The sequence below is a fragment of the Anastrepha ludens genome, chromosome 2 (assembly GCF_028408465.1).
Source record: "Anastrepha ludens isolate Willacy chromosome 2, idAnaLude1.1, whole genome shotgun sequence".
Lineage (NCBI taxonomy): Eukaryota > Metazoa > Arthropoda > Insecta > Diptera > Tephritidae > Anastrepha > Anastrepha ludens.
Genome location: NC_071498.1, coordinates 166,269,800 through 166,341,888, shown reverse-complemented (window position 1 = coordinate 166,341,888; position 72,089 = coordinate 166,269,800). Strand labels below are relative to the sequence as shown.

At 38.6% G+C, this 72,089-nt stretch overlaps 4 protein-coding genes across 4 annotated transcripts in view; 2 read left to right on the top strand and 2 right to left on the bottom strand.

Annotated features, from left to right (window-relative positions):
• The window catches only part of LOC128855635 (uncharacterized), a 13,761-nt gene extending 8,350 nt beyond the window's left edge, over nucleotides 1–5,411 (top strand). The window contains exon 2 of the mRNA XM_054090696.1: nucleotides 4,353–5,411. Coding sequence (XP_053946671.1) covers nucleotides 4,353–5,363 — 1,011 coding nt within the window. The 3' untranslated portion in view covers nucleotides 5,364–5,411. The remainder of the gene's footprint in view (nucleotides 1–4,352) is intronic.
• Nucleotides 5,412–23,007: 17,596 nt separating this feature from the next.
• LOC128860367 (putative nuclease HARBI1) lies at nucleotides 23,008–25,475 on the top strand. Its single transcript, XM_054097857.1, has 4 exons — nucleotides 23,008–23,822; nucleotides 23,883–24,288; nucleotides 24,349–24,555; nucleotides 25,102–25,475. The coding sequence occupies exons 1-4, from the start codon at nucleotides 23,792–23,794 to the stop codon at nucleotides 25,145–25,147; spliced, it is 690 nt and encodes a 229-aa protein (XP_053953832.1). The 5' UTR covers nucleotides 23,008–23,791; the 3' UTR covers nucleotides 25,148–25,475.
• A 12,817-nt stretch (nucleotides 25,476–38,292) lies between these two features.
• LOC128855787 (uncharacterized) lies at nucleotides 38,293–39,617 on the bottom strand. Its single transcript, XM_054090964.1, has 3 exons — nucleotides 39,407–39,617; nucleotides 38,984–39,310; nucleotides 38,293–38,921 (listed from the first exon to the last, which is right to left on the bottom strand). The coding sequence occupies exons 1-3, from the start codon at nucleotides 39,491–39,493 to the stop codon at nucleotides 38,763–38,765; spliced, it is 573 nt and encodes a 190-aa protein (XP_053946939.1). The 5' UTR covers nucleotides 39,494–39,617; the 3' UTR covers nucleotides 38,293–38,762.
• Nucleotides 39,618–52,487: 12,870 nt separating this feature from the next.
• Nucleotides 52,488–53,330, bottom strand: LOC128855627 (60S ribosomal protein L22-like). Its single transcript, XM_054090685.1, has 2 exons — nucleotides 53,316–53,330; nucleotides 52,488–53,177 (listed from the first exon to the last, which is right to left on the bottom strand). Exons 1-2 carry the CDS (start codon nucleotides 53,328–53,330, stop codon nucleotides 52,488–52,490), a joined length of 705 nt encoding a protein of 234 aa, XP_053946660.1.
• Between the last annotated feature and the right edge of the window lie 18,759 nt (nucleotides 53,331–72,089).

The window sequence follows — 72,089 nt, the reverse complement described above, 5'->3', positions numbered from 1 at the left end:
AAAAATGTTATATAGAGTATCAAGCAAAGAGAGTCCTCTATAATTTTCCGCGAGACCGGGATCGCACTTTTTAAATAGACAAACTATCACTGCCTTTGGGAATGAAATGGGAATTTATTTTCTTAAATAGAGATAATTGAACGTGTTTAGTATCTCAGATAAGAAACCTACTGGTGCAGATTTAAAAACTCATAGCTAATCCGATCCACGACAGGAGCTTTATAATTTTTTGCTTTCCTAAGTTCAAGTAACATTTCCTTCCCATTCAAAACGAGCATCTAGGAAAGGGTCTGAAAAGACTGACATGCATCAGTGAATAGAAAGTCCATTATTCTGGCAGTATAAAAGTGATTGAAAATGCTTGCAAAAATTAGACATGGTAAGAGAATTATGTGCCCTGCACGAAACTTTTTTCATGAAATTTGCAAGTCACCACCACGCACTGCTATTTTTGATTGTATTCAGACGTTCGATCTGGCTGCAGTGCCACTCTAACTTATTTTGACTACTTAGCTTGAAGTAAGAGGATTCCAGATTGAATGTTCTTAAGAGGTTAAGGTGATCCAACATTTAATTTCGAGCGTTAAAACATTGACAATCAAAACACTCATTCTTAGGATTGAAAACTTGTTTACCCAAAATTTTATCTGCCGCAGATTTTATCTTCTCTGTTATTTCGCAAACAATTTCGTAAACCATAACGCGCGGGCTAGCACAACTGAGGGTTGGAATTTGTTTCTTCAAGAGGTGTAACAAGTTCGAAAGTTAAAGTCATGCAGTCCGAAAAGGCTTTTGTCTCGACTTGGAAATTTCAAAAAGAAAATAATAAGTCGAAAGAACATATGCCCTAGTCGATAACACAGTTATCTACGGCAACCTAAATTTGCTATCTTTAGTTGACAGACAATATACTGTCTTTTAGCTCCATAAAGACCTGCTTTTCAATTAGTTTGTCGCTGCTTAAACCATTATCTACGAATATATCAGAACGAGCAAGCTTTCGAATATTTTTGAAACCTCCTCTACTGCTGTTTCGGAAGAAAATTCCAGTTTTATCCCCATCTTAGAATACTTTTGTCAAATCTTTCCCAGCTAAGTTTTGTGATACAATTTAAAGACGCTGAATTTGTCGTCAAGCCCGAAATATGAAGTTCTTTCTTCTGCTTGCATAATAAATCTCTGAAACTCGTTTTTGCCGCTAGTTGTTTGCTATAGGCCGCAATAGGTAATAGATGCAGCGTAACATTCATCGTTTATGCAGAGACTAGCGCTCCTTTCAATACTTTCCAAAAGTTTTACCATAGTCTTTTTCCCGAAGAGTTGACGACCAAACCAAGACACCGAATGTCATGTTTTGTCTTGCTGCTGATGTATAAAGCCTTTGTACTATTTTCGCAGTCATCTATCGTTTGTTCCCACCAAAGCTTCCTATCTAATATTAGTCCTAGATAACTTGCTTTTTCCCCGACTAACAATCTGATTCCACCAAAGGTGGGGACTTAGAACAGGCATCTTGTGTTTCCTAGTGAACCAGATTAGTTCTGTACTGAACCCGAGACTATTTTATTTCGCCCACCGGCTTACATCGCTTAAATCATTTTGCATTACATTGCAGAGAGTATCTGTGAATTATTCTCTTATTGATATTGCAATATCCTTTGCGTAGCCCTCCACATGTGTCCTCTGCCTCCTCTCCTCTAGATCTTTTAACAATTGGTTCATTTCCAGGATCCACAGCAGAGGAGAAAATATACCTCCCTAAGGAGTACCCCTCCTGATGGATCTGCGTACTGTCGAGAGACCCAACGTCGAAATTACGAATCTGTCTAGCAGCAATCGTTCAATAAATTGTAAAATATAAAATGACAGGAATATTTTAACTAGAAAAGCACTGCAAATATTAAAAAAAATCAACATGCAGTGTATTTTTTTCTTATATGAAAAGGATTTGACATTTGCATTTCGACCTCGAAGTCGCTTGTGTCCAAACTTTCATGGTATTAACATTGAAAATAAACGAGTGACTGAATGTAATTTGTAATTTGGTACTTCCAAACTGCTCTCAGCTCTATGGAATAGGAAAAAACATATGGCGCGTAGTGTAAAACATTCCCTTTGTCCGCAAGAAAGCTCTGGATCAAGTCGGTCTGCAACGCGCGACCCAACAGGAGATGGAGCACGAAGGCCATTTGTGAGATAACTGGACAGGTTTCGTCCAGAGGAAATGAGCACAGACCAACCCTCCATCACCAGTATCGGCCTTGCATTAGTACAATGGTTGGCATCATCACCGGGTACTCCCTAATGGCAAGGAAAAGGTATGGGCTTTTCCTCAAATTACTTCTGTCGCAGCTGCAGTAACGAGGAGGAGGTGTAGAGCGTTGAACACTTGCTTTACCACTGCCCCGTTCTTGTTAGAACGCTGTATCGCAGTATAAACTCTTAGTTCTTTGGATGTCTAGCGGACATCTAAAGTCATATTCTGGCTGAAATTGAAATTTGAATAGGTCGAGCCAAGGAGCATCAAGAGATTTGGCGGGTCCTAAAACACTCAGGCTAAAAAACCCATTGTATTTAGAGCTCTGGAAAGTGAAAGGGTAGATAGTCAAGGAGGAAAGAAGAAAAGTATCAGAGAAAGAGATAGGAAAGAATAGAGATAGAGATAGTTAGTCCTGTGAGAATTTTCCAGATTCTTTGGCAAATCCGTAAATATCCTCCAGTTTTAGAGAACAAATATTACTCATTCCCACGACATCGGAACCCAAAACTCGAAGCCTTGATCTAGTAAAAGCAGGGCACTCACAGAGAAAGTGCTCAGTACTCTCCGCCTTCTCCAAGCAAAAAAGGCACGTCGGGACCTCAATGATTCCAAAGGTGGTCATATGCTAACCCCATGGGTTGTGTCCTGTAATAATACTAACCATCAACCGAATTTCGTATCTTCCAAGTTTTCGTAGAGAGTTTGACAGTTTTCTGTTCGGACTTGTCACAAAATACTTTGCAGTCCTGCAGCGTTCTAGACCGCACCGTCGCTCTTTATGTAAATTGAATACATAATCGCTGATCGAATTCATGATTCCTGCGGAAGTGGTTCCGATTATTGGCTCTGGTACCTGTGGGGTAACCGCTGATCCACTGTTGCCCAATTCATTGACTATTTCATGCCCTTGAACACAGCAGTGCCCTGGAATCCATATAATTTTGTCTTACAATATAGTTAAGCTTCTTCTAACATTCTTGAACAATCTTTAAGGCTTGCCTCGCGTTCTCCAGGGTCCGCAGTGCAACCTGACTGTCACTGAAGACTCCAATCTGTTTCCCACCAGGAGGACGACGTGGCAAGTTTGTGTGTTCAATTTCTTGTGTTTGGTTGTTTCTATTGCTTTCGCCCAAGGATGGTAGTTTCAAAAGCTTTGCTCTTAAATTAAGGTGAAAAAGAAAATAGTGAGGGGAACTTCGGCAGCTACATCACTTGAGAGATTCGGCAACCGAATTCAGCATGACCATTTCACATGTATTCACACACTCCTCCAATCAATCGTTGTTCAGATGGCAACGAAGTGTCATTGGTTAGTTTTTTTATATATCGCCAACACATTCTCAGTTTGTTTGTAAACACATCCCAAGTGACATCAGCCCATCAGCTGATACTGTGAAATTCGCTCAGAGCCTAATAGCGGTCTGTTAAAGAGCACACCTCTAAAAATCTTTTCACCATGGCTTTCGCCTACTCTTCCTCTTCCCAAACAAGTAATTCCCATTCCTTTTGTATGAAAATTCACGGAACCTGAAGTCACAGCGAATTCGGAAGGCTCATTTTCTGATTCTAACATTCTTGATTCATATTACAATGGGCCTCTAGGTTTAAGTGTGTCCCACTCTACACCCTTATGAGGAGTGCTAGAGACCGTAATCTAACCTGTTGCTCCCAAATCACTTATCAAAGTATGATTCACGATGTAGAGAATACAAAGGTGGCGCCATCTCAGCGCCGCTATTTTGTTCTCGACGAATTTGGCCTAAGTGATGTCAGCACAGAAAACAAACAAACCTTTACCTTCCACTTACTTTCACTTATTCTTCCTCTTATTTTCATTTGCTTTGTTGCTACGCTGATGACACGGCCTGATATGGCGCAATCTGGTATTCCATCATTATTGAGTTTGATTGATCTGATAGTCGAAAATAGGGTTTTAGCGTGCATCGACCCGCTATTTATGTAGAAGCTTCCATAAACTGATTGAAAATTAAAGACATACGCCTGCAAACGAACAATTCTCATGCGAGCAAAGTTATTTAACTCTCAATTTTTTGAATTCTCATATTAAAGTATAAACTCTGTTTAATTCCAGTTGTCACTCTTTGTTGGTGTGGCTTTGGCAGCTCCTCAAGGCTACAATTACCAAGTAAACCCTGGTGCAAACAATAATGCGGGCTTCCCATTCGAACAACTGCAACGATTCGCTAATCAGCAAGGGCATTCAGAACTGAGTATTGGTCAGGCCAATGGCAATAATGGCTCTCCCTTACAATTGGTCCAACAATTGAGCAGCTATGAGCAACATCAGCAAGTACAGCAACTACAACAACAAGCACTAATAGCTGAACAACTACAGCCACCAGCGCTACCACATCCCCAGCTGCCACTTCAACCACAACCTCAACCGCAACCACAGCCACTACTTCAACTTACATCTCAACCGCAACCACAGCCACTACCTCAACTTGCACCTCAACCGCAACCACAGCCACTACCTCAACTTGCACCTCAACCGCAACCACAGCCACTACTTCAACTTGCTCCTCAACTGCCGCCACAGCCGCAGCCGCACTTCCAACCCGCACACGTCAACGTACCCGCACCCGCAAAATACAAGAAGGAATTTTATTTCCTTTCATCGCCACGTGAAAACTTTGAATTGCCACATGATTTCCAAGATCAACTGAAGAGTTTCAAGAAAAACCTACGCGTCATCTTTGTCAAGGCACCCGAACATACTGGTATCGAGAATGCTGCGCTGCAGTTGGTCAAGCAATCACAACAGTCAAACACCGTCGTTTATGTGCTTACGAAGCAACATAACGCCGCCGATTTGGCTAAGAAGCTTGACCAACTGAGAGTTACTGCACCTCAAAAACCCGAAGTGGTGTTCGTCAAGTATCGTACACCCGAAGAGGCAGAGCTTGCGCAGCGTACCATTCAATCGCAATATGAATCGCTCGATGGACCCAATTATTTCAATTACGAGGGTAGCGTGCCGACGCACAATTTCATTGGCTCGACTGAGGCTAAAGGTCCGCAGAAAGTGGCTACAAAGGAGGCTGTGGCGTCACCGTTGGACTATCTTCCGCCTGCAGAGTGAAAATAGCATATTTTAATTGGTTATTAATTTATATGTACATATGTAAATATAGGGTAAGCGCGTCGTAGCTTAAAATAAAAATAAAATCCACTAAGTGAGACCCTATATACTTTTTATGCCTACGTGCATACGCAAAAGTGTACTAGAGTATTATAATACAACGGTTGTTTGCCACAGATTATTGAATTTGAGTCAGACATTGGCAAGCCGATACTAATAAGAATATACAGTCACTCACACCTTATTTGATACAGATACGATTTTTTTGTAAAGTCTTCTATACTTCATAGGTAGGTAGGTGATATGGTTGAAGTGCCAGTCTTTCACTCTACTAAAGCACCGTTTTTAAATCATTATGAGACCTCCACATGCAGATATCTACAGCCAGTCAGAGCTGTTGATATTGGAGAAGATTCATGGGATTTAGATTGACGAAAAAAGGAGCGCCCAGTGATATTAATCGTCTGGCTGCCAAGCCCGGACATTTACAAAGAAAGTTTTCAACAGTCTCCTTCTCTGAAAGGTCCCCACAGCTTCTGCAATGGGGTTAAATGGTAACCCTAGCTTTTCCGCGTATATGTCGATCGTTCAGTGACCGGTAAATACAGCTAAGAGTTTAGAAATTGAATGGCAAGGAATCCAAATGACCTTCTGAGTCCTTCGTCTATTGAATTTAGGACACAGGGTTTTTGAAATAGCACATGAAGGTATGGAGCTCCATCTTTTCTGCGCTTTCCTGAGAAATAATTTGTGCAATTCCCCTTTAACATCGTACGCTCAACATGCTTACTGTAAAGGCAGATCGGTAGAGTATGCTTTGCATACAATTGTTACGGATATCGAGGTGTCCCTCCACCAAAAGTTCACTGTGGGTGCCTTCCTCGACATTGAGGGGGCTTTTAATAATGTCCTCCCGGAGGCAATCACCAGGTCGCTAGGTAAACTAGGAGTCCGAACCGAACTCATAAGGCTTATCCACACGATGCTTACCGATAGAACGGTCGTGGCAGAATGGGGTGACACCTCTCTCCGCCGGCAAGTGAACAGAGGCACTCCGCAAGGCGGTGTTCTCTCGCCACTACTCTGGATTGCCGTACTTAACGGTCTGCTGGAGGAGCTGAAGGGGAGGGGCTGTAAGGTGATTGCCTACGTGGATGACGTGGCACTTATTGTCAGAGGCAAGTTTCTAGATACTCTAATGGAACTGATGCAGGGTTCTCTGAATCTAGTTATAAATTGGACCGCAAATTGCGGCCTATCGATAAATCCTCTGAAGACGGAGCTCGTCTTATTTACGAGGAAATACAAAATACCAAGAGTGTTTCTCCCCTCAATATCGGGCGCTCCGCTGGTGCTCTCTGACAAGGTGAAGTACCTGGGACTCATCCTTGACAGAGGTCTTACATGGAAGCCAAACATTGAGGAGAGAATCAAAAAGACAAGAAACAGTCGCCTTGTATGGTTGCAGGGGCGCTATCGGCAAAAGATGGGGCCTCTCGCCTAAAGTCACTTTTTGGCTTTATAACACGATTATAAAACCAATCTTGCTATACGGAGTCCTTGTCTGGTGGAACTCGCTAGAAAGGATGGTATCAGTTAAGAAGCTGGAGAGGGTACAAAGGTCTGCCCTCATTGGAATCAGTGGGGCTCTCCGTACAACTCCTACTCTAGCGCTTAACGCTATGCTGAATGTGGCGCCCGTGGACATTGTAGGAAAAACTACCGCTGTACGCGCCGCAATTAGATTAAGGTGTTCGGGCCATAGGCTAGACTTAAGTTACGGACACTCTAGCATTCTTAAAAACTTTGAGTTCATCCCTACGGTGCTGGTCCACTGTACATCCACGCTAGGTCCGAGCGGACCTTTTTCTACTCACATTCCCTCAAGGGATGAGTGGGCGGGGTGCAACATTCGGCGGCAAGGTATGGCAAACATGTTCACGGATGGCTCGAAGTTGGACGGAAGGGTTAATGGGGGAGTATTCTTTAAGGAGCCTACCATCAAGCTTAAATTTAGGCTCCCGGACCACTCTAGTGTTTTCCAAGCGGAGGTATCCGCGTTTTTCTGGCTCCTATAAATATAAATGTGGCCTCTGTAGAGAAAATTGTATTAACGTGCTGAACTTTACATAATTACCTAATTGAAAATGGCGAAACATACACTGATGGTAGCGGAAATGTAGAAACTGTAAACAATAACTGCCCAACTGGATCGAATATATTATATATATATATATTATATATAATCCGAGAAAAGGTGAAGCGGAGAATGTTCGTCAAAGATTTTTAAAATATTTCAATGAAGAAGGCAAACTGGATTGGTTAAATAATAAATAATTTCTTTTATTTTTATTAACGTAAACGTATATAGGTATATAAGATTTTGTACTTCATTAAAAAAAATGAAATAAAATAGAATTCATGTATAACTAATTTACTTAAAACATTAATTAAATCCTTTCGTCTTAACTTAAATATATTACACAGTCTTATATTTAATAGGCACTTTGGTTTCCAGATTTGGTGGCTTTTAATGCAGTATCACTTTTTTGGCGCTCAAGTATCTGGAAACGGAAAAAAATGGAAGTTAACATAAACATATCTCATAGGTTTTATGAATTATACCTACTTTGCTAGCAAAAATCATCCTTGTCAAAAACTCCATCCATAGACAGCTGCAATAAGTCCTTGCGTGATGATGATGCAGTTGCTAATGATGAAGGAGTGCGCTGATTGGATTCATCAATAAATCTTTTTAAAACCGTCTGTATTTCCCAAGCAGCGCTCTGTTGTTTGTCGTTGTCTATTTCCTCCATTTGATTTATAACCAAAGTGCCCAACCAGGCGTATTTTCGGGAGCTTTTCTTTTTATGCATCATTTCTTTAAATAGAGAGAACTCCTGATGCATTTCATTATACTGCTTACTTTTCTATAAAAAAAAAAAAAAAAAAAACACAATTATATGATATATTTTTTTTATTAATCGTAATGTTATGTACCTTTTTTCGTATTTTCGATGGCTTGTCGTTAACGCTCGGGCTACTATTTTCTGCACCCGTATACGTTGAGGTACTCGAAGAAGAAGGCATCTGAAAAAAAAAAATTGTGACGTACATATGTTAATTATTCTTTCATATCAGTTATATAGTATACGTCTGACGATTCCACAATTTATATTTTCTTAAAATTTGTAACACATTGCATTTTAATATTACCTCAATATTGTCTTGGCTCTGTCTGGTTGCTACATGGCCTTCTAGAAATGAGAGCTGATCAAAACACCAAAGCTTTGTTAGGTATACCTCATTTACACCGCTTCCACTTTTCTTCGAGTTTTTTATTAATCGTAGCTCCCTCATGTATTGGCTACGGAGGTTTTTCCATTTTTTTTGTATGTCGTCTTGTGTAACCCCAACCATTTCTGTTGCCATTTTTTTATGAATTTCCGCAAATGCCATAGCTTTTTTGGCTCGGTTCATATATTCACTACATCTAATGCTGTACAAACAAGCATTTTCTTGTATATACACTATTAGCTTTTCTATGTTTATACGATTCCACTTGCACTCCATTTTCAAAATAGGTTGATATTACAGTACTTTCTACCACAAAACAAGAAAACGAATGAAGCAACTGTCAAAAATTGTTTTGCAGCCAACTTCACAATTGGAAATACGAATAAGAAGCACAAAGCGTGTCGCCAATACAGGAGACAAATTCCCTTCTCTCTTCCGCGGCCGTCCTTCACCCCCGAACAAAATGTTTCCCTTCCAGTTGTCTCCTCGTGTAAATGAGCACTAACAGACAGCTTATATCCGTGCATCAGCTGCGCGAGCGGTCTAAACCAATTTTTGATGACGTTCAAATCCGGTGATTGCGCAGAGGTTTCAACAATGTGGAGACAATATGTCCTAACTAGGTAACGTGTCCTGTATATGTATATAAGAGGACTTGTACATCCTTTGTTCGATGTTTATCCGAGTTCCTCATCCAATTTTGTAGTTCGCATTTTGCTGGTGTTTCACAAAATGGAAGGGATTTTACGATGAACTTTTCGATGGTAAAAATATTCGCGGAGGCCTGCCATTACCTGCCGAGAGGCGACTGTTATTAGAAAAAATCTTATCTCGGACACTTTCGAACACAATCAACTACGGCGGCCGCGTAGTTCAACTTCGCCATATTGAGCTGTCTCGTTCATGGTATTGACATTTCTGCATGAATTTAACAACTGTATATCCACCGGCTATGTACCGGCTACATTTTGTGCAGGTGGATTTACGGGAATTAATGGGATACCCTGTGGAGACATATTTCCATTTGGCTTTGAATCCATGCCTAAACATCAGGATTGAGTAAATGTTTGATAAGTTCAAGGACCGCTGAGCACATTTATATAGCGGGCCGCTTAATTCAAGTCAGACGGTCGCTCCAGCCGCACTTAACTAGATAAAAAAGACGCTGAAGTTTTGAATGATTTTTTTAACGAAGTATTCCTTCTGCAGGCTTTTTTAGTACGCGGGAGTTATTCCATTTCTCTCCTACCACCCATATATAAGAAGCATTCGCCATCCGCCACCAGCGACGCGCCTTCTAGAGGTTACAGACTCAAGGGATAGAAAACATGTTCCGATATCGTTGAAGCTTAGCAGCTGCTTTATTTTAACTTAGGAAAAAACAAATATCTAACATTGGCATGGCTATCCCTCTTTCAGGGGGGAATGCTAAGTATTGTCCGATGAAATATGTTTCCAATATTCCGCCCGCTCTTTTTTTCGATGACAAAGCTGCTAATACCCCAGCCGCTGCCGCTAATCTCTTCGCTGAGTTCCTTAAGTCCAATTTTGCATCGGCCTCCGCGACCACTGAAGATGTCTTTGGAGGCATTACTCGACTTAAATCTTCTTCAAACACTGATGTTATGATCTCCCTGCGGTGTTATTCAAGCAGTGTGATTCTCTACTATACCCTCGGTTGTTAATCTTTAACAAATCACTCACTTCGGGTACTGATGCCTAGAAGTTGACTTTCATTTCCCCCATTTAGTTTCTTTCGGGGCCGCTCAACAGCTGTATTTTCAGATGATTGTATCTTTGTCTTCCAATCAGGGCACCAGGTCGACACCGTTTATACCGACTTCTCTAAGGCCTTTGATTGGGTTTCCCATATAATACTAATAAAAAAATTAGCCTGCATTAACTTTCACTCCGCTTTCTTAAGTTGGATCTCATCTTACTCGCAGAATCGCCATTGTTTGGTCGTCGTCGGCAATGTTACGTCTCTTCCTTTCATTGCTTGCTCTGGGGTTCCACATGGTAGTATTCTTGGCCAGCTTCTTTTTGTTCTGTTTATCAATGATATTCATTCTTGCTTCTCGTCAGCAAGATTCCTGCTTTATGCAGGCGTCGTAAAAATTTATTCGACGATTACTAGGTCCTCAGCAACTGGTATATCAATAAATCGTCTATCGCTTTTCCAAGCGTGCCATTCCATGCTACTAGATGATATAATATTTATGAGTCCACACTCCCGCCAGGCCAGAAGAGGTGATCCGCAATCTACCTGAGCGGTTGTCACTCGTCAGTGATTTTTCGAGAGCAAATATCAAAGCAGATGAAGATTAAGCAAGGTGGAGTCCTTTCACCCTTGCTGTTCAACTTCTACATTTCGAAGGTCCTCCAGCCACCAGCGGGAGTCTCCTTGGTGCCTCCAAAGTGAACGACCATTTCACCGGCCTTTCTCGCTTTTTCACTGCGAGCAGTCTCCAACTTTCCCCCGCTAAATCCACGGCGACCCTCTCTACCAACTGGAAAAAGGAGGTCAAACTGTCCCTCCAGGTAAAAGTCGTTGACCCACCAATTCCGACGGTAAACAATCCCCAAATTTTGGGTGTAACCTTCGACAGTTTGCTCTCCTGCTGCGCCCGTTTGGTCGCCTGGAACTAGTGACTCGCAGTGGATGAAGCTACAGGCATGCCAAAATACTGCCATTTGGACACCGACCGGTTGCCTCCTGATGTACCCTATTCAACACCTTCACAATGTGGCACAAATGCTCCCTGTGATTGAGCGCAATAAACTGCTCAGGAACAGTTCCTGCTAGGGTGCTACCGTAGTTTTCACCCTTGCAGACACCTGCTTGAGCCAGAGCCGCCTCCCAGGCACGTCAGGAGACACCTTTTAAACTATGCCGACGAGGACAAAACTGAAAGAAGTCTACTGGACCAGACAGTATTTAGATAGTCAATAAACGACATTCACCGGGGGACCGTCATCACCTTCTTAAGCTCCCGTCCTGTGAATGTCGTAATCGGAGTCCAACCACCACCTATTGCGGATGGAGAGCTCCAGCTTCCCCGTGAGAGACGTGTAACACTGGCACAATTACGTTCTGAATACTGTAGCAGGTTAAACTCCTACTTATACAGAATTGACCCCGACATACCAAACATATGTATGTCCGCCATTTGAAGGTATCCCGCACGACACTAACCACTTTTTCACATGCCCCCTAAAACCTACTACACTAACACCTCTCTCCCTCTGGACCCAACCCGCCGAAACAGCATGTTTCCTTGGCCTACCTTTAGATGTGCCAGACGAAGACGACCGGTGATACACCCTGCACTGACGGGGCTTCTATTACTGTTAAAACAACAACAACAACAACTTGGTTTATTAGCTATGGCGTTTGCCAATGGGTTTGGGTAGTTTTATTAAGTATTTTTCTTTACTATTTTCTACCTCGATCATAACCATAAGCAGTTCAAAATTTCTGTGAATATTTTTAGAATACGAATATGCCGGGAACATCAGTTAATGTATCTTGAACTTTTTGTCTAAAGGTTGGACTGAATGTCTGAGAATCTGTATGAGCACATTCAAAGACATGGTGAAGAGTAATCAGAAGTTAATGATTCAGCAAATGAACGAATAATTCAGACGGCTTGAAAGAAACAATTTAGATGGCTACCGAATCCGCTAGATGACGCCGAATCCGACAAAGCATACCAATGGGCATGAGTTTAAAGGTTTTCCAATCTAATCTGCATAATTCGCGTACCGCAACGGGCAACTTAACCGTTCTTCTGGCGGAGGAAGGCGTCGATATTGCCTTAATTCAAGTACCTTGGGTGCAAAACAGCGAGGTGAAGGGGTGCACTGAAAAAAAACTACAATCTGTACTATGAACGGATTCAAGGTAATCCCAGATCATGCATTATAGCTAAAAACAATTAAATTTATTTTTAATCCCATTGTATAGTTCACAAGATGTGGCAGCTGTTGAGGTGAAAGCTACTGACGATGTCAGCGTCATACTTGCCTCAATATACATGGCACATGATGGACCAAGACCGCCTGAAGAGGCCCGCAGGCTTGCATGAAAGTAAAAACAAAACCCTGCTACTCGGATACGACGCCATTGCGAGGCACGCTTTATGGGGAAGCTCCGAAACAAAGGACCGAGGTGAGTCTCTTTATTATTTCATAATTGATACTACATAATTTGTCGGTATGTAACAGGGCTAACACTCCCACTTTCAGCTTTCCTTCATGGGAATGGGAGGAAGTCATCGATGTTACTTTACTGTCTGAAACCAGCTGAGTAAGGCTAGGCAATTGGAGAGGAAATAAAGGTCTTTTTCGGATCACAGCTGAATCTTCTACTATCTGGATCTTAAGGTTGATTCACTCTTACCGTATCGAAATTCATTAAGAACCCATTGGAAGAGGTTCAATAATATAGTAAATAACAGGAATAACCGAAAACCTTGAGACTAGGGTAAAGCATTGAAAAAACATTTCGTAGGGCCTACAAAACGTCTTACATCTTAAAAATACAGCAAAAAACACACATTCCTTTGCGGAGCAGTGAGCTCTTAAAACTAAGAGAAAAATCTAGGTCAACCTTTAACCTCAACTACACGACAGGAAATTGGGAACTGTGCAGAGAAAGTCGAAGTCGGTACAACAAGGCAGTTAGGGCCGCCAAGAAAAATTGTTGGAGGCAGTTTTGTTCATCTATCGAATCTATCAGAGATTCATATGGATGAACAAAACAGATCATTCAAAGGCTTCTTGGGTCTAGAAGTCATATGGCACTTAGACTACTAAAAAAGAAGAATCGCTAGAACTTCTGTTAAACACTCATTTCCCGGAATGCAGCACCCATCCCAAAGTGGAAGTGGAAGAATTAGACGGAGCCAATATGATCCACAGCATCTTGCAGATGCAATAATTAAGAAGGAGAAGGTTGCATGGGCACGGGAATTGATGGGATCATTCCAAAGGCATTGGGAAATATTCCAAATAGTTTGAAACGAATCAAGTACCAAATTTGTAACAATATTTCACTTCCTATTACTATTACTGCTCCACTCATTGCTATGATACTTTCACGTTACTTCATATAAAATTCAACTAAAGTCATTCGGAATTATTTGTAGCAAAACCACTTTTCATTCGATGACATTTTTCACATTACATCCCATTTCCTTTTTGAAATACGACTCTTTCTACAACAACGAGTGGGAATACCTACTGTTTAAGCGTTTGGCGTTAAATTCTCTTCACGCCTATAATTATGCTTTTTGCTTATTATTTCATTTTCAGAGCAAATCAGTAATGATGTTAGAAAAGGCAAAATGAAAGCGTACATTGCGCGCATAGTGAATTTATAGCCGACCACCTAAAAGTTATTCCGGTAATAAGTTGTGAGATTCGATTGAGTGCAAGCAGCCAAGTTAACGCTGGTATTAAGTAATTTATATCAATATCAAGTCACTAATTTGGAATTTAATATCAGATACTATACTGAAAGACAACGGTCTGCAGAGCAGACAATAGAAAGGGTCTCCAAAAGACAGAAGGTAGGTGGCCATAAATATTCAACCTTTAGTGAGGTGGTAAAAGGCGGTGGTGAGATACTGGCCGTCATCGACAAGGGAGAGGAGGAAGGAGTCATTCCTAAGGAAAATTGGAGGTGGAATGACTCCAAGTCCTAGAGGAACACCCCGGACCTCCTCCCCTTTATCATGACGCAGGCTGGTATCAAGGTAGAGCTAAACTCATCGCCTGCGAAGACACTAGGTCAGCCACGCTCTACAGGTTGGCCGTAAGTAAGGTAGGAGAGGTTTGGCCCGGAGCCAAACTCAAAGCGGTCAGTAAGGATGAAACTCCAAGCAGGCCTCGAGCTCGAGTTTGAATTCCGACAATATCTTCAACTCCATATAAAATTAAGGAAATTTTCAAATCATGCAATAGAGACCTGCCAACACATAATTGGAAGGTAGGTAGAATAGAGGAGCCAGTAGAAGGTAGGCGACAGGTGATGCTCATTCTCAATGGAGAATCGCTCGGCCCATTGGCGCAGAAAAACAATGTCGTGAGGTTTGGGTTAGTTGATGCAACCATTTGAATCTATCGCAACGACGAGTCAGCTTTGGACTCAGATGAGGAGAGGGACAAGGCCAGCTTGCGGAGCGCCGACATGGTGGTGGCAAGCATCGAGCTCGGGAAGACCGGTTTTTGGCTAGCCTCCGCCTATATGGCCTATGACAGAGATGCCCCGCCGGACGCAGTCAGTACTCTGGTGCAAGAGGCAGCCCGGAAGAACAAAGATTTGGTTGTCTCCTGCAACGCAAATGCTCACAACATCTTGTGGGGGAGTAGCGACACTAACGCTAGAGGTAAGGCACTACTGGAATTTATTCTAGAAAATAAAATTAGTGTTTTGAATTTAGGCTCAGAGCCGACTTTTGTTACTACAAACAGAGAGGAAGTTTTGGACATCTCCCTGGCTTCCGACATGTTTTCTGATCACATTAAAAGATGACGAGTTTCAAACGAAAATTCGTTCTAAGACCATCGATGTATCGAATTCGAAATCGACACTAGGTCTCCCCAAGGCCAGGCAAATAAAAATTTCAAATATATTTAGTAAATGAATATATTTATTTATATACAATAAATATATCGACAATAAAGCAATTTATGATACATAAATCGTAATAAACTGAAGTGTTTAAGCAAAAAAAAAAAAACACAAAAATATACAATAATAAGAAAAGGCTATCAATTTTACTCACACAAAATGTGGTGTATAGTTTTAGGCACATGCAAATGTATATTTTTCTTTTATATATTCATATGTGTCCGTCCATGTTTTCTGCCTTATGGAGTCACAAATAAACCCACAAAGAATTAATCAATACTAAAAAACTTCGTCTATATGCAAAAGCTTCTGGAATCTCAACGACCGTCTCGATTCACTGTTAACTGTAGGGCGTGCTCTGAGAAACAGCAAACATTTATTGACCATCGTCCGTTGCCTTTCAGGTCGTAAATGGGTAAGACTCCGTCAGAAAATATGAGATTTGCAAGTGGTCTTTCGATTTCTTTGAAACTTTGGGAAATATTAGTTCTAGGTAAGATACATTCGAGCCTAAAAGGATTTTGAAAAATTTTCAAAATTGAATTTTTGGCAATAAAGTCGTGTTTAAGCAATACTTTAAGTTGCGTTGTAAGTTTTTCCATATATTCCTCCGTTGTGTCGCAAAAAGATTCCAGTGATGTACGATCAGTTGAAGTCCAGCTATTATAAGTAATATTTTCAATAAAATTATTATCAAAAATCTTCTGCAGTTTTTCTATAACAGGTTCGACACCTGGACATGTTTCACATGTTCCTAAATAGCAAGAATCCGTTTTAGACTCACAAACCGTTGCAGACAAAATGGTCTTATACGACAATAAAAACTCCATATTTCTGTCATTAATTAACTCTTTAATGTTTGCTGCATCAATTAAAAGTTTCGTATTCTCATGTATTTTGCATACACAAATAGAATGTGTGCCACTAGCACCAGCAAATATACATTCTTGTGGTCTCAATTTGACAAATGTAGAAAATCCAATTTTTACATTAGGAAATTGTAACTTGAAAGTTGCGTAAATTTCTTTCAGATTTCCTAAAATTAATCTTTTTTGCAGTTTTTTTTTGAGAGTTATCAATTTGAATCACAGATTTGGAGTCCTTTATTCCTGGCAACTGGCGACTAATGTCACTATCGTAATAAAAATCTCGAACAATTTTAACTATTTCTTCTGGTAGTTTTTTACCTAGTCGAGGATTTGGTGATGATCCTATACCATTTTCAGCATGCAATTGTGCAGCTTTTTGAGCTAGGCTGTATGGTACTTCAAACTCGGTTGTCATTTGGGGAATGCTCCACGTTTTTGGAACCATAGTTAAAATTTCTATTTTGCGAGATTTGCTAGGATTTTTTTTCAACTCCTCTTTAATCTCATCGATAAGACCATTGAAATCATTTTTCTCATCTTCAGCTTCTACATATTTAAACACCTTTTTCAATTTATTTTCAAAAACTTCGCGAATTTCTCTTACCTTTTTCTTTTGTGCCGATTGCGTTCGAAGGTGAAATTGGGGAAATATTTAACATCAGTAATATTTCATTTAATTTTTCAATATCTTTTTCTCTCTCGAAATCGCAAATTATATTATTTTCTGAAACATCTTTATCCAAATCATCAGGCTCACAGAATTCTTCTTGAATACTTTCTTCGAATACGTTTTCAATCGAATTAGAAGAGTCTTGTATCTCTTTCGGGATTGGAGATTTAAGCTCTTGATTTACTTTTAAGCGGCATGTAGTGCAAATAAAATTATTTGCATCAATTGAAAATGTTTCAATTATTTCTTTTGTAACAGGACGGGCATTTTTTTTATCAACGAAAATATGTCGATGCTTTTTAAACGGATTGAAGCATTTATACCGTGGCATTGTGAAAATATCGCTCTAGATGACGTTTTAACTTAAAAACTATTTAAACTTACTTATTATCATTAAACAAAAAAAAAAGAATTAACCATAAACTGAACAATTATATGAAAATTTATTTACATTATACATGCAAGTAGAAAACTGCGTTATATAGAGAAACTAAAAACGATAAATACAAATAAAGTCTTGGTCTTATAAAACAAAAAATGCAGCAATCACTTGCAAATGACAATAACTTGTCCTTTTGTACAAGTTTTCAAAGACCCACAAGGATATGTCTTTAATAATACTGTAAAAGCAATAAAATATTAAAATCAGATTTACCAATCTTTCATATTAATATTATCGATATACTATAAGATTTAGGTAACAGGTGTGCAATGCCCGCTGCGTTATGTGTTCCTGTATGAAGTGACTGGAGCAGACTGCTGCAGGTCTGTGCGCGTTTTTCTACTCCCGCGCTGCGTAACCGCGAACTTCACGGTGCGCGCTTCCACTAAAATCGCAATATCTCGAGAACTAATATATTATAGACACCATAAAATTTTTCAAAATAAAGGTTAAATCAAAAGGAATCGTTACGTGTATAACAGAAAATCTAAAAAACTGGCCAAATCAACTAAAAATTGATTCAAAAAATTTTTTTGACTTTTTTTTGGTCAAAATTTCGAAATTTTTTTTTAACATAATACTAATTTAAACTATTTATTTGTTTCTACATTGTCTGTAAACTGCATTGAAATCCATCAAACGGTTCAAGAAATATTGATTTTTGAAAAAAACACGGTCCCGATTTTCAACATGGCGTAGATGACTCAATTTTGAAAATTTTTCAAAATCCTTTTAGGCTCGAATGTATCTTACCTACAACTAATATTTCCTAAAGTTTCAAAGAAATCGAAAGACCACTTGCAAATCTCATATTTTCTGACGGAGTCTTACCCAAATGTGAGTGGTGAAAAATTAAAAGAAAACTATGTAAGCAACAAAGTAATCAGTGCAAGGCAGAAATAACGGTAAATCAAAATTAATCGCGCAACACAAAATTTAAAAAGCAAAACGTAAACGCAGTTTATTAACAGTTTCAAAATGATCTTTAAGTTTTTATTGCTTTTGCGGTTATTTCTCCAAAGAATTTCAAGTTTTCTTATTAATTCTCCTTACATGCTGTGAATAAATATGAACCAGTACAAAAAAGAAGTCAAAGTCATTCAAGTTGAAAAATTGTATATATTTTCTATGCCAGAATTCATTCTTGACATGCTTTACATACCAAAATGCTTAGAAAGGTGAGAAGAGTCGATGCTAGTCCATCCGTCCATGCAGATATATTAAAGCGACAGGTTGGTTCAATGAGAACAATCTAGAGTGAGGAGAGGGGGCAACCCTGATGGTATCACAATGGGCCTACAGCCGGCCCAGGTGTGTCAACCGACAACCACTCTTCCTACCTACCCCGTCCATGCGCAAAAATTAATATATTTCAATGAAACTTCGTGCACACCAGAGAACTGCACCGGTTGAGTGTAAAACATTCATACGCTACGCTTGAACAAAAAAACAGGCCTTTGCGTTCAAACGATCGAACTTGTTCAAATAAGTTATTGTCATTGTTTATTTCAGCTCAATCAAATCATGTGCTGCGTTTTAGCTCTCCGATGTTATCACCAATCGTCTTCATAGCAGCCGTTTCGGGTATTTGCTCGTTCGGCTGTACATTCATTTTTTTGAGCAAGAATAAAAGGGCTATAGAGCCAAATGAGCCGGTTTGAACACGTATGATCCCGCATGAGTTTTTGCATGTAACGATAGCAAAGTAAAAGCAAAATTTTAAAGCAAAAACACTATATTTTCATATTTGTTTTTTTTTCTTAAAACTTATAATAAAACACGAAAGAAAATAATGTAAATAAGGAAAACATTGCAATTCAGTTTTTCTTATAATAATTAAAATTTTTACGATAAGAGTGTAGAAAGAGCAAACTATCTACAGATTTTGGACCAAGACGGTTTCTCTTTTCGGTTATAATATTGCCAGCAAGTGAAAAACTTCGTTCAGCGGCTGCACTACTAGCAGGAATGGAATGAACTTGTAGTGCAAGTTTAGATAATTGTGGATAGCTTTTTTCATTCATTTTCCACCATTTAAGTACGTCAAAGTTATGGGTTATTCTACTTTTTCCTTGCAATATCTATCTACCTCTTCTGTAGGTGTTTTTGCAGTAGTAAATGTTGAATTTTTAATTAATTCAGGGGAACAAAAATTAACATCTTGGAATGCTGATTGATTTGCAGGTATTTCATCGACGTCTATTGAAACACTGCCATCAGGAAATGAGAATTGCGAAACGGAATCAGATGAAGATGTCGAAGAAATTAAATGTAATTTGTCAATTTGGGAAATGCAAAAATTCTTAACATCACTTAGATCGGCTTGTTGTATATTCAAAGCTGGTGGATATAAGAAAGACGCAGTTTTTTGCCATAAGGTCAGAGATGCTATCCAAATTTTGTCGATATTATTGATGATATTTTCTTTTAATGTTATTATGGAAGAAGAAAGTTGCATTTTCTTAATAATTTCAAAGTCACTACACAGGTCAACCAGCTGTTTAAGCGTAGAAATACTTATTAGTAATAATATTTGGCTTTCTTCCTTCTCTTTGAGTATCTCGTTTATGTGGAACCAATTGTCTACGATTGACTTAAACATTATGAAATTGGAATTCCAGCGTGTGGGGCATTCGTTTTTTAATGAAGTTTGTAAATGGTGATGCAAATTTACTTTTTTGAAATATTTCACTATTTTTTTTTTGCACACCACTACAAGTTCTGTCAGCTCTGTGGTTTCCTTAAACGATAGTTCCAAGACTTTTGCAAACAATTGGCTGCTGCAGTTTATGCGAATATTATTTTCCAAGGCTTTTACAACGTTTGACCCTCTGTCTGTTACAAACTTAATTTTCTCTATATTGGTTATGCCAAATTCACAAAACAAAGTAATCAATTTATTTAAAATGTTAGCACCAGTTGAACGCTGAAAATCCATAGATTTCATTCCCAAAACGATGTCGTATAGCTTCAACTCTTTTTCGTAGTGCAATGTAACTCCCAAAAAATGTCTGCGCACATAATTATCCGTCCATAAATCAATAGTAGCAGCAGCTCCTCCGCTGTGCACAACCCTGACAATCTCATCCTTTTCTTATTTTTTCTTCTCGTCTGCTAACTTCTGCGTTGTTCGTGAAAGCGTTTTTGCATCCGGAAGGAAGTCTTTCATGTCAATGTTTTCCCCATACTTTGCTCCACTATTTACGAAACATTTTGCGAGCTTCTACACTCTACACTATACACATTTTTAAGAATTTTGCCTAAGACAATAGCTTGATCGTTTGACATTACTTTACAACGGCTGAAACCAACTAATCCTTTCAAATACGTAACGCAATTTACAACGTACATTGTACGCCAACGCTCGTTTGCTCGAACATGTGCTATTTACAATAATGACAATTATTTCTTTGAACAAGTTTGATCGTTTGAACGCAAAGGCCGATGCCGAAGACATTAGATCATACGTGTTGACTGAACTGAACTACGCGTTCGCCTGCATGAGCTGACTGCACTTGACCAAATATTTTGGTTCAATTGACTGAATGTGAGCAAGAAATTTAGCATATGAACAACTCAAGAAAACAGTAAGCCATGCAGGTCTCTGGTGCACATATCATTCGTAGTCCAGAGGGGAACATCCCAGGACCACCTCTCAAATAACGGTAATTTTCAAAAAAAAATCATAAAACGTAATATCTCTATAAGACTGTTTAAGGTTAGGCAGAGTGGAGAAAGCCACGATTGGATAAGTGTTACTTGAGCTTCTGGGTGAGCTCCTTTGCAGGTTTATTTTCTTGAGCTTCATAGTTTTTAAGCTTTGTTAGCGTACATCAGTGTGGCACCGCTAATCACCTTTGTATAAAATTATGAGCCTGGTGGCTTGAGTTGGCTTCTTCGTTTTTGCTAGAAGAACTTGATTTTGCAGTGCGGTACAATGCATGCCGACAAATGAAATGTTTAACAAAATCCAAACTTGCTGCATACTTACAGGCAGATATGAATTTCAGCGGAGGTTGCTAAAAAAATGGCGCAGACAAAATGTTGTTGCCAAGCCAAGCCAAAAATGCCAAGCCCAGTTTCGCGTAAGACAACAGTCCGACTGTTGTTTTGCAATATCGCCAACCGAATTTCGAGGCACAAAGTACAAATAGCCTTACCACCTTGAGTAAAAACCATAAAGTTACCTTAATCTGGGTACCGGGACATCGGAATATTAAGGGTAACGAAAAAGCTGAGGAACTGACAAAAGGGGGATCTATCAGGAATAACATTCTTGCAGAATGGGTATTCACACCACTGGACGCAATCAAGAATAGAATTTCCTCAAAATAGATTGCGGATTGTAGATGGACAGACCAGACGACATGCAAAATTATCCAAATGTTATGGTCCACCCACACCCTCAAACAAACGTCAATAGCGATGAGGGACGCCTGGAGGCTCACGGCAGTCGACAGTAGCTTTTTGTCTGTCGGAGAACAAGCAGCCAAAATAGACAACCCTCACAACGAGCACTGTCACTGTTGTGAACAAAAGGAAAAGAGAAGACGATTTTCCATTTCTTCTGAGAAATCCCTGTGCTATGGAATTTGAGAATGGTAACTCTAAGCAAAACACTTTTCGAGAGTCTGGAAGAACTATGTATATAGCCTAGACTTCAACAACCTAATAAGGTTCTTAAACCGCACAGTCTTGCTGTAAACAGCTGTTAAACCAGTTGGTAGCTATGATGTGGCAAGAAAATGGTGCGGAAGCCCTAGTTAGATTCTGGATGCATTATCACTTTAACCAACCAACCTCTGATGGATTTGATTCTGAGTGATTTTACAAGCTGCATATAACTCTAATTGTCTCTGAGTTTGTTTGATTGCAAAAATTACGAGTCAGGCCAAATGAAATTTTCCCAAAATGTGAGCAGGTATCCACAGTTCGATTATTATCAAGTTTGGCCTTTCTTCCTTGATTTATTAAAGAAATTGGAGTTGAACCAATTATCGTATATGAAATAACTTGCGGGAATTTGCATTCACTTTTACACAAAGCGCGAAAAAAAAATAAAATAATAAACTGTAATTTTCGCATCACGCGCAATGAAATTGACTGGCTGCAAATCTTAAGCCCAGAATATTTGGCGGCCACCACTGAAAGTACATTGCTATCGGATAATCGAGTTTGTCTCTGAGTTAGTTATATGCAATTCGTGTAAGCAGAGAATAACGCTTGCCGAAAGCGGTCATCGAGGTCTAGGAGATAGATACTTTGCAATATAGTATGCTATCGCTTCGTTCGATCCGCACGGTTGAATATCCATATTACCTGTCCACAGTCTCAATAACTCTGGGTGTTAATTATTTACCCAAGCATCTTCTTTACGACGCTTAAGTAAGCAAAATTCTGCCCCCATTGCGGAGAAAATCATCTGAAGAATGTGATATTATTCGTGTGATGATGAATTTGTCGTATGTCGATGAATTTGACATTTTTTCACAAGCTCGAAGAGCTCTGGATCTTCTTCTTCTGTTGGAATTTTACACCAGCAGTTACGATCAATTAGAAGTATTCCTTCTTCTGTATCAAATGCTAGATGATTCTCAATGCAAACTACCATATGAAGGTGAGGACTACCACGATTCTGAAACTCAGTACGCCACCAGAAGTGTTTTACTTTTCCTCCAAATACTTCGTCATAATTTTGAATGAATTTCATTAGAGCATTGACTCTGATCATAAAATGTCGACTCAAAATCACTGGGTACTTTTCGATAATATTACGTTTCCACCAAAAGCAAACACCGTGTTTGCAGGAGTTGTGTTTGGGAAAACTGTCAACTGTTTCCACCGGAAGTTTGGGAGAAATTGTGTTTGAACTGTCTTTTGTTGACATTGTGAAATAAAAATTATAAAAATTGATAAAATTATAAAATGGTGCATAGAATTCAATTTGTTATGTTGATTTTATCATTTTATTTTAAAATAATTGATAGTGAGTTGGTCACATATTATTTAAAAAAAAGGTTAAGGGAAAATAAAATAATTTTAAGCGTTGCTGCCAATTTAATGCGTTCGCAAAGTGTATGGTCTTTGGTATGGTAAACAGATTTATGATACATTATTTGTGTATAATGTACATGTATATTTTAGGAACATTCCAGTACCTTTTGGGAAGTAGACTGCCAGAGTAATGGGGACAAGTTTTTCAAAGATAATTTCCGAATGGAAAGATCCTGCTTTGAAAAATTGTGAAGCAAACTTGAAAAAATAGCCAAAAGAAAAACGAACTATCGAAACCCGATTTCACTAAAAAAGCGCGTGGCAATTGCTCTGTATGCACCAGGATCTTCTAGTGAATACAGATCAATTGGACATTTGTTTGGAGTAGGCAAAGCAATTGTTTGCAAAATACTCATCGAGTTTTGCAATGAAGTTGGGACATCTTTGGCTCCAATATATTTGAAAAATTTTCCACTGACAAGGGCGCAAATTGAGAATGGAGTCGCAGATTTTAATGCAATGGGCTATCCACAATGTATTGGAGCAATAGGTAGGTTTATAAGTAATGCGATAAAAATAACGTTTAATCAAGAGCATCTTTATTATACAGATGGATGTCATATTGAAATTCATCCAAGAAAGGAAGAAGCCATTGATTACTACAACTACAAAGGGTGGTATTCCGTAATACTATTGGCTTTGGTAGACGCAAAATATAGATTTGTTTATATACATTGCGGCAGTCCTGGAAGATGCAACGACTCCTCAATTTTTGAAAAATCATCGCTAAAGCGCGAGTTGCAAAGTTGTGCACTTCTTGATGAATTGAGCTTGCAGTATGGATCCACAAAAATACCAGTCCATATTATAGGGGACTCTGCTTTTCGTCTCTCTCAGCATTTAATGAAGCCATATCCGCATAGTGTGACCAATACACCCGAACAAAAACAATTCAACTATAGATTGTCTAAGTGCCGGCGTGTTGTGGAAAATGCTTTTGGCCATTTAAAAGCCCGGTAAATACAACTTAGAGATTCTAATATTTTTAAAAATTGGTAATACCAGTTCTATTTTAGATTTAGGAGAATTGGAGAAGGCGTGGATAACCACATCAAAAATGTAAACACAGTTATTTCATGTGCATGTGTTTTACATAATTTTTTGATTGCTGAGAAGGATTTAATTTTGGAAAATTGGCTAGTGGAAATGCATCGCGATTCCAGGCGCAATATTCAATGCGGCACCAATGCAGTTGACCGATCGAGCGTTAAAGGAATATTTCAGTGAGTAATATAACTTTTTTCATCTAGATTCTCCCGTATGTTTTATTAAATTAACCATAATTTATTGGTTAAAAAGGTTATTTGGTTTAAACAATTTTATCTTCAAACCAAATATTTATTTAAATATTTCGACCTACAAAAGCCACAAAGAGTCCAATTGGATTGAATTTGAAAAACAACTTTTCACCAGAACAATAAAATTTCTAATACATAATTTTATAAAATAACATTTTATTCATTTTTGAAAAAAGATAGTAGTAGGCACATAGTGCAACTTTAAAAGGCACAATTCATTAAAACTTAAATATCATTTCACTTATTAATTTTTAAGCACTTTCACAAACAATATTTCAAAGGATTTATAAGTTTTAGTTAATTAATTTCTCTCCAAGAAACTAACCACACTTTTTGTCAATAACTCAATAGCAGCAACCTTTTTTTTCTCGATATCAATTAACTCAGCAGTTAATTTATTGTTTTCCGTCATAGCAGATTTAATAGTTTCGTTTAATTCACTTAATTTCGCATTTTTTGTTTTTGCTGCAGGTGCGGAAGCTTCGTTCAGTGCTGGAGACGATGGTGGCGAAAATGAAAATGAAGCAGACGGAGCAGCTGAAAATGAGGAGCATGAAGGTGATATTGGCGAAAGTGATGGAGCTGGCGAAGCAACCGAATCAGGCATGCCTACATATATAAATAGAAATTAACATTATAAAATTATTGTAGATGTAAATACAAATAAAATTACATATATAAATAAAAGAAATACCTGTTATACTATCAACAACGACCGCATCAACATTATTTACTCTATCCCTTCCTATTATTTGATGAACCCTCCGATAGTGCTTCCAAGAAACAGAAGAACATCCTGTCCCTTGCTCTGCTTTGCATTTTCTGCAAAGGAAATTTTGAGGCTTTAACAAAATTACTTTAATGAAATAATATATTATATGCCTTACCTATATTTCATTGTGAAATTGTGAATTTTATATTTAATGTCAACTGGCCTCATGTCCAAGAACTCCCAGCGACTGAGCCATCTCCGCATATATGTGTGAGTTCTTGCGTGGACCTCGCAATTCAGCTGCCTTCTCACCCCATATATCTAGAAATGCTTCGTCCGCGGAAGGAAGCCAAATAGTTTTAGATTTTTTAATATCTTCCATTAAAATCAAGAACTTTTTTTTTTTTTTTTGGTGTTTAAGTTGCTTCAGTATTTCTGAGGAAAGATTGAAGACTTATTTGGCCAGCTTAAGAGCTAAAACGCGAACTCCAAATCAAGAACTTTAATTTTATATTTTGCGCGCACCACTTACGCTTACCACACGAAAAATATTAAATGTCAATCAAATGTCATATTGACAAATTGCAATCATTGTTGCCATGTTTCGATAAGAATGCAATAATAAATAAGGAAAATGAGCAACATTGCCACCACTTAATAATTAAATTAGATGCAAACCCAACAAAACACACTTTGAAAAATGGGTTTAGGTATGGAGTTGTGTTTTAATTTTGTATGGGATTTGACAGGTGTTTTGTTTGGTGTTTGCGCTAAGAACACGATAGCGGCAGAGAACCCAAACTCCGGCTGCGGTGGAAACGTAATATAAGACGTTGGGTCTCATAAATGTCAATTGTACTTGGATCAACATCAAGTCTACAGTCGGCTATTAATAAAGCCTTTCGTTGGTCTAACCAGTGGTCATTTGAGCTAAATGTCACAAAATAGGTTGGGGCTCCAATACATCTAATTTCTGATCTCCAATGGGCTGCAGAACCTCTCAAATTCTTGAGATAAAGGTGGACATCTTCAATAGCACCTTCTGGATTTACAATTTTCTTGCCACATGCTGATATCGTGCTTTTGATTCGATAATATTCAAAGAACGATAAAGCGTAAAAAAGATAATCGTTACGTTGGAATCTTGTGTCACTTCCCAAAATTCTAGACTGATAGTAGTCTAATGCTGTAATTTTAAAAGGCCTGTGTTCTGCGAAACCATTCTTCCCATAGGGAAACAAAACGTACCAGGCAGATTCCTCTGCTTTAAGTTCATGGCCCACATTGACGATGTTGTCTTTCGTCTTGCGGGTAATTTCATTAAGGTTTCGTGAGACCTGTATCTCATCTTCGACATTAGGACGCATTACATCAATCGGTGCCATCATTGATGTCTGCAGTGGAATAGTTTGATCAGTTAAATTCTGTTGAAAAGTGATTATTTGGGATACTGCTACTACCATCTCACTACTTTCACGAGTTTCTACCTCTTTAGAATCATAATGTATATCCAAGACTTCAACATTGATGTAATCAAGACTAAACTGTACATTTTCGCTGCCTGTTGTGCGTTTACATATCCTCACGAACTCGTCCAAATTATCATATTCAATAACGCAAGCTTTTCCATTATTGCCCTTTCTTTAGCTCCCTTTTGGCCACAAGAATGTGAGTTGCTGAAGTAATATTTGTTATTATAATGCATTACTCCAAATGAATAACCCTCTGTTATTAGTATCCCTGCGTTATATACCATGAACATATCCTCCAAACCTTGGCGAAGAATACTTCCAAGATTTCTTTCATTTAATTTGTCATTCAAACTTCCAAATACACCTGGTTCTTCGTCAGAAGTGATCTGAAATCTTTTGCCGAATGCGACCAAGCCATCTTAGATGACTGTGAAGTTTCTTACTAATAGGTAGCCATCATTTTCTATAGGATGAGTTGCAAATTTTCTCTCCGTTTGAAATCTTATATTGCTATAGATTTGGTCACCTGTTATCATATTTAAATTAAGAATGTTACCAATGTTGTTTTGAAAGAATGCCAGCCCGGAGAATGTTAGCTAATGCCATCGCACAACATTGAACTCCTGCGAATCCTGATGTGAATATGACATCGTTGCTTTGATGCCATGATGCACGTACAATTCTCGAAGAGTCACTAATTTCCAGGTAAGCACTAGCATCCTCAGTAGGTTCATCATTGGTCTCTACAGCAATCTCGGCAGGTGCTTCTTCCACTCTTATAATATCATTTTCTTCAATTACGACGTTCTGATCGACTGCAACATCTTTGTAAAGTGGATTGTTGAAAATTAGCCAATTGAGTGCATCGTATACTTTTTGTTTAGATATCGAAAACTGTCGTGTTATGTTAGTATTCTCTAAACGCTCAGTAATGACGACTATTCCAGCATTATTTGCGGCTCTGGGTAACATGTTTGCAAGGTTTTCGGTAACCTCAAAAACATCCTGTGCAAACAATACCGCTTGGCCACGAAAACTATATTGCCCGAATACGCCACTTAGCTTGATAATTTTTACAAATGGAATAATGCGTGAAATCAGTCGATGTTCGGCGTGTGATAATTCCGCTATTACATTTGGAACGGATCCTGGGTCCAAATTGTTCCAATAAGATCTGGACGGTTCAAAATTTTTCTTTGAACTCAAATGAGTCTTACACCGTTTACAAACCATCAAGCAATTTGTTTGTTTTATTTCGCTAGGAAAATATGGTGCTGATTTGGTGTCTACAATCCACTTAGAGATCTGATTTTGATAGCACCGTTTAGTGCAAATCTCACAGATCTTGTCACCAAACGTGTTGACTGCATGAAACCGGTTATGCTGGCTCTATTTAATCTCCTCGCCTCTGTCTTTCGTTGACGCACTTGCAGCAAACGAATTAATCTGTTTCTTTCTGACTGTGAGGCTCGATATTCTGCGCTATGTTGCCGCATGTGCTGTAGTCGAGCCGCTCTGTCCTCTTCAGACTGTGAGGCTCGATATTCAGCGCTATGTTTCCTCATTTGCTGTAATCGGGCAACTCTGTCCTCTTCTGACTGTGAGGCTCTATATTGTTTCATATATAGTCGCCTTTGGTTTTCCTCTCGACGATTTCGTCATTCGTCCATCCTGAACATTTTTCTTTCAATTTTTGTCTCTTTTTCGCTAATCTCCTCTTTCTTTGTGTTGCAGTTTCAAGTGTTCTTTTTTCCGCCAATCTCCTCTTATTTTGTGTTGTAGTTTCAAGCGTAATTTTTATTCCCACGAATAGTTGTTGAGTCGTTAAGCGCAAAAGCTCGAATATCACGTGAAATCTGTATTGCATAGATAATAAGATGTAAAACTCTTACATTTTGAGAGAGAGCGCACCCATGAGGACGTTTCAAAACTTGGCACCACTCACACATGGAATTTTGAACAGCTGATAGGCGAAATGGCAGGCCGCCAGAAGAAACGCGCCAAAAATAACTGACGAAAACAGTTCGTTTTTGCTTAATGGAGAAATGACGTGTTGAAATGTTTATAATTATTTGTCTTAAAATTAATTCAATTGAAATGTAATAATTTGAATTGAAGTGAGTTTGTAGAATCCAAAGCTCGTTATATCCTTTTCGACTTCTACTTTTAATTAGTCTTATGTACATAATGTAATTTTATTAAAAACTGTTGGTTTATGTAAATTTGTATATACGTAAATATTCTATGGTTGAAAAGCGTAGGTAAGGGAACTGAATTTGTGTTTGAGATATTTTACAAAAATTAAAGGTAAGCTGCTTTAACTTATTCTGTTCGTTGTTTGAGAATTTTTTTTTTTTTTTGTTACCCACTTTCTGTGTTATATTAAAAAATCGCAATATGTCATGTATTTAGTTATAACTTATGTTTTTCGGGTTCATAACTTTATTATTATTAAATTACTTATACATATAAGTTATGTTGCCATACACCACTACACTTCCCAACGTCGCACCCTGTGATCACATTGCACTACACGTGAGTTCATTGCTCCAATTAAAGTTCACACAAGAACTTTCGCTGACGCGACACACGCGCAAGCGATCAATTGCAATATCCAATGCTTGGGAATTGCAAGGCCAGCATATTGGCCAACACGCGCAACCCAACGATTGCGAAATACCAGCAAGTGGTGGGAACTGCAACGTTGGCGAATTAGCTTAGGTTAAGAAGCTAGTTGGTAAGAATTATAATTTGTAAAGTTTAGTTAGAATCGGAACCGCAACTAATGCGGAATAAAATTATATGTTGAAAATTGAAATCGTGTTTTTTATGTTATCGGTGAACAGTTGGTTCACCGCATCTTTAATTTTTTGGAAGCCCCTATCGGTCAGGGCTTAAGTGGCGCCCGAGCAGTCGGTGTGAAGTGACTTAAAAAAAAAAAAAAGAAAAAAAACAATAAACGATAATAACAAAATTTTTCAACATGTGCCAAAGCAACACAGTCAAAGTGTAAAGTCCAAGCAAAATTTTCCATCGCAAAGTCGAAAACGGAGTCAAAATCGAAGTTAACAACAAATCGGCATCGGCAGTTGTTGTAACATAAAGCGCTAATTGAACTAAATTTTACGTGGTTTGCCACAAACGAATTGAAACAAGAAATTTGAATAGAATTTTCGTTTTTTTTTTTGGATAAAAATTAAGCTTTGTTGGAATGCCAGTTGGTGCTTGTAAAATCAGTCAAACATCCTTTGTGAAGTGCAATACTTAGCTGTGTGTGTGCGTGCTTTTGTGCATATTTGCCAATTCAACAGCAAATTTCGTGTAAAGGAAGTCAAGTTCGGAAAAAAAGGAAAAGTTAATTGCATTGATTTATTTTGCATACCAAAAATCAAAAAATAAAAAAAAATTTTGACTGAACTCGGAATTTGGAAACATTTGGTATCGCCGTTTTTTCAAGAAGCCAATGAAATATTGGTTTGTGTAAGTTTACAAATCTATTCTATCTATATATATTTCTATTTTCAAGAAAATGAACTCCGACGAGATTTCGAGGTCCCTCACAGAGATGAATGGCGCTCTGAATGCCATTCTTGGTAAAGTAAAGAAGTTGAGGAGCGTCTCAATAGGCTGGAAGCAACGAACAGAGATGACTCCTTGCAAGGCCTAACACAGAACCTGGAACGAGAAGAGAGGAAATGATCGCCGGTAGTTGTACGCACAAAAACAAGGAATCAATTTTTAAAAAAATTGTACAGCTAGTTGGCATTTTCTCTTAATTAACTTTCGAGAAATGTTGAGCAACAACAACTTTTTGCAGACCATCAATTTACCTTTATTTTTGTTGAGCATAAATAATTGTGTTAAGTAGATTTTTCGTTTGCCATTTTCGAAATTTCGGAACTATTTGTCTTTACAACAGCAGCAAATAGTTTTTGAATTGACTGACAATTTTTTTCCAACCTCAAATTGTTGGAAAATTACAAAAAAGTACTATAAAATTAAATTCAAAATCATTTTTGTAGTAATTACGCTGATTTTAAATCCACATCATTTTTGAAGTATTTGAAGCTTTCTGCTGAAGAGCTACTACAAGCACGTAAAAACTATGCGTAGCGTACTTTTTTTTTCTAACTTCAAATTGTTGAAAAATTACAAAAAAGTACTATAAAATTTAATTCAAAATCAAATTTGAAGTATTTGCGTTGCTGTCTTTGGAAATAGCTATTTTTCTTACTTAATGCTAGAGAATTTATAAATCTTTTTTCAAATCATTATAACTTTTTTTTTTTTTGCAAAATTTTCTGTGCAAAATTTTTAAATTGTGTTTTGAGTTTTGCAAAATTGTGCAACTCTTGCGCTTAATTTCAATATTAAGCCATTTGAATTTTTTTTTACGATAAAATTTAGTTTTTCGTACTCTGAAAATTATGCAATTTAAAAATTTGAGACATTTCTGCTCGGCTCAGAAAAATCTTTGGCGAGCCTTGAAAAATATTCAATAAGTCTGTCAAAAATATTTGACATAAAATATTTAAGAAGCCTTTCAAAAACATTTGAGAAGCCTTTGAAAAAATATTCGAGGAACCCCATCCCGGTTACTCGCGACACTACCTAGGGTCAGAGGGAATTAGCGAAGCAGAGCTTATCGACGTCCTCAAGAAAAAACTAAGACCAAACGTAATCAATGGTATTAAGATTCCAGAAGCTCAATTAGGACTACTCCAGAAGGTATATTTAGAAAATTTTATGCAATATAAGATCCGAGTAGCTCAGACTATGGTAGAAGATTTGAGGGATCCGGATAGGATTTGCGATATAATATGGGCAGAACATAAAAGGGCTCACCGCAATGCCACAGAGAATAAGAAACAACTCCTGGAGAAATACTACTTTCCCAGAATGAACAGTATACTCAAAGGATATGTCTCGTCCTGCGAAACTTGTAAGGTCAGTAAATACGATAGGCATCCGAATGCACCAGAGCTGCAAAAAACACCAATCCCATCACGTCCTTGTGAGATAATCCATTTGGACATTTTCGAAATTCAAGGGGAGAAATTCCTCAGTGTTATCGACAAATTCTCAAAATTTGCGAAACTTTTCCATTTACGTAACAAGTCCACTTTGCACCTTAAGGACAAAATAATAAAACTCCTACACTATTTTACAACACCTAATATTCTCGTGACCGACAACGAGCGCGGTTTAATTAGTCCAATTATCCAGACTCTTTAGGAATAAAATTGTATCGCACACCATCCCAAAGAAGCGAAGTGAGTGGTCAGGTAGAAAGACTCCACTCTACCTTAATTGAAATAATTAGATGCCTGAAGATAGACAACCCAAAGTTAAGGACAAAAGAATTAGTTAACATAGCAGTGGATCGATACAATAATTCAATCCACTCGGTTATAAACCAAAAACCAAGTGAAATATTTTTTAATCGAGCAAGATCCTCTAACTATCAGGAGCTGTTAGAAAAAAGTAGAAAAACCAATAAATATTTGAAAGCCTTGCTGACAAAAAAGCAGCTAGACCAGATCAAACGTCACAATAAGAAAAGATCTCTTCCGGAGCGTTATGACGAAAACGATGTCATATACGTGAAGGACAAGCAGATTAAGGGAAAGCAAAAACCCGTGTATAAAAAAGAAATTGTTGCAAAGGACAATAAAGTATCAGTCACCACGCTAAGTGGCAGAAAATACATAAAACTCACATAAAAAATGTGAAACGCAGGAATACATATCCTAGCACTTAAACAAAAAAAAATAAAACAAACAAAAAAAAAAAAACATTAAAATAAAAAATAATAAAGAATTATACTGAAATAAACTAAAATAAGAAATAAAACTTGGTACTAAGGGGTAGTTAATCTAACAAGAGCGGGCTTGTAAGGGGGACAAATCGTGCCTTAACCGGATAACGCGATTCTCCATAGCTGTTTCGAGAAATGATAACACCTCTAGTCCAGAACAAAAGGAAATGGTCATTACTACAAGAGCGGGCTTGTTAGTGGGATGAATCGTGCCCTAGTAGGCTCGTAGTGCCATCGAATTTGACAAATGGCTACACTACTTCCAAACGGGATTCTGGCGATCTCTCCGTAGCTGGTTCGAGAACAGTATGGCCCTCTGTCCTAAACAAAGTCTAAAATGCCTCCCTCGCCTAATCCGTTGGAGAAGAAAGAAAAAAAAACAAAATTTAAAATGCCTCCCTCGCCTAATCCGTTGGAGAAGAAAGAAAAAAACAAAATTTAAAATGCCTCCCTCGCCTAATCCGTTGGAGAAGAAAGAAAAAAAAAAACAAAATTTAAAATGCCTCCTTCGCCTAATCCGTTGGAGAAGAAAGAAAAAAAAAAGAAAGAAAATTTTTGTAAAACGAAAAAATCGTTAACAACAAAAATAAAAGAGGAAAAACCCCAACATATTTACCATTTTATTTTTTTCCTAATTTTTTGTTCCTTTTTATTTTTATTTATGAAAATTTTTGTAATAACAATATAAAGTAAATTTAAACAAATTTTTCTTTTTAATCTTCCCTACTAATCATAATAAAAAATCGTTTTATCCAAAAGAAAAAAATATACAAAAAGAACATAACTTGTAAACCACTAACACACTAACAAAATAATGTCGCAGGAAAAGCTAAAATCCTAAACCAGGATAGTAACACTAGTCTAATGATATTAAATCTAATCCTGAGAATTCCGCTTACTAATAATACCTTCCTACTATCAACAACATTTTTCGCTTTTTACGAAATACCTTCTTAGAACCTAACAACTACTAACTTACTAACTACATTAAATTAGAATTAACATCTTGCGTTGCAGATTCCCACTGCTGGCAAATGCCATCAGCGGTCTGAATATTTTCAATTACAAGGCTCCGATCGTAACAATCCAAAATGGAAACGGGTGGATCATTGGCGGGTCATTCAAACTGGTACACGTCATCAATCTGCAACAATATGCTACAACCTTGAGGCAAATGGAAAACTTAACAAACCGAATTGAGGACCAGATATTAACACAGCACTACATCAATCAAACGCTAGAACGACTTCATGAACTAATGGGCAACACAGGTAGAGCAAGAAATACTCGATCTATTGACTGGCTAGTCTCAGCGTGGAAATGGATAGCAGGATCACCTGACGCAACGGATTGGAGCAATATCCTGCACAGTCAAAATCAGATAATTCAGAATAACAACCATCAGTACAGGGTTAATAAGAAACTATTCACGGCTACACAGGAGGTATTGGAAAAAATCGACGAGGTCGTGGATCGCACGAATAACGTGGCAAAGGAAACAGAAATCATGGAACTCAGACAAAACGCACTTCACAACATTTTTCTTCTTCGCGAGGATGTAAACGAAATGGTGCGGGGATGTCAGTTGGCAAAGAATGGAATTGTTAACACCAACCTACTGGATATGGACGAAGTTAACCAAATTCTATCAGAAATAGAAACGCTCCCATATCAGAATATAGTAGAAGCAGTCGAATATGGCCAACCGTCGGTACTGACTAACGGGACACTTCTCTTCTACGTCCTTTCAATGCCAAAAGTAACAACGAAAAAATATAATCTCCTGGTTACTCGCGTTGGAATCTATGGAGGTAAGCAACTAAATCTCCCTTTTGACAGGATGCTTGTCAACCAGGAAGAGACGTACGGCCTAACAAAGAATTGCCTGGTAATCAGCTCGTCCACGGTATGTAAATCAGAATCCTTGATTAAACTGGAAGAAAGCAGTTGCCTACCGCGACTCCTAAAAGGTGGAGAAGCCAACTGCGAATTCATCAGACAGAATGGGTCACAAATAGAGCTGATAAACGAGAACACCGTGTTTATATCAAACTTCCAAGGAGTAATCAAAAATAGCAATGCCTCTATTACGGTAAATGGCACCTACGTAATCCAATTAAATAACGAAACAGTCACCATTGGTGACCAAGTATTTTCTAGTTATGAAACTATTACCGCACAGGCCCTCCCAGCAGTACTATCAAAGGTGAAGAGCCATACAATGAAGGTCAACCTAGAATACGTCCACGACCTGACCATGGAAAACATAAGGTATCTTGGGTACGTTAATGAAAAGGTAAATTTTTCTCTCGCTTCAGAAATCCTCTCGATATGCGCAATTGTTCTTATTGCCGCCATGCTGTGGAGATGTTACAATAGAAAGCTAGACCTTCCGCCAGTTGAAATCCCGACTCATTGGTCATATAACACTAACAACAGCAAAATCATTAGAGGAAGATCTGCTCCTGAAATCCATCGCCTGGACAATAGCCTGCCAGCCACACCAGTCAGTATCAACATGTCGCCAGGAAACTGTAATTACTCTCTACAACATTTTACCCCCTCGCAATTTTCGTCTTTTGATCTGCGAGACGCAGATCTTTAAAGGGGGAGGAGTTATGTTGCCATACACCACTACACTTCCCAACGTCGCACCCTGTGATCACATTGCACTACACGTGAGTTCATTGCTCCAATTAAAGTTCACACAAGAACTTTCGCTGACGCGACACACGCGCAAGAGATCAACTGCAATATCCAATGCTTGGGAATTGCAAGGCCAGCATATTGGCCAACACGCGTAACCCAACGATTGCGAAATACCAGCAAGTGGTGGGAACTGCAACGTTGGCGAATTAGCTTAGGTTAAGAAGCTAGTTGGTAAGAATTATAATTTGTAAAGTTTAGTTGGAATCGGAACCGCAACTAATGCGGAATAAAATTATATGTTGAAAATTGAAATCGTGTTTTTTATGTTATCGGTGAACAGTTGGTTCACCGCATCTTTAATTTTTTGGAAGCCCCTATCGGTCAGGGCTTAAGTTATATATCAGTTTTAAATAATTTCATTTCATATAAATTTTGAAATTTTTTGCCTATTTATGTACATATTTCATACGGATTGTGCTTATTTTTAGTATATGTTGGTGTTTACGAGTAATATACGATTACACAACCGCACACTAAATACTAATCTCAATGGTGGTGTGGAAACTAAAAATTCCCAATTTTCGTTTAAAAAAATACCCAATTCATGTTTCTACCGGTGTGGCAATATTGGCAAATGTTATAAAAATTGCTCATTTTTCAGCGCTCTCACGAGAAAAAGAGTTTCCCAAATTCACCTTACTTTTTGCCCACAGTAGTAAAAAAAGAAAATATTAATCCTGGCAATCCTAATAAGGATAATGGAAAACTTTTATCAAATTATTGCATTGTCATCGATCCTTGATAGGTGTGCAAAATTCCAAGTCGATCAGATTTTTAGAAGCCAGTGAAAATTAAGCTCAAAGACTCCGTTACATACATACATACAACACGCACTAATAAAAGTGTTTAAAAAAAAAACGCAAAAATATACAATAATAAGAAAAGACTATTAATTTTACTCACAAAAAATGTGGTGTATAGTTTTAGGCAAATGCAAATGCGTATTTTTTTCATATATTTATTTATATGTGTCCGTTCATCTTTTCTGCCCTATGGAGCCACAAATAAACCCGCAAAGAATTAATCAATACTCAATAACTTCGTCTATGTATATGCAAATGCTTCTGAAATCTCAACGGCCGTCTCGATTCACTGTTATTTCTGGGGCGTGCTCTGAGAGACAGCAAACATTTATTGACCATCGTCCGTTGCCTTTCCTTTCAGGTCGTAAATGTTAGTGATGAAAAATTAAATATTAAAATATTTATATACTCGTGCAGTTGTTTGTAACGGCATAAATGAAAACTATGTAAGCATCAAAGTGATCAGTGCAAGGCAGAAATAACGGTAAATCGAAATTAATCGCGCAACACAAAATTTAAAAAGCAAAATGTAAACGCAGTTTATTAACAGTTTCAAAATGATCTTTAAGTTTTTATTGCTTTTGCGGTTATTTGTCCAAAGAATTTCAAGTTTTCTTATTAATTCTCTTTAAATATATATATACATATACATATAATTGGCTCGTACACCCTTTTTGGGTGTTTGGCCGAGCTCCTCCTCCTATTTGTGGTGTACGTCTTGATGTTGTTCCACAAATGGATGGACCTACAGTTTCAAGCCGACTACGAACGGCAGATATTTTTTATGAGGAGCTTTTTCATGGCAGAAATACACTCGGAGGTTTGCCACTGCCTGCCGAGGGGCGACCGCTATTAGACAAATGTTCTTTAAATGCTGTGAATAAATATTAACCAGTAAAAAAAAGAAGTCAAGGATAAGTAAAGAGTGCTATTTTGCTCTATTCAAGTCGAAAAATTGAATTTATTTTCTATGTCAGAATTCATTCTTGACATGCTTTACATACCAAAATGCTCAGAAAGGTGAAAGGAGTCGATGCTAGGCCATTCGTCCATGCAGATATATTATATTAAAGCGACAGGTTGGTTCAATGAGGACAATGTAGAATGAGGCGAGGGGACAATCCTGGTGGTATCACAATGGGCCTGCAGCAGGTCCAGGTGTGTCAACCGACAACCACTCTTCCTACCTACCCCCGTCCATGCGCAAAAATTAATACATATACTTCACTGAGACTTGGTGCACATATAATTCATAGTCCAATAGTGAACATCCCAGGACCACCTTTCAACTAACGGTAATTTAAAAAAAAAACATAAAACGTAATATCTCTATAAGACTGTTTAATGTTAGGCAGAGTAGAGGAACCCACGATTGGATAAGTGTTACTTGAGCTTCTGGGTGAGCTCCTTTGATTTTGCAGTGCGGTACAATGCATGCCGACAAATGAAATGTTAAACAAAATCCAAACTTGCTGCATACTTACAGGCAGATATGAATTTCAGACAAAATGTTGTTGAGCATTGCCAAGCCCAGTTTCGCGTAAGACAACAGTCCGACTGTTGTTTTGCAATATCGCCAACCGAATTTCGAGGCACAAAGTACAAATAGCCTTATCACCTTGAGCGTGTCACGGTACGCTCGCCATTTACTGTAACCGCGGCTCCTCGCTCATTTTCGAAAAAAAATGGCCCGATGTTGCCGCCAGACCAAAAACCGCACCAAATAGTGACTCGTTGTGTAACGTGTGGATTTTCTGATCTGCTTATTGACGTAGCCACCGAAGTGAAAATGAGCTTCATCAGAAAAGAAGAAGAAGACTCACCAATTTTGTTCAAGCGTATAGAGTCCCATTTCGTAAATATCAAACCTTTAAGTAAATTATGAACACATTTGACATGTCATTTGTGTTACCATTCTCAAAAAAAATGGGTGGTTCAAAAAGCAAACGCTATATGGCCCACCCTGTATTTCCTGTGCGTTTTATTTGTACCTATGTAAGTATGTAAAACTACACAATATTTACAAATATTTCAGGCGGCAGTGTTGAATCCCCTCATAATGTGAAAATGTTTTCCAAAATCGATTTCCAAAATTTGCTGCTTTGTGAATACCTCTTCTCCCTCTTAGCTTCACAGTCTGTGGTGGTCTATAGCTTCATCAACAATCCTCCTCCAATTCAGTCTCTTGCCTCATTTCTCCAATTACGAACGTTCATCGCTTTTAAGTCTGCTTCTACATCACTAAGCCATCTCTTTCTTGGTCGGCCTCTCTTTCTTCCTCCAATTGGACGCAAATTAGACACCCTTTTTTGGATTCCTTCGTTGGGCATTCTTACGATGTGGCCAATCCATCTAATCCGCTGCGCTTTAATAAAGCGCATAACATTTTCACCACCAATAATACCTCAATCGGTATTAAAAATATTTCATGCGGGTTGCATCTGCAGCAGTCCGTAGAATTTTCTAGCATTCAAATCAAAGTGATCGGAATTTGAAAACAAATACTTCTACATATTGAAACACTTCATATGTATGTATGTATATTTTTCAACCATTTTATTTTGGCCAATTCAATTCTAAGTCAAATTTCTACTATTATATACGGAATTCATTTACAGCTACCCTTTTATGCGTGTCAACGAACCAAAAACATCAAACGTCATTCCTAACCTTTTGCCAGTGCTAAAATTATTGTAACAGGACCATTTCATATTGGGTAAAAATTGTGGAAAGTCTTTGGAGTTGAGCGTAAAGCTACGCAGATAGTACTGAAAGTCCTGCAATTAAATTACAAATTATAACAGCCGCGAACTATTAAGTTTCAATACCCTATACTCACTTTTTCCAGTGGACATTGTAGCGGTAAATTCGTCACTCTATGTACCTCATCGAGGATTAGGCGAAAGAGATAAAAATCGAAACGTTGACTCAACGCCTGACAGATGTCCACTTCAAGCTCGTGAAATTTGTGGGTGACGCCATTACGTTCGAACACAATTGTATTTTTGCACTTGACATTGTTGATTTGCTGGGCCAGTGTGAGGTCGGCGTCCAACACCATTTCTTTGGTTATGTTGTCTCTTCTCAAGGAGCAATTCAGTGATTTTATTGAACTCTCGTCGTAAATTCGACACTCGACACGCTGGAGCTGCAATGAAAGTTTGTGCTGGAGAAAATAATGTAATATTTTATTTATTTCTATCTTTCTTTAATTCTTGTTCAACATTTTTCCACAATTTGGTTTTGAATTTGTGAGACTTACTCCTCTGGCGTTTTGAGTCACATGCACTTTCGAAAGCAGTATAAAAATAGTTTGTATCAAAAGGCCTTCGCACAACCGGAACCGCATATTAATAATAAAAATTTTTACTTGGGAGGCTCTAATTCATACAACACCACTGGTCTAACAATCAACCACTAACTAACTGATTAACCACTGGCGTTTTGAGAATTTAACCAGGGATATGCGCAAAGTAATTACATTTTAATTACTACATTTTGATATTATTGATAATCTCAAATTATGTAAATTATGATTTATCGTTTTTGAAAAACTACAAAAATGAGAATTTAAAAAACTTATTAACCCTTAACTACAGACGTCCGATTATGGCAACATTGTGAAAAACTATCGGTACTTTTTACAGATTAGGTTAGGTTAGGTAGTAATGGTTGCCCAGAGAGTGGGCCCACTTCGACGAAAGAAGTTTGGTTCATCCTTTGTGATACCATTGCAAGAGGGGTGAAAGAGGTGAAGGAAAAAAAAACGACAAGACGAAAAGGAGAGGGGTGGGAAGGGTTGAGTATATGTGGACTATGAACAGTGACTCATTTGAGGTTGTGTTAGCCGCTTTATGCTGCTGAAGAAGTTCATTAGAACTTGGATATCAAGGCCTGCTATGTCAGCACGCGTAGGAAAGAAGTGAGAGCCAAGATGAGAGCGGGTCTGCTAAGCAGCAGGTGCTGAGGTGATTCCACCTCATCCTCCATAGCGTTGCCACAAAAAGAACTCAAAGAAATTCCGAGTCTCGTACGCGGCCGCCGTAGCTGAATGGGTTGATGCGTGAGTACTATTCGGAATTCAGTGAGAATGTAGGTTCGAATCTCGGTGTATTTCTCCCATGGAAAAGTTCCTCATAAAAAAGAGGTTGTCTGTAAAGTCGGTTTACTGACGATAGTTTAACGTGACAAAGTCATAAGAAAATACTGATGGAATGGTTGCATTTTTCAAAAGAAAATTTTAGTTTTATTTGTTTGATAGATATTTTGTGTGGATATAGAGAAGGAGGTAAATGGAATCGCAATGGAATTGATCAAGTTACATTTACACAAACGTGAAAAATGACGAAACAGTTATCAATTTCATGAAAGATATGTTCAATTTCGATTGTGCATCAGACGTTAATAGGTCAACAACATTAAGAGGCAACTTCATCGATTTGACTTTTTCACGACACATTACACTCGAAACACCCCCTTTCATTTCCTACTTTTCCTATCATCGTACTATTCTCAACAGAGAAATGGTTCATTACCATGCACACAGGAAGAAGGCATATGCAAATGCAAATATGTGAATTTATACGAGTATACAAATGCGCATATACATACATATGTATGCTTCTCAAGTAGGAGAGAGCCAGATGTCGAACGTTGCCGAACGCGGGAGCCGATTGTGCCTATTTGTCGTTCGTTTCGCGCTCTCGCTTGCAGTTCAAGCAAGATAACGACGTATTTTTTGCGTGCAGCCGGCTACATCGAATTATAAGAAGTTGTTACGACAAAAAATTTTTACATATGTCGTCGAACTTTAATATAACCGAATTTATGGCTTTAATGAAAGGAGCATTACACCTTCATATCCATAGCAGATTTATATTAATTTTATTTTACACACTTGGCATCTAGTATGTAAACATATACATATAGGTATCTACCTAAAGGGTTGGATTGGTGTGGAAACTTAAAAACTTAAACTTTGTTTCTTAAATACTAATTTTTTTTATTATTAATACCTTTATTTGTAATCTGTTCATAGAACAATAAGCAAACATTTTGTCTAAATAACTTGTATTATTGATCTCCAGTGAGATCATTAATAATCTATATATATAAAAATTCAGCCGTTTTTCGTGTTGTGATGAACTTTACGGAGAATGGCTCAACCGATTTTAACTAAACTTTGCCACATTGAAGAGACACATGTGGAGAAGGTTTTTGTTTTGAAATTTTAAGAATTGGATACCAGGGTCTCGAGAAATAAGCCAAAACGTGGACCCGGGTAACCCTAGGATGTGTTTGTACAATAAGGGTAGCAAATGGAAGCTGTTGATGATTTGTATAGTATAGAGTATTTTTCCGTGACTGGGGTCTCGAGATATAGGCCAAAACGTGGACTATCACAGCTCTATTCATCACTAACAAAGCCGTCCATTCAGATCTACACATACCCTTTGTAGAAGTTGAAATTAAAAGATTTAGCACCGCCTACTTACGCAGGATCAGTTACCACGAAAATTCTCTGGCAATTATACTTTTAGATGAAACCAATGAAATCCGTAGACTCAAAAGACATCATGTTTTGGACCTTCCATATCGAAATTAGTCATACACTCATATTCCCCTAAAATGCTTTTCCTAACTTTATTATGTAAATATGTAAATAGCTTACATACATATGAGTATATTATTATTGATCTCACTGGAGGTCAATAATACAAGTTATTTTGACAAAATGTTAAATAATTTACTTATTGTTCTATGAATAGATTACAAATAAAGGTATTAATAATAAAAAAAAAAATTTAGTATTTAAGAAACAAAATTTAAGTTTTTAAGTTTCCACATCAATCCAACCATTTAGGTAGATATATGTACTAGAGGCCAAGTGTGTTAAATAAAATTGATATAAATCTGCTATGGATATGAAGGTGTAATGCTCCCTTCATTAAAGCCATACATTCGTGATGTTAAAGTTCGACGATATATGTAAAAAATTTTTGCCGTAACAACGTCTTATAATTCGATGTAGCCGGCTGCACGCACCAAAAAATGCGTCGTTATCTTGCTTGAACTGCAAGCGAGAGCATGGAACGAACGACAAAGAGCACAATCGGCCCCCACGTTCGGCAACGTTCGACATCTGGCTCTCTCCTACTTGAGTAAGCATACATATGTATGTATATGCGCATTTGTATACTCGTATAAATTCACATACTTGTATTTGCATATGCCTTCTTCCTGTGTGCATGGTAATGAACCATTTCTCTGTTGAGAATAGTACGATGATAGGAAAAGTAGGAAATGAAAGGGGGTGTTTCGAGTGTAATTTGTCGTGAAAAAGTCAAATCGATGAAGTTGCCTCTTAATGTTGTTGACCTATTAACGTCTGATGCACAATGGAAATTGAACATATCTTTCATGAATTTGATAAATGTTTCGTCATTTTTCACGTTTGTGTAAATGTAACTTGACCTATTCCATTACGATTCCATTTACCTCCTTCTCTATATCCATACAAAATATCTATCAAAGAAATAAAATTAAAATTTTCTTTTGAAAAATGCAACCATTCCATCAGTATTTTCTTATGACGTTGTCACGTTAAACTATCGTCAGTAAACCGACTTTACACACAACCTCTTTTTTATTTAGTTACTTGAAATATAATTACAAAAATCAATTCAACTACCAACAGAGACTATCGGCCTGACAAATATATTATAATTAAATGTAGGGTATACCAAATATTTTTTCTTCCAATTACTAATTTTTAATAGCTCTCCATGGGGCTAAGTGAAAAACTATGTCAAAACAAATTCGTTAAATATGTATATATAAAATTTCAGAGCATACATATGTACATATTAATTAGTTTCAAATTACTGGTAAACATTTTTATGCGGAAACAATTAACTCCACTATTATTTCATAGTGTTTGTGTGGAACTCATCAATTGATTTTTAATCGCTGTTCTTGATTTTTGAAAAATTTGATACATATTTACTCGTGCGTTGTAATAGTCACTTTCGGTGCGCAGCAGCTAGCCCCCACGTATACAGTGCGAGTAAAAAAAAATGGATACCGCACTAATTTTTTGTTTTTTTTTACTAATGATTTTCCATGTTTCTCGCTGCTTAGCATCTTGTCGATTACATTCACAGTGGTTACGTGAAAAACTACATTCTCCAGCGTTAGATGTTCTTGTTTCTAACGCATGCATGGGAAAAAGATGTGTTGAACGTCATCTTCCGCTGCATTCCCGTAGATGCCCGTTCACTTTTCCCTATATTGAAAAAGTATTTCTGGAAATACCCGGGCCCCAAGATTATTTGAGTTGTATAAAAATTGAGTTCACCGAACTTCCTGCTGCCCAATGTAGCGACGTCTTTTATTTACTTAACCGTCCATCTGTCGTGTGTTTCGTTTTTCCATTGGTCTTGCCATAGCCTTATCGTTGCGACCTTTTTTCGCACGTTGTAAGCTTGCAAACTTCTCTATAACTTTTTAGAAGGCCAAACAGCTATGAACGATATGAAGTATTACCAACTGCACACTGCTTGTATCTGTAAAACAGCTCATGACATCAACGTCAAAATTGTTCTAATGACAGTTTAATATATTGTTTATAAGCCATCAAAAGCATTTGCGTCTCAGTTTTGTTGAATTTCTTTTTCTGTGATGGAATTCAAAGGTAATGGTGTGATTGCATTATATTTGGCTGGAAAATCACAACCAGCCATTGTTCGTGAGCTCAGTCACCTCAAAGTGAATAAAATGTTTGTGTATCGCACTATAAAATGTTACAATGATACTGGTAGCATTGCAAAAAGCTATGCAGGTGGACCAAAAAAACCGCAACAACGCCAGAAATGGTTCGGAAAGTGAAGGCTCGACTTGAACGAAGTCCACGTCGAAGTGGGAGAAAAATGGTCAAAGAACTGAAAATTTCGCAAGACAGCATTCGAAGCATATTGAAAAATTAGCTCAAGGTCAAGGCTTCCAAGTTCAAAAAGCACACGATCTTTCACCCCAGCAAAAAAAGGTCGGTGCGAAAGAGCAAAGGAGTTGTTGCGATTGCACGAACGGGGCGAATTTCCTAACATTGTGTTTTCTGATGAATAAAGTTTCCCAATTGAGCAGTTCATAACCACTCTAAACGATCGAGTTTACTTGACCGAACGCTCATACGAGAATTTGAGCCTACGTATGGCCACTCGAAGCGATTTCCCATCGCAAGTAATGGTTTGAGCCGCAGTGACCGCTGATAGACGCTCTCCAATCATTGGTGTCAAAGTGAATGCGACTTATTATCGGGCAAATGTTTTAGAAGCTGCTTTAGAGCCGTGGACACGCAAACGTTTCGGTCGTAGACCATGGACGTTCCAACCGTCTTATAAAGCTAGTGTGAACCAAGAATGGTTAAAAATCATGTTCCACACTTCATTTCGTCCACACAATGGCTTTCGAATTCGCCAGACGCAAATCCGATGGACTGTTCCATCTAGTCCATTTTGGAGAGCAAGGTGAGGACTAAAAAATATGCCAGAATGGATGCGCTGAAAAAAGCGACTATACGAGAATGGGACAAAATACCTCAAGATCACATTCGTGCAGCATGCAATTCATTTTTTGACCGTTTGAAGACTATAGTTAAGGCAAAATGTGGTCATATCGAGCTAAAGTGAATATATTTTAAAATTGTAATCATTTTTGAACAATTTTGTCTTTGAAATCAATAAAAACTAGATTCACAAACAAAAGTTATGGTGTTTTGACAAAATTTCAAGAGTGTAGGGTTATAGCACTTTCAATTTTTATTTAATAAAGTGATTGTTTGGCTTTACAGTCCCGTTGTTGTTTTTGTTTTTTTTTTCAGATGATCTGGTGCATTTTTTTCGAATAACGAATGTTTGAAATTTTTTAAATTTTTTTTTCATGAATGCCGACTTATTACGTCTGCTCTCCGTTGAATTCACTGAGAGAAGAATAACGGCTTGCTGATGTCACCAGTTCACTTGCGTAACTCGGTAGAAGATGATGCCAGCAATCATAAAAAAATGATTACAAGAATGAAAGAATCCGAGTTTGCGCTAATAAGAGAGGCGTGACGTCAGACTAGCGTACTTGCGTGAGAGAAATGTAAAAATGCCAACAAAACAGCAACAAGAAGGTGAAATTACAACTTTGTATTCTATTCCCTTGTAGTCGTGGGATTAAAAGATCATCATATCGCCTACAAAATTCAGCCAGCTTGATGAAGTCCGGAGAATTACTTACCATTGGGCAAACCCGAGATAGTAGAGATGTACTCCGAATGGTACAAGAGAAACCCTGGAGCATCATTTATGTTTCTGTCCAGTTCTCTCGCAAACTAGACTATGCAACTTGGGTGCACTTGATTCTGAAAGACTAGAATCTATTCCTGAACTGGAGCTTGAGCGATTTCTAAAGCTAGCGAGCAGTACGCGCATCTTGAGTGATACATATTTTAGCTAAAAAAGGACTCTGATCTGGTATCGTTATGCACCAAAATGGTATCTGAGTGGCAGTATAACCTAATTTAACCTAACAGATGTGCTTTCTGGAAGGAAAGAAATCCCCTTTATTGTATTAAGGCTACACGCATGTATGTTGGGATTGTTATTGAAGTGAAATAATCTTAACTAGCGACTAACGTCGTTTAACTACCACTGTTCTTCTGTGGGTTTTGTTTTTTTTTTTATTTTTGTTCGAGTCAGATGCATTTCATGAGATCCAAGTATAGTAGCAAATTCTTTATCTCGATGTCTGAGATCTCATTAATTTGCTGTAATAAAGGCTTTCCGAAAGAGCGAAGTCTTAAAGTCTTGCTCTAGGTAGACTTGGACATTCGCCTAAATAGTGGAAAAGACTTTCTTTCACCCCCACCGCCTGACAGCTTCTGCGGATGGGATTGAAAGGAAGGTTAAGTATGGCTGCATGATTGCATACCTTCCAATGACCTTTAAGGGTTGCAATAATACGTGAGATGCTTGGGCGAGAGCATTCCAACAGGTAGTTCGTGCACTGGATATTGCACGACGGCCATGTTTTTCTTTTTGTAATGTATGTTGATGTTTTTATGGTGTTGAATAGTGCAGTCAGAGTCCAGAAAAAATGATGATTTTCAATAATTTTTTTTGCTAGTCAACTGCTTTATTTTACAAAAATAAAAACACGGAATTAATATATCATGTCCTAACTTAACATTAGCAAAATTAAAAAAAAAATTAATAATTGTAAAAGTTATCGCCGTTTGTGGGGAGCCCGTTTCTCCAGAAGTCCCTTGGGGTGATCATCACAAGTCCTTCGCGACTCGACTAAAATCAATCGAATAAGAAAAATTAGTTTTATTAATAGGTAATCTTGAGCCTAATCGAAGCGTTTTGTTTTCAAAATTAACAATATGGCAGTCTCAGCAAATATTTTTTAGATTTTCGAGAAAAAAAACGACAGTTAATTATTTAAAAAAAATTGAAATTTTTGAAAAAAAAATTCCTCTTTCAGCCACGAGTTTTTCATGTTTTTCAAAAGCAGTATAGATTTTATTGAAATCAACCAAGTGGTTTTTAAGCTATAGTGATCAACCAGTTCAGAAAAAATAGTTTTGGTATCGATTTATGGAGCGCCCTTTGTTAATTGTTGAATAACTCGAAAAGTATTTGTCGTATACTTCTCTTCTTAATTGGCGCTATAACCGCTTACGCGATTTTGGCCGAGTTTAACAAAGCGCGCCAGTCGTTTCTTTCTCGTGCTAACCGGCGCCAGTTGGACACACCAAGTGAAGCCAAGTCCTTCTCCACCTGATCTTTCCAACGCAGAGGAGGCCGCCCTCTTCCTCTGCTACCACCAGCTGGTACCGCATCGAATACTTTCAGAGCCGGAGCGTTTGCATCCATTCGGACGACATGACCCAGCCAACGAAGCCGCTGGATCTTTATTCGCTGCGCTATGTCTATGTCGTCGTAAAGCTCATACAGCTCATCGTTCCATCGTCTACGATATTCGCCGTTGCCAAAGTGCAAAAGTCCAAAAATCTTACGCAGAATCTTTCTCTCGAACACTCCAAGCGTCGCTTCATCGGATGTTGTCATCGTCCAAGCTTCTGCGCCATACGTTAGGACGGGCATGATGAGAGTCTTGTAGAGTGTTAGTTTTGTTCGTCGAGAGAGGACTTTACTACTCAATTGCCTACTTAGTCCAAAGTAGCACTTGTTGGCAAGAGAGATTCTACGTTGGATTTCAAGGATGACATTGTTATCGGTGTTAATGCTGGTTCCTAAATACACGAAGTCTTTTACAACCTCGAAATTTTAACTGTCAACAGTGACGTGGGTGCCGATACGCGAGTGCGCCGACTGTTTGTTTGAAGACAGGAGGTACTTCGTTTTGTCCTCGTTCACCACCAGACCCATTCGCTTTGCCTCTTTATCCAGTTTGGAGAAGGCAGAACTAACAGCGCGGTTGTTAAGGCCGATGATGTCAATATCATCGGCATACGCCAGCAATTGTACGCTCTTATAAAAAATTGTGCCTGAGCGATTAAGTTCTGCGGCTCGTACGATGCTCTCCAACATCAGGTTAAAGAAGTCACACGACAGCGAGTCACCCTGTCTGAAACCTCGTTTGGTATCAAACGGCTCGGAGAGGTCCTTCCCAATTCTGACGGCGCTGCTGGTGTTGAGCAATGTCATCCTACATAGCCGTATTAGTTTTGCGGGGATACCAAATTCAGACATCGCGGCATACAGGTAACTCCTTACCGTACTGTCGAATGCAGCTTTGAAGTCGACGAAAAGATGGTGTGTGTCGATTCTCCTTTCATGGGTCTTTTCCAAGATTTGGCGTATTGAGAATATTTGGTCGATGGTAGACTTTCCAGGTCTGAAGCCACACTGATATGGTCCAATCAGTTGGTTGACGATGGGATTCAGCCTTTCACACAATACGCTCGCTAGAACCTTATAGGCGATATTTAGAAGACTAATCCCGCGGTAATTGGCACAAATTGCAGGATCGCCCTTCTTATGGATTGGGCAGAGCACACTTAAATTCCAATCGGCAGGCATGCTTTCGTCCGACCATATTTTGCATAGGAGCTGATGCATGCACCTTACCAGCTCCTCGCCGCCATGTTTGAATAGCTCAGCCGGCAGTGCGTCGGCGCCCGCGGCTTTGTTGTTCTTTAGCCGCGTTATCGCTATTCTCACCTCGTCATGATCGGGTAGCGGAACGACAATTCCGTCGTCAACGATTGGGGTATCGGGATCTTCACTTTCTCGGTGACATGCGCAGCTGTCACTGTTTAATAGGTTCGAGAAGTGTTCCCTCCATAATTTAAGATTGCTCTGTACGTCAGTCACCAGTTCGCCTTCTTTGTTCTTACAGGAAAACGGCCCGGTCTTAAAACCTTCTGTAAGCCGCCGAACTTTCTGGTAGAATTTTCGGGCGTTGTTCCTGTTGGCCAGCATCTCAAGCTCTTCGCACTCACGTATTTCGACCTCTCGTTTCTTCTTTCGGATAATACGTCTCTCTTCCTTTTTCAGCTCTCTGTAGCGATCCCATATGGCTCGCGTTGCACCCGATCGCAGCGTGGCTCTATAGGCGGCATCCTTTCTTTCTGCGGCAGCATGACATTCCTCGTCGTACCAATTGTTTTTTCGGGCTCGCCGGAATCCGATTTCTTCTTCGGCGGCGGTACGTAGAGAACGAGAAATGTTGCTCCATTGTTCGTGGATGCCGGTTTGTTGGGCAGTACTCTCTGAGAGCAGGAGTGAGAGTCGAGTGGCGAATCTTCTGGCTGTCTGTTGTGATTGCAGCTTTTCGATGTCGAACATTCTTTGCGTAGGTAGATGCACGTTTTTTGCCGCACAGAGGCGTGTGCGCAGTTTGGCTGCAACAAGGTAATGATCCGAGTCAATGTTGGGTCCTCGGATCGTACGTACATCTAATACACTAGAAGCGTGTCTTCCATCTATCACAACATGATCGATCTAGTTTCGTGTTTTTCGATCAGGAGACAGCCAGGTGGCTTGGTGAATTTTCTTATGCTGGAATCTGGTGCTGCAGACTACCATGTTTCGGGCCCCGGCGAAGTCGATCAGCCTCTGTCCGTTACCGGAAGTTTCGTTGTGTAGGCTGAATTTTCCGACTGTGGGACCAAAAATTCCCTCCTTGCCCACCCTGGCGTTGAAGTCACCAAGCACGATTTTTATGTCGTGGCGGGGACAGCGCTCATAGGAACGCTCCAGGCGCTCATAGAAAGAATCTTTGATCGCATCGTTCTTCTCTTCCGTCGGGGCGTGGGCGCAAATTAGCGATATGTTAAAAAAACGGGCTTTGATGCGGATTGTTGCGATACGCTCGTCCACCGGAGTGAACGACAGTACTTGGCGACGAAGTTTCTCTCCCACAACAAATCCGACACCGAGTTTGCGCTCCTTTACATGGCAGCTGTAGTAGACGTCGCAAGGTCCTGTGGTTTTCTTTCCTTGCCCCGTCCATCGCATCTCTTGGATGGCAGTGATGTCAGCCTTTACTCTCACGAGGGCATCAACCAGCCGGGCAGAGGCACCTTCCCCATTAAGGGACCGGACATTCCAGGTGCATGCCCTGAAATCATAGTCCTTAGTTCGTTTGCAGGGGTCGTCATCAGTATAGGGAGGTCTCATCCGAGGCTTTTGTTAAGTTTTCATTGGGGGGGATTTTTAAGTGGCGGGTCCCAAACCCAACGCACAACCAGCTATCCTGGAATGTTTCGCCTTCTCACTTTAGCTCACTCCCGAACGGGTGTTCGGAAGCTACCCAGAGGATACGTGGGCTAATCCCGGCCGTTGTGAGCTGCTTGAACCATATGCAGAAGAATCGTCCTGGCCATTCCCAAGTGAATGGCGATCAGTAACTTTCCCCACTTGCGTGGACTTCTACACATGGAACCATCCTCCAATTTGTCGTATACACTTCAGATTTTTACACAATATGTTTAAAATACAGGGTGGCTGATGAAAGCCGCTACCAAAAAAAAATTGAATAACTTTTTTTCTTTTTAAGTTATCTGTTCCATTTTTGTTTTAATTTGCAGATTGATCTTTAAAATTTATTAAAATGGATAACTGGGACACGCAAACAAGAATTTGGATAGTCCGCCGCTATCACGCACTGGAGTCCGTAGTTTTGGTACAGAGAGAGTACAGGCACCAGTTGCAAGAAGGCCTTATCATCGAAACCCACCAGTTCGGACGGAGGAAACGATCGCTGCTGTAGCTGCAGCTATACAAAGCAATCCAAGGGTTTCAACAAGAAGCTTATCTGCTCAACTTGGTGTCAGCCGACAGTCTTTGCAAACAATAATGCACAAAGATTTAGACTTATTTCCCTACAAGATTCAAATGGTTAACAAACTGAATGCAGCAGACTTGCCGATTCGCTTGGAATTTTGCCAGAAGATCCTGCAAATGGTGGAAGAAGACCAAAACATGTTAAACTGCCTTTTCATGTCTGATGAGGCCCATTTCGATTTAAACGGCAATGTGAACAAACAAAATTGCTGAATATGGAGTAGTTCTAACCCACAGATACTCCACGAGACGGAATTGCATCCTCTTCGCGTGACAGTTTGGTGTGCGGTTTCTTCACGCTGTATTGTCGGGCCTTATTTTTTTGAAGAAAATGGTCACACCGTTACGGTTGCGACGAAAATTTCCCAATAAACTGATTTCAAGAAACTCCGAATTTCGTTGGCCCCCCAGGTCGCCTGACCTTACTGCACCTGACTTTTTCTTGTGGGGTTTATGTAAACAAGAAGTTTATAAAACAAAGCCAACAAATTTGGATGAACTAAAACAATCCATTCGGGCAACAATTGCGGCTATTCCTGTCGCAACTCTCAAAGCAGCAATGAACAACTTTTTACTAAGATGCCGCACTTGTGTCAACGAGCATGGGGGGCATTTAAATTCAATTATTTTTAAAACTATTGTAGTTAAGCTACATTTAATAAAATTTAATGACCTTCAACTTGAAAAAAAAATAAATGAATTCCATACACTAAAAAAAAAGTTATTTGAGTTTCTTAATGTAGCAAAATTCGTCAGCCACCCTGTATTAAGAAAATGCAAAACACAAATCCAATTCTTGGAAATTTCTGACTACCCCTAACCCCTTAAGACTAGTACGAAACCATTTCTAGCTAGCTCATTACCCTATATATTCCTATGACCGGGGGAAGCTGTTCTAGTTCCTCTCTACACTGTGAAACTAATTTGGAGTTAAAGCCTAAGGCCTTGATAGCTGTTTCAATTTCTTTGTAGTGTTTCAGTGGCAAGTAGACAGTCACTGTGGACAGTTATAATTTCGAGGTTGTAAAAGCCTTCGTTTATTTAGGAATCAGGATTAACACCGCGCAAGATTTTTGGACGTTTGCACGTTGGCAACGGCAACACTTAGTGCGTCCAATTGGTACCGGTTAGCACGAGAAAGAAACGACTGCCGCGCTTTGTTAAACTCGGCCAAAATCGCGTAAGCGGTTATCGCACCAATTAAGAAGAAGCTTCAGTGGTTTGCAAGATTCCCTGATTGCTAACAGTTCTGCCAGGAGCACGCTGGCATAATCAGGCAGTCGAACTGGTTTGGATAGTTTGAGCGGTCCAAATAGAGGTCAGCTCCCACACCACTGTTCTTCTTAGAATTTTAGAACCGTGAGTGCAGATTTCAATGTCGACGGTTGTTTTTGAGAATATGTTTGGAGCTTAGAGATGACTTAAGTGATTTAAGAAAATTAAATAGGCGACATATGCATATCTATGTCCACATTGTCCAGCTTTATAACCCCCCAGATATCACGGAAGGATAATCTTCCCAAATGGTTAATACAAACACATTTTGGGGAAGGCCTTAAGAACCTTCAGTGGGCTTGATTCAATAGCCACAACAAGGAAAGATTTGCCTTGCAAGTTCTCACCCGCACTGTTTCCAGAAATTGGGGTTCACTGTCGAATTCTGGGCATGCAAAGCCCTTAGGGCACTCGTCGTTTTACGGATAAGTTTCGGTAACCTGAGTGAATTGGGCGAAGCGCCTTCACCGCAAAGTAATTTATTAAGGCATAAAATACTAGAATTTTTTTTATTTATTTATTGTATGTATGTACGAGTGTATGTAATATTTTACCTCTATGCAGCTGATGCTGATGATATGGGCAATCAATAAGGGAAGAAAAAAATAAGCACGGTGAACAAAAAGTAAAAATCGAAAATCGAAAATGAGCGCAAATTTAAAACTAATCAACCGTTAATCACGGTATCACGCTAAATATCACTCATGCAGCTTACAACCTTCTGGCAGGTGGCAAATACGCTTGAGCTGGTGGTTGGTATTGATTGTAATTGACGGCAGGCGCGGCTGCTGGTGCATGGGCTCCGCGAGCAGCAGGAGCTGGAGCTGGAGCTGCAATTGGAGCAGGAGCAGGAGCTGGAGCTGGAACAGCGGCAGCAGGCGCATGTGCAGCTTGGCTGGCAAAGTTCAACACTGGCGCAGATCCGGCATCGTGGCTGCTCGAGGCACCAGGCAACGAATCGTATTGCGATTGGATAGCGCGTTGGGCATTCTCAGCATCAGCCGATGTCCTGTATTTGACGAAATGCACTTCGGGCTTGTGGGTATTGCTCTGTTGCACATTCAATTTGCTGGCCAATGCACCGATGTCCGCTTGCTTCGTAAGCACATAGATGGCAGTGCGATCTTCAGCAGCGGACTGGGCCAATTGCAAAGCAGCATTCTCGATTGCAGTGCTTTCAGGTCCCTTGATGAAGAGAACACGCAAATTCTTCTTTGCGGATATTGGTGATGGATGCGCTTCTTCGAATTCGTTTGCGGGAGGAGCCGAGTAAGTATAGAATTCTTTGTTGTATTCGCTCGCCGGTTGAATGGGTTCGGAGAGTTGAGCAGCACTAGCTTGAGGTTGCGAATTCTGTGCGTATTCGTATTGAGCTGCAGCGACAGCAATCAAGCAAAGCACCTGCAAGGCGAAAGAAAAATTATTCAACGCTGATTTTCAAATGTATCTAAAGCCAGTTGGTAGAAATAAAATCACTGTATAAAATATAAAATCACTGAATGTATATCCTTGTTGAAGTTAGATGCGCCAGCCACTCACCACAATCACACGCATTTTAGGTTTAGAGCAGAGTTTATGTTGCACTGAGCGAGCGTTCACTGAATGAGTACCGAAGTGTTTGTGTCCTAACAAAGGCATTGCATGCCGTTTTTATACACCCTACAACAATGGACCTACACACTTCTTCAGCACAAAATGCTACAACTTGCATCTTCCCCCAGAGCAAAAACTTGTTCCATCTAACTTCAAATGCAGCTCTAATCAAGTTCAATCGCACGAACGATGTTAGCTAAATCAAAGTCAACGTGCAGGTATCATCGATTCATGGCAATCATCGAATTATTGTTGAGTTTTTTTATTATCTTTTTTTTTTTTAATTCGTTCAGATATTACGAAATTGCATTTTAAATGCGACCGCAATTAGGCCCACGAACTCTGCCAATGCATTTTTTTCGTTCATGCATATTTTTATTAAAAGTTTGGTCAGCCGCAGTCCAAAAACATTATCTACTGAAACGTGAAAAAGTGAATTATAGGCCTACAAGATTCAATAAAAAAATTGAACTTCATCTCTATTCACAGTTGAGGTCACGGCGACATCGCTGCTGGCAATAACATCACGCAAACTGCCTTCCCACGTGCGCCGTGCATGCGTGTATCTGCATATGTATTGGTGGTGTATATTGCATATGTATGAGGCCTGCAGTCAAAAGTTAAAATATTCAGCAAACATTTATGTTAATGAACTGTAATTCGGACAAAAGCAGTCGCTCTACAAGTAATTCGAGAATGACTAGAATTGTGCCACATGAATTTGAATTGAAGTTGAATTATATCAGCCTAGAATTGTAGAGTTGTATGCATAACAAACAGTCTTCTATTTATTAAACCTTGGAAGGCACACTAGAAAATATTTAATGGGCTGCAGTTTGTTTATTTCTAACATCTGGAAATACGCCCTTCGCTGTATTTTAGCAACGCCGATTCTACTCTACGATTTCCTGCAGATCTGCTAAATAGCAGAATCATTGAAGCGGAACTAGGAGAATCGGTGCTCAGGAGATTGGTAAGTAGAGGTACACCGCAGTTGTAAAAAAACTCCTTTTAATACTGGAATCGGTGGGCTGTAAGGTGATAGCTTACGCCGATGATGTTGTCATTGCTGTCTCTGGTAAATTTGTATTTTCATTAAGAGACCTAATACAAAATGCTTTAGACATACTAGGTGGGCAGAAAAGTGTGGTCTAGGAGTCAACCCAGACAAAACACAACTCATATTGTTCACTAGGAAATACAAAATCCCTCAACTAAGTCCAATTATGCTCAAAGGGGAAGCTCTTGTGATTTCGGAAGAAACCAAGTACTTGGGACTAAACATAGATAGGAAACTGACTTGGAAGTCAAACACCTTAGAAAGAGCCAGGAAAGCGAACCTAGCTTTTTATGCCTGTAAGAGAGCTTTAGGTAAGACCTGGGGAATTAAACCTAAGGTTGCTCATTGGCTTTACACTGCTGTCGTCAGACCCATTCTTCTATATAAAAATGTTGTGTAGTGGTGTGCTATGCAGAAAAAAACCTATTCTAATTTATTAAATAAGGTGCAGAGATCAGCGGAATTAGCAATATGTGGCGTCATGAAAACCGCGCCATCCATGGCTTTGGACATCATGCTACATCTGCCACCCCTAGATCTCTTCTGCAAATACTCAGCGGCCTGCTCCACTTTAAGGCTCAAAGCGAGCTCACAATGGAAGACTGTCACACATGGACATTCAACCATCTTAGACTCCTACACGGATATACCCAGTGACTGTGATTATCACCCTCCCATTCTTTGCTTCGCTTTGCTTTTGCGGCCGCCGTAGCCGAATGGGTTGGTGCGTTATTACCATTCACAGAGAGGTCGTTGGTTCGAATCTCGGTGAAAGCAAAATTAATAAAAACATTTTTCTAATAGCGGTCGCCCCTCGGCAGGCAATGGCAAACCTCCGAGTGCATTTCTGCCATGAAAAAGCTCCTCATAAAAATATCTGCCGTTCGGAGTCGGCTTGAAACTGTAGGCCCCTCCATTTGTGGAACAACATCAAGACGCACACCACAAATAGGAGGAGGAGCTCGGCCAAACACCTAACAGAAGTGTACGCGCCAACTATTTATTTTTTTATTTTTATTCTTTGCTTCGAAAGGAATTTCCTAATGGAAATCACTTCTAGACTGGAATGGCTTGAAGAAGATCCATCACCCAACATACCCGTTAAGATCTACACGGGCGGATCTAAAATTGGCACCGGTGTAGGATCAGGGTTATAATGCGAAGAGCTTTCTATCAGTGAATCCTTTAAACTACCGGATCACTGTAGTGTTTTTCAAGCGGAAATAAACGCTATCCATGAAGCCTTAAAATGGCTAAAGATAAACAGAATATCATCAACGGATATCTGCATTCTATCAGACAGCCAAGCTGCCCTACGAGACCTGGATGCATTCCAAACAACATCAAGGAGTGTCTATCTCTAAATGAGATGGCCAAGCAATATCGTATAATCTTATGCTGGGTTTCAGGCCACAGAGATATAGGGAACTGTAGGGCAGACCAACTTGCAAGAGAAGGTACCTGTATGCCAGACATAAGTAATTTTATGGAGATACCTCTCGCAACTTGTAAGCTTCTCATTAAGAACGCATTAATCAGGTCTGCAAATCAAAGATGGATTAGCGTTAACACCTGTGAAATTGCTAGGCAAACATGGCCAAGGCTAAATTTACGCCTGTCCAAGAGTATTATAAAACTGAATAGACTTCAAATCAGGACCTTAGTAGGGGCCCTCACAGGGCATTGTCTAATAGGAAATCATGCAAGGAGATTAGGCGAGTAAGCATGATGTCGTAGCTGCAGAAATGAGGAGTAGTCGGAAACAATTCAACACCTTTTTTGTACATGCCCAGCTCTAGCCAGAAGCAGGAACCGATTTTTTAATTCCTACTTCTTAACGAATATAGATAATCTATACGTTTTAGGTATCAACAACCTTTTACGCTTTGTCAAAAGCTCAGGATGGTTTATTATGGAGAGGGAAATTGCAGCTCAGCCCCCGCGGTTCACAACGGACCTATTTCGTGGTCTAAGTGGCATCGTTGTCTCTATGTGCGATGCGGCTGCCAAACCTAACCTAACCTTCCTGCAGATCTAAAAAAATGATCGCATAAAACTTATTCCAGTTTGTAGTTCGCGTACTTCTTTTTGCATACACAGTCAACGCCAAAAGCAAGTGTACGCCATATATTGACAAATCTACCCTATGATCTGAAAGTACCGGGAATGTTTAAATAAAACAAAACAGAGTTAAATTTCAGGCAAATTTATTTTATCTCCTTGAAAATTTGACCCGTCAGAAGCAACACACATGTGCCAACGTTTAACCCAGTCCTCCATGCACGCCTGGTAGGCCGACGAAGGGATGGCCTTCAGCTGCTTCGTCGCATTCTCTCTGATCTCCTCTATCGACTGAAATCTCCTTCCACGAAGTGGTAACTTCAAATTGGGAAACAAAAAAGAGTCGCACGGGTCCATGCCAGGTGAATACGGTGCTTGTACGATAGTATTTACTTGGTGTTTGATCAAATAATCTAGCACAATTTGGGCTCGGTGCGATGGCGTGTTGCATGATGATGCAAAACCAAAGAATTGTTTGCCCACATTTCCGGACAGCCAGGTAGGCATTAATGATCCGATGGCGCCAAAAAGTGGCAGATGTGTGTCTTACAGTCCTACCAACATAAGAAAAAAAATATGGACCGGATCCCACGTGCGTGGTTCGTTTAAGATTAAAGATTCCCGGTACTTTCTGATCATAGGGTAGATTCGTCTCCCATCGTCATTAAATTCAATTACTTCGTCATTCAAATCAGATAACAAAAGTTCCGCATCACTTTCTTTTAGATACCGACTTCTAGATCACATTCCATTATTGCTCTAAAAGAAAATCACTCCTTATAAAGGGTGATTTTTTAAGAGCTATAGAAAAGTTTTAAAAAAAAAACACACGTAAAATTCAAAAAAATGTATGAAATTTTTATTGAAATCGATAGTACAGTCCATATAATTTAATGTTTGAAGATTATTTCATGCAAATGTTGACCGCGACTGCGCTTCAAATGGTCCGTCCGCTTAGTCCAATTTTGGCATACTCTTTCCAATGTTTCGGCCGGTATCTCACATATAAATGCTTTAATGTTAATTGAAGCAGGCTTGTCTGAATAGACATGAGCTTTAACATAGCCCCGAAAAAAATAATCTAAAGGCGTTATATCGCACGATCTGGGTATCTGGGTGGCCAATTGACAGGTCCCGAACGTGAAATAAAATGTTCACCGAACTCGCCTCTCAACAAGTCCATTGTTGCGCGTACTGTGTGGCATGTGACACCGTCTTGCTGAAACCATATGTCATGCAAGTCAAGCTCTTGCATTTTGGACAGAAAAAAGTTGGATATCATTTCACGGTAGCGCTCACCATTCACAGTTACGTTACGATTCGCAGCATCTTTGAAGAAGTACGGTCCAATGATACCTCCAGCCCATAAACCGCACCAAACTGTGACCTTTTCTGGATACATTGGTAGCTCTTGCAATTCTTCTGGCTGATCTTCACTCCAAAATCGACAATTCTGCTCATTTCCGTACCCATTGATCCAAAAATGAGCTTCGCCGCTGAACACAATTTTTCGATAAAAAAGTGGGTCTTAAACTTTATTAACAGAACACGCATTTTTATAATAAAATTCAATGATTTGCAAGCGTTGTTCGTTTCTAAGACGATTCATGGTTAAATTATAGATCAAACTGAAGATGTTTGACAGTGAAACAAAACACGAAACGTGCGTCAGCTGTTTAAACCAACTGCTTAAAAAGATAATAGCTAAAATATCACCCGTTATTTACTTCTTCCACTCATCCAAAACTGGTGATTTTAGACACAAAGTGGAGTAGAAGTTTTTTGTCCATAACGAAGTAGTTCATTAACTGGTATAACGCTGATGCTGAGACTAAGTGCATTAACTGTCATTTGGTATAAGAAGTCATTCTAATTCGACAAGGACTGGAATTATACTATAGGGTGGGCCATGTAAAATTTCCTTTTTCCTTTGGCTATAAAAAAACCTAATCAATATCATTTCAAACTTTTTTTTTTATTTTGAAGATTGAACATTTTCATTTATGAATGAAAAATACTATCGTTCAAATGACTGCCATGACTGGCTTTACAGTAGGCCATTCGATCAATCCAATTTTTAAGCACATTTTCGATTGTTTGGGCTCCAGTTTCATGAATGGCAACTTCGATTTCTTGTTTAAAGCATGAATCATCTCTGGATGGTTCGCATAGCATTTTTCCTTAACGGCTCCTCACAAAAAGTAGTCCAACGGGCTTAAATCACAGCTCCGAGGCGGCCAATTGATATCGGAATTTCGGCTGATTATTCGGTTTTCAAAAACGGTAGCCAAAAGTTCGAGTGTAATTTTGGCAGTGTGACAAGTTGCACCATTCTGTTGAAACCAAATGTCGTCCATGTCATCCTCTTCAATTTCCTCGAAAAAAATGGCCCGATGATGCCGCCAGACCAAAAACCGCACCAAACAGTGACTCGTTGTGGATGCATTTGCTTCTCTACAGTAACGTGTGGATTTTCTGAGCCCCAAATCCGACAATCTTGCTTATTGACGTAGCCACCGATGTGAAAATCAGAAAAGAAGAAGAAGACTCATCCCTTAGAAATAGGTTTTCAATTTTGTTCAAGTGTATAGCGTCCCATTTCGTAAATGTCAAACCATTAAGTAAATTGTGAACACATTTGGCATGCCATTTGTGTTACCATTCTCAAAAAAATAGGTGGTTCAAAAAGCAAACGCTATATGGCCCACCCTATACAATATATAGTTACAAAATCTAGCCCTAAAATGCCAGGGCATCCGAAAGTACCCAGATTTATAGAGGCATCATTAAATTGTTGATGATGGAATTAGAATAAAAGGTGGATCAGCTCCAGGAAGGAGATGAGTAAATACTTCTTTCAAAGGAGTAACTGAACCTACTGAATATGCAATGAAGGGCACTGTAAGTAGTGCTTTTTTTATTGATAATCAACCGGCGAATTACCATATTAGAACATATACAAAAGTACAAAGTACGGTTTTGTAAAAAATTATGAAGAAAAAAGAGTTTACGAATATTTTACAATTTATCCGCTTCGATAAAAGAAGTTAACGAAATGTATGATTGGAAACGGCTAAATTTGCTTTGATATCAATGTTTGAAATCCATTCATTGTAAATAACCAAAATTGCTACACACTGAGACAAAACATCACAATCGATTCGGTTGGCATCTGACCTACAAAGTAAGTTTTTTATAAATGCATTCCCGTACTTGGGAAAGGACGAAACAAGAGGGTCCTCAATTCTTTTGAGTGAATTTGTTGTCTTAAAATTAATTGAACAATTTACTGGTGCGGGAAGAAACGTAACGACTGATAACTTTTTTACCGCACATCACTGACAGTAAAATTATTAGCAAAACGGGCTATTTTAGTTGGAATAATTCGTAGAAACAAAAGAGAATTGCAAAAACTGGCTAAGCAAAAAAAGATAATTTATCACGATTTTTCATCTGAAATTTATAAAACCGATAATTGTTCTTTGACGGTATATAAAAGTAAGTCATCTAAAAAACCTCTTCCACTGAATGCCAAACATAATTCAGAAATTGCACTAGTTGCTTATATGCCAAAGAGACTGCAAATTAGTCTTGCTTCGAAATTCAAGATAAATCCTCGAATTCCCATCAGTAGCTAATGTTCAGTTTCCCTGGAGGGGCTATAAAACAAATACCAAAACCGCCATAATTTATATGTTGATAAATTTATATTAAACTAAAAAAATTAAATATTTCTTTGTATTAAATGAAATAAATTATTATTTTCTCCTTAAAAGTAAAAGACCTCTAATCAAACTTACTTTTTTTCATTTAAAAATTTTCTTTGAATTTAATAATTAGGTACTGTTCGATTTCCCTGGAGGGTCATCAAGCAAATGCAAAAGCCTGCATGATTTATATGCTGCAGAAAAACTAACAGAAATTACAACAAAATAGATGATGCGCCATTTCGTTTTGTCTCGTCGGCGGTGTATGAGTATGAAGAAGTGTGTACACACACACACACACTTATGTATATTGCAATATGGCTACACTTGTTTGGCGAATTTCTCTTTCCATCTTCAGAAAGCCAATAGCAAGTCTGCGCTGCGTTCATTCTAAAATTCATTTTGCAAACAAATTTTAAATTTCTCCTAAAACTATGCATCAGTTTACTGCCGATTTCAGGGGCTGTGCTGGCTAAGTATTGTATTTGTATTGCTATAATTTTTGCGAGCTGTGCCGAAAGCCTTTGCTGCTAGTTTGCCGAGGTTCTCTAATAAGATTATTTACAATTATATTTCATGTAAATAAATAAATGAAAATACAATTTTTGTTAACTAAAATCTTATGAAAATTAAGGGGGGAGCCTGCTTTAGAGGCTTCAAAAAATCGATTTTTTTTTTTTTTGCATAAATGGCTTCCCAAACTATCCTCAAAATTTCAGAAGCAAATAAAGCAAAAATATTTTCGAAGTTACAGAAGAAATTGTGAGCAAGCGAAGAGCAGGTATACGAGCGGCCGGATCGCTCGAAGTGCAACCGAGAGGTTGTTTATTTTTACGATTTTTCCTAATTGGCGGGAAAAATATAGAAAAAGTTAAACGTCCTATCGAAACGAGATAACATTGATTGTATTCGGAATTAAATTCTCTTCTAGTTGAACCTAAAAAACCTTAAGAAAGTTATGATTAACCCCCTTTTTAAACAATCTGAAGTGACTTTGTTTTTCCAAAAAAAATTTTTTTTTTTTTTTTTTAATTAGAGAAAATTGTTGAATTTCTCACTTTTTGTTTAATTTTCTTGATTTAGCTAGAAGCTACACTATACCAAAATAAATTTTTTTTTAGGTTTTTGGTTTCTGATGAAAATTGCGACCTGCATCTTTCCCGCCGCACGACACATGCACACTCGAGGCGCCTCGGCAAAATGCTTGTACCAGGCACAATATGACATATATTTTAAAAAATCGATTTTGTGAACCCTCTAAAGCAGGCTCCCTTAATATAAAAAAAATATATATGTAAATATGAATATAAAAATTATGGAAGTGAAATTTTGCGTCGAATAAAAAAACTAGCCGAAGTGGGCGCGAGTTGTGATCTTTTTTCCATTTCATTTGATTACAACAACAATTTTTTATTTTATTTATTTATTGAAAAGAGTAATAATTATAAATAATTATTCCACTTAAAGGTAAGAAAAAAAAAGGAACAAGCACTGGCTGCTAAGGCCTTCGGCTATTGTTTTAAATGGTTAAAAATATATATCAAGACGAGAAAAGGAAATAATTATATTATACTAGGTTTATTATACGCCAGCTTCGAGATAAAAATATATTATATCTACACTGGAGAAGATGAAGATAGTACAATCGAAGGTATGTGAGTTAACCACTACTATACACACCAGATAACTTAGAAGCCTATGAGGTTAAATTTTTAATTTACAGCAAGAAACGAATTGGTTTATGATACTAATATTATAGTCCATTGTCTGCTTTAGAAGTTCAGATGGTTTGATATTTCTAAACACCGATGATCTAATATTTTGGATTCCTGAACATATACCCATGAAGTGCGATACGGTGAATTCGCTGAATCCACAAAACGGGCACGGGGTTTCGGCAAACCATTTAGCAAATACGAGTGGGTTGAAATTGTATGGCCAATTCTCTGACGAACAACGGTCTTAATATTCCGGCATGAAGAATTTGACGGGTATTGGGTTTTCGATCTCGAGGGATTGAAGGATTTGTAGTAGGATTTGTAGTGATGTTGCTACTGGTTCCATTTGTTCAGGGAACTTTCATAATTGGAACGCCTTACCAACTTTTTTATATTATATCTTCTGGAAGAGTGTATTCGAACATGTACAATGGCTCTTTGGTTGCCTCCTTAGCTCTACTATCGGCCTGTTCGTTACCTTTGATGCCACTGTGACCCGGGACCCACATAAGTTTGATTGAATCTTTTTTTTGTGTGAGCATGTTGCGCATTTTTGTTATTACTGGAGAGTTATTAGCTGGGTTCAGAATAGCCTTGATTGTTGATTTGCTGTCACTGCATATTATATATTGATGGTTTTTTTGGGACGCAAAGTGTACCGCCTCAAGTAACGCAGCAGCTTCGGCTGTGAAAATTGAGCAGTAACTTGGTAAAACTCCAACGGTTATAGTGGTATCTATTTGGTTTGTTACGGCAAATGAAGTACAGATATCGGTTTTATATCCGTCAGTAAATAGCAGGTCCCAGTCTGATTTCAAAGGAGAAACAGTTTCAAGACATAATTGCTTGAACTCATCGGGGCCAGTAGTATTTTTTTGATGATGCATTAAATTATTTATGGCTAAATAGCTTGGTTCGATCCATTCTGGATGAGACGGTTTTTCCACGAGAATTGGTGATATGAGTATGTTCAGTTCTTTGGCTTGATTTAAAATTTCTGAAATCGTTGATTTTCTGCCATTTTTACTTGTATTGTGTTGACATGAAGCAACGCATTCAAACAAAAGCTTGTTTCTGCAATATAGAACTCTAGGGATACACATCAGCGTGTTATTTGATACCCTTTCCACAAGGGTAGGTAGACCAGCTTCCGCTAAGATGGCATAAATGGGAGAAGTAGAAAAGGCTCTAATGCTCCTTCTAGCTGCTGCGTGATAAGGCGCTTCTAGGCGTTTCAGATGGGTGTATGCGCAATGTCCGTAAATAGCTAATACGAAGTCTATCTTAGATACGCTCTAGTTATATTTACCAACGTTTGTGTATGAACTAGACAGTGTTTTGAAGACAAGTACTTAATTATATTTAGTCGCGTGTGTGTGTGTCTGCCTCGACTCATTAGCTGTAAATATGGCTACCGAAATGTCTTTCAAACGGAGTATCAAATTTCGTTCAAAAATCATGCGTATTTTGGAAGCTACTTTTTTACTAATTAGTTTTTTTTATTAACCTGGAATCGAAGTCTATGAGTTCAAATAAACAAAAGATTTTTTCTCCAAACTGGCAAAGTTATTTGGGAAAAAATTTGACTCTCACAGTAAATGTTCAATTATGATATAAAACTTTTTAACTGGGTTAAAGAAGGATTAGCGCTTGTACCGAAGGCAATTTCTATGAATCATAATTTTTTTATTAATGACGCGATTCAACAAAACAAAAAAAAAAATATTGTAATGAAAATAAAATTAAGCAAACATTTCAGCTTGAAAAAAAATCAAAAAACCAAATAATAACTTATAGATGCATACCAAATTTCTTATACGAGTACTAGCAAACCCGGCCCTAAAATGGAATAGATATGGTTTAGAACAGAAAAGATATGGTTTTCATATTATTTATTTCTTTATTCTTTATTCAAGCGCTTTGGCATAAACAATATTTTTTGTTTTTCTATTTGTTTTTGAGTAAATATATAATGTTGCTGGCTTCCCAACACGTGAATACTGGTTCTTCTAAATTCATCCCGCATATTTCTAAAGTTTGCCCTTGTGATTTATTGATAGTTATTGCAAATGTTAAACGAATGCGCAGCTGCAAATGCTTGAATTCAAATGGCAATTCAGGTGGAATCATTGGAATTCTTCGTATTAGAACGTCTTCATTCTTGAATTTACCAATTAAAATAGTTGCTTGAATAATATTATTCATCAATAGTTTGACTACTTCATTTTGTTCTTGACGTTCTTCTGATGTCACGATATTCCGGACATTTCTCATGCGCCTATTATTATTTGTCGAACAACCAATATTGTCTTGGCATTGGTACTGTAATAAACATGATTGTAATTATGGTATTCTGAGATGTTAAAACATGTTTTTTTTCAATTTTGTGGATTATATTTTCGATGCATATGTGTTTAAAAGCCCAAGTCCACATGGTCAGCATTATTTTATTTTGTTGTGATTTTCTTAAATCATCTCTTTGCTTCTGAAAATTGGTGACAATTTGCATGATAAGACTATTGATTTTTTCATCAAAGTTACGCTTTTTTCGTGCTCTTCTCTTGCACCCTTTAACAATTTCTTTTGTTTTTTCATTTTTTTTACCTTTTTTTCACTCATGGTGTATCGCAGCTTATCGCATATCAGCCGAAAAAATAAATCCACAAAACATAATTTCATTTGAACATTCGGTTTTCACATTAAATTCTCAAATTTCGTAAGAAACTATTCCCGGTTCCAAAATCCACTCCACAAAAATTCACAAAAAATGTTTACACTTTGCACTTTCGTCTTCTCTTTATGCCGTCCAAATCAGAAAGAAATATTGACACATTGTAACTCACACTGTCAATTTGACATTTCAGTTCCGCCCCAAGCGTTAAAAAAGTAAACGACATTATGGCTGGTTCAAAAGAACGCAGTACGCGTTGCCGGTGTTCCGAATTACAATCAAACTTTACGAAACCCATTTTCAATACTTACTTAACAATGTGTGTAAGTTTGGTTTAATTCGGTGCAAAGACACGGCGGGTCCACGTTTTGGCATATATTTCGAGACCCTAGTCATCAATAGATATGAAAATTACCCCGTATCAAAGCACTTATCAACAGCTTTCATTTGATACCCATATTGTACAAACACATCCTAGGGTTACCCGGGTCCACGTTTTGGCCTATCTCTCGAGACCCTGGTATCCGATTCTTAAAATTTCAAAACAAAAACCTTCTCCACATGTGTCCCTTCAATGTGGCAAAGTTTGGTTAAAATCGGTTGAGCCATTCTCCGTAAAGTTCATCACAACACGAAAAACGGCTGAATTTTTATATATATTATATAATATAGAAGATTGGGTTGGGGAAAAAGAAATGTCGTATTTGTGATCGAAATTTGACGCTTTATTTAACGTACTTAGAATTATCCGATTCAAGTCAAATGTGCACCGTTTTGTTCGCAAACGTGTTGCCATTTAGAAGGCAACTTTATTATCCCCCCTTCATAAAACCCCCCCTCCTTATTTGCAAAAAACTCAAACAACCAGTTTTCGCAAGCCTCTTTTGAGGCCAACTTGGTATCACCAAGGGCGTTTTGCATGGACCGGAAGAGATGATAGTCGGTGGGTGCGACAGGACATCCCATCCGAGCTCCCGTAGCTTCTGGCGGGTCATCAAAGCTGTGTGAGGACGAGCGTTGTCCTGGTGGAACACAACACCATTCCTATTGACCAATTCTGGCCGCTTCTGGTCAATTGCCTGCTTCAAACGGTCAAGTTGCTCATAGTAGAGGACCGAATTAAGGTTCTGGCCATAGTTGAGCAGCTCATAGTGAATAATTCCCTTCCAATCCCGCCAAACACACAGCAAAACCTCTCTGGCGGTCAATCCGGGCTTGGCGATGGTTTGGGCCGGCTCGCCGCTTCTCGACCACAATCTTTTTCGCTTGGCGTTGTCGTACGTGATCCACTTTTCAGCGCCAGTCACCATCCGCTTCAAAAATGGGTCAAGTTCGTTCTGTTTTAGCAGAGAACCGCAAGCGTTGATTCGGCCCAAAAATTTTTTGCGTCAACACGTGTGGCAGCCAAACATCCAGCTTTTTTTGGAATCCAATCTTCTGCAAATGGTTTCAAACGGTTTTGTGGTCTACACCTAGTTCCTGACTAATCGAGCGAATGCTCACATGCCGGTCTCTTTGGACAATTTCAACGATTTTATCAGACTCTACGACGATTGGCCTACCAGTACGGGGTGCATCTTCAACATCTACTACACCAGAAAGAAATCGAACGAACCAACGCTGTGCTGGTCGAATCGTTAGTATCAGGTCCATAAAGTTCTTCTGTGTGTTTGGTGGGATTGGCAGGGAATCATCCACTATGAGCTGCTCCCCTATAGCCAAACGCTCAATTCGGACCTGTACTGCCAACAATTGGACCGCTTGAATGCAGCACTCATGCAGAAGAGGCCATCTTTGATCAACAGAGGCCGAATTGTCTTCCATCAGGACAACGCCAGGCCACACACATCTTTGGTGACGCGCCAGAAGATCCGGGCGCTCGGATGGGAGGTTCTTTTGCATCCACCGTATTGTCCGAATCTCGCACCAAGTGATTACCACCTATTTCTGTCCATGGCGAACGAGCTTGGTAGTCGGAAGTTGTCCACAAGAGTGTCCTGTGAAAATTGGCTCTCCGAGTTTTTTGACAATAGGGAAGCGAGCTTCTATAAGAGGGGCGTTATGAAGTTGGCATCTCGTTGGGAACTCGTCATCGAACAAAACGGCGCATATTCGACTTAAATCGCATTATTATAACCAATTTTATGAACAATTGAAAATTCAATAAAAATACCGCAAGACTTTTTTGACAACCTTATATTTCAAAAAAAAGTGAGCTAATGTGTAAGCCAAAGTCATTATATGGCGAATAATAAAGTTAATTTAGCATGGGACAAAAATTGTATGACCACAATGAACGAAGCCAATTATACGCCAACAAACTGCACCTGAAGAGAGACAAACAAATATTCTTTCAAAATATGCTATAAAAATACTTTAAAATGAAATTAAAACATAAAATCTTCATGAGAAGCATTCAACAAACACTGAGGCTATAAATGATGAGCAATGAACAAAAGCAGCAGAAGAAAAAACTCGACATCTTTGCAATCAAAATGACAAATGGTAATGAAAGTCAATAAAAAGCAAAGGAAACTCGAGATGCCTAAATAAAGTAAGAAAACAGCAGCTTGGATTAAGTTTCTTTGGTAAAAGTCTGGTAAATGATTAAATTAGCTACGTCGTTTCAACTGTCAACTACTTTGGCAATTAAGAGCCGATGGCCTTAGATGAAACATGGAAATACACCCTGCACCAGGGTGGTTCACATTAAAGTGGTGCACAAATGACTTGCTTATTACAAAGCAACATGTCACACATTGCATGTGACATTGTTTGTGATGACAAAAAGCAATGTAGGCACACAACTTGAACAGCAACGAAGAAAAACTGTCTTCAACATGCAATACTACTTCGGCTCTATCGACAGTACACGAATTGCACGACGCTGATTATATGCTTGCATGGCAATGGTAGAAAAACATTCTCATACAAGCTTTGCCGAAAGACATCAAGTACAATGTGTGAATTGGTGTCATATGTATGTATGTACGTAGTGTGTATTAGCACGCCTTCGAGATGTATGAAAATTGCAAACATACACATTTCTTCGCTCACCGCGCACTTTTGCGTATTAAGGGGAGATTACTAATAAATAACGGTAAACTTTCGATGATTAATTTTTAAAGCTATTGAAGTTATGAAATAAGACAGCTTTTAGTAAATTTCAAAGCCAATAAAGTGCGCAGAAGAATATTTGCAGGCAAAGTGTAAGTTGTATTCAAATATTAATCAGAATTTAATTTTTATTCTACAAAACCATCATACCAAACATTAACTGCCTATTTGATTTTAAAATATCAGGAATTAATGTAAGTACAATAAATAATCCACATTTGACACAATTCACTTGTTTGAATTGAATTGTTTTTCATTGCCTTTCAGTGTCATTGCTTTTCTTGCTATCTTGCCGAAATATGTGTGTAGTGACAATGCTGAGAGAGAAACAAGTCATGCAAAAGCATGATTTGGTTTTCTCTCTAGCTGCTATTGCCTGTTACTGTTAGTTGAGAACAAAACACTGCATTGTTGTGTGAATTTAGCAAATGACTTGAAAGCACATATATGTCGACTTGTGCACCACTTTAGTTCACATAGTGGATTTAAAAAAAAAAAATTTACAAACATTCATCTTTTCCTGCATATTATTGGCGGCCGCCGCACAGTGGTGCAAAACTGGAATTTACTATTCAAAACAGTCTACAGCACACATTTCTTGACCGATTTGTAATTTATTTTTTTTGAATTGCTCAGGATAAAATTGCTAACAACTCTGTCGTTGCGGATTTTTAAAATATTTTGCTAATATTGAAATATTTAAACAAATATATTTAAAAAACAAAACTTACAAACTTACAAAACTTACAAAATCTTTTAAAAATTAATTATTTTTATGAAACTTGGTATCCGGGGGTTTTCTGGGTCGTTGATTACGAATATAATGTCAGATTTTTAAAATTCAAAATGGCGGATCCAATATGGCGGTCGAAATTTCTAAAACTTAATTATTTTTTATGAAACTTGTCATACGGGGGTTTTCAGGGTAGCTGATTACGAATCTGATATCATATTTGCAAAATTCAAAATGGCGGATCCAATATGGCGGAGAAATTTTTTAAAATTTATTCGAATTTACTTAAAACTTGTAACTCGGGGGTTTTTGGGATCGTTGATTACAAATCCGATGTTAATATTCCTAAACTTGAAATGGTAGATCTGATACGGTGAAAAGTTGCAAAACAGGGTAAAGGCGAGAAGAAAAGATCTCGAGTCAGTAAAGGTGAGAGGAAAAGTTCTCCAGCCAGTAAAGGCAAGAGGAAAAGATCTCCAGCCAGTAAAGGCAAGGGGAAAAGATCTCCAGCCAGCAGAGGCAAGAGGAAAAAATCTCCAGCCAGTAAAGGCGAGAGGAAAAGATCTCCAGCCAGTAAAGGCGAGAGGAAAAGATCTCCAGCTAGTAAAGACAAGAGGAAGAGATTTCCAGCCAGTAAAGGCAAGAGGAAGAGATCTCCAGCCAATAAAGGCAAGGAGAAAAGATCTCCAGCCAGTAAAGGCAAGGGGAAAAGATCTCCAGCCAGTAAAGGCGAGAGACAAAGATCTCCAGCCAGTAAAGGCAAGAGGAAGAGATCTCCAGCCAATAAAGGCAAGAGGAAGAAATCTCCAGCCAGTAAAGGCAAGGGGAGAAGATCTCCAGCCAGTAAAGGCAAGAGGTCTAGTAATAGTCTAATAGTCTAGTAGATTTTAAAGACAAAGTTTTACAGTGGTGCAAAACTGGAATTTACTATTCAAAACAGTCTACAGCACACATTTCTTGACCGATTTGCAATTTATTTTTTTTAAATTGCTCAGGATAAAATTGCTAACAACTCTGTCGTTGCGGATTTTTAAAATATTTTGCTAATATTGAAATATTTAAACAAATATATTTAAAAAACAAAACTTACAAACTTACAAAACTTACAAAATCTTTTAAAAATTAATTATTTTTATGAAACTTGGTATCCGGGGGTTTTCTGGGTCGTTGATTACGAATATAATGTCAGATTTTTAAAATTCAAAATGGCGGATCCAATATGGCGGTCGAAATTTCTAAAACTTAATTATTTTTTATGAAACTTGTCATACGGGGGTTTTCAGGGTAGCTGATTACGAATCTGATATCATATTTGCAAAATTCAAAATGGCGGATCCAATATGGCGGAGAAATTTTTTAAAATTTATTCGAATTTACTTAAAACTTGTAACTCGGGGGTTTTTGGGATCGTTGATTACAAATCCGATGTTAATATTCCTAAACTTGAAATGGTAGATCTGATACGGTGAAAAGTTGCAAAACAGGGTAAAGGCGAGAAGAAAAGATCTCGAGTCAGTAAAGGTGAGAGGAAAAGTTCTCCAGCCAGTAAAGGCAAGAGGAAAAGATCTCCAGCCAGTAAAGGCAAGGGGAAAAGATCTCCAGCCAGCAGAGGCAAGAGGAAAAAATCTCCAGCCAGTAAAGGCGAGAGGAAAAGATCTCCAGCCAGTAAAGGCGAGAGGAAAAGATCTCCAGCTAGTAAAGACAAGAGGAAGAGATCTCCAGCCAGTAAAGGCAAGAGGAAGAGATCTCCAGCCAATAAAGGCAAGGGGAAAAGATCTCCAGCCAGTAAAGGCGAGAGACAAAGATCTCCAGCCAGTGAAGGCAAGAGGAAGAGATCTCCAGCCAATAAAGGCAAGAGGAAGAAATCTCCAGCCAGTAAAGGCAAGGGGAGAAGATCACCAGCCAGTAAAGGCAAGAGGTCTAGTAATAGTCTAATAGTCTAGTAGATTTTAAAGACAAAGTTTTACATTCTCTTTGATTCAAATTGCTGTATAAGTTCTTCTATTTCGGGATCATTTGCTGCAGAATTGCTTCTCCATTCTTTTCTTAATGAGGCTATGTAAAGGTCTGAAGAAACTAAAAGTTTATGTACTAAATCTTCATTTGTTATGGTTCGTGACATTTTAGGAGTATTGAACTCCCTGAAACATTTGAAATCCTTATTTCTGGCTTCAGCAGCCTCTTCTGAATATTTCCCTATAGGCAGTAAAAATTTCTCTATTACTTTACCACCATGTATCAACACTTTATGAATAGAAGATGGCATATAGTACCAGGGATAGAGCTTTATGAACAACTCAGCTGTTTTGTAAGTATAGTCGTTAAAAAAGTCTGTTGGTACTTTTCTACTTCCACTTAACATTTTTAAAATTATACTGAATCTATATATTAACTCTTTATCTACTTTTGTTATTTCTGATGTTAACTCAATATCCTGAATCAAAGAGAATGTAAAACTTTGTCTTTAAAATCTACTAGACTATTAGACTATTACTAGACCTCTTGCCTTTACTGGCTGGAGATCTTCTCCCCTTGCCTTTACTGGCTGGAGATTTCTTCCTCTTGCCTTTATTGGCTGGAGATCTTTGTCTCTCGCCTTTACTGGCTGGAGATCTCTTCCTCTTGTCTTTACTAGCTGGAGATCTTTTCCTCACGCCTTTACTGGCTGGAGATCTTTTCCTCTCGCCTCTACTGGCTGGAGATTTGTTCCCCTTGCCTTTGCTGGCTGGAGATCTTTTCCCCTTGCCTTTACTGGCTGGAGATCTTTTCCTCTTGCCTTTACTGGCTGGAGAACTTTTCCTCTCACCTTTACTGACTCGAGATCTTTTCTTCTCGCCTTTACCCTGTTTTGCAACTTTTCACCGTATCAGATCTACCATTTCAAGTTTAGGAATATTAACATCGGATTTGTAATCAACGATCCCAAAAACCCCCGAGTTACAAGTTTTAAGTAAATTCGAATAAATTTTAAAAAATTTCTCCGCCATATTGGATCCGCCATTTTGAATTTTAAAAATCTGACATTATATTCGTAATCAACGACCCAGAAAACCCCCGGATACTAAGTTTCATAAAAATAATTAATTTTTAAAAGATTTTGTAAGTTTTGTAAGTTTGTAAGTTTTGTTTTTTAAATATATTTGTTTAAATATTTCAATATTAGCAAAATATTTTAAAAATCCGCAACGACAGAGTTGTTAGCAATTTTATCCTGAGCAATTCAAAAAAAATAAATTGCAAATTGGTCAAGAAATGTGTGCTGTAGACTGTTTTGAATAGTAATTTCCAGTTTTGCACCACTGTGCGCCGTAGCCGAATGAGTTGGTGCGTGACTACCATTCGGAATTAAGAAAAGTTTTTTCTAATAGCGATCGCCCCTCGGTAGGTAATGGCAAGCCTCCGAGTGTATTTCTGCCATGAAAAAGCTCCTCATAAAAATATCTGCCGTTCGGAGTCGGCTTGAAACTGTAGGTTCCAAATTTGTGGAACAACATCAAGACGCATACCACAAATAGGAGGAGGAGCTCGGCCAAACACCCAAAAAGGGTGTACGCGCCAATTATACTACTGTGGGCAAAAAGTAAGGTGAATTTATTTGTCAAACTTCGCGGGATTAAAATTTCGCTCTAGTTATTTTTTTCATGAGTTGGCAG

What these genes read in the sequence shown, in the direction of transcription:
- LOC128860367 (XM_054097857.1), top strand. Translation starts at nt 23,792, where the DNA reads ATGGGCTATCCACAATGTATTGGAGCAATAG. An exon ending in ACAATGTATTGGAGCAATAG is followed by an intron (nt 23,823 to 23,882) that starts GTAGGTTTATAA and finishes TTTATTATACAG; the next exon opens with ATGGATGTCATATTGAAATT. An exon ending in AGCGTTAAAGGAATATTTCA is followed by an intron (nt 24,556 to 25,101) that starts GTGAGTAATATA and finishes TTTTTGCTGCAG; the next exon opens with GTGCGGAAGCTTCGTTCAGT.
- LOC128855787 (XM_054090964.1), bottom strand. Translation starts at nt 39,493, where the DNA reads ATGCGGTTCCGGTTGTGCGAAGGCCTTTTGATACAAACTATTTTTATA. An exon ending in TGACTCAAAACGCCAGAGGA is followed by an intron (nt 39,311 to 39,406) that starts GTAAGTCTCACA and finishes TATTTTCTCCAG; the next exon opens with CACAAACTTTCATTGCAGCT. An exon ending in TACAATGTCCACTGGAAAAA is followed by an intron (nt 38,922 to 38,983) that starts GTGAGTATAGGG and finishes ATTTAATTGCAG; the next exon opens with GACTTTCAGTACTATCTGCG.